Consider the following 72,089-nt stretch of genomic DNA (forward strand, 5'->3'; position numbering starts at 1 on the left):
CTGGGAGGAAGATTGGAATCCCTGAAAGGATTATGAATATTTTAAATTACAATCCAGCTGACTTTTTTTTTCTCTCATTCAATTCTAGGCCCAACTCATCTACATCTGTATTAACTGTGGGATTCACTTCCCCCTTGGTGCTCTTTGCCAAAGAGGAAAAAGTTACTGATTACTGAAAGGTTTGAGTCTAACTTTCTTCTATTTTTATTAGGTTAATTAAAACCTGCCTAATATGCATTGTTTTATTATTATTCAGAGTGCAAGAGGGAACTTAAAAACACTTGAGGGGTTGAATGTGTTGTGGAATTGTACTTGAAGCAACTGCTTGTTTCCTTTTTGTGTCTTTTTAAAATAAGAATAACCATGACTTAACAGTAGATGATTCTCTTAGACTTGATAAAGTTAAGAACATTTGTATATCAGTTAACAGTTATTATGTAAAATGCTTTCCCCCTTCTTTTGGCACCTCTGAGATATTTAAATCAATCCCTCAATATTTTAAAGATTATATTAATTCCAAGCTCAATTTCTTTGTTGAGTAGTAGATTTGGTCCAGATTTAATTCATCTTCATCTTACGCATCATTTCAATTTCTTTACTTCTATCAATGATTATGATGTCAGAGTCTATATGATGGCTCCCAGAAGATGAAAATCAATTGCTGTTGAATAATTCTATCATTTCCATTTTCACTCTACTTCTCCTCTTATCCATTTCCTAGTTGATTCTCACCTCAACTTTATTATTTCCCTTAATTTTGTTGTTTTTAGAATTATGCTCGTATAATCTCAGAGTCTTCAGTGATCATCTAATTCAAAATTATCTTTGTTATTTTTAAAAATTTTTGATTGGGAAAAGTTTTTATTAATTTATTTTGATTTAGCAACAATCACTTCAACAAGCTTTTGAGTTTTAAATTTTTCTCTCCCTCCCCCAAGACAGCTTGCCTGATATAGACTATACATATACCTTCCTATTAAACATATTTTCACATTAGTGATGTTGTAAGGAAGAATTAGAACCAATAGGAGGAACCATCAGAAACAGGAAACAAAGGGGGGGAAACAAATAAGGAAAAAAAGGGGGGGAAATGGTATGTTTCTGTTTGCATTTAAACTCCATAGTTCTTTTTTTGGGTGTGTATAGCATTTTCCATCATGAAGCCTTTGGAAATGTCTTAAATCCTTGAATTGCTAAGAAGAGCTAAGTCTATCAACATTAGTCATTACACAATGTGGCTTTTACTGTATACAATGTTCTCCTGATTCTGCTCATTTCACTCAGCATCAATCTATATAAGTCTTTCCAGGTTTTTCTGAAGTGTGCCTGCTCATCATTGCTTATAGCATAGCAGTATTCCATTACATTTATATGCTACAACCTGATCAGTCATTCCCCAATTGATGGGCATTTCCTCAATTTCCAATTCTTTGCCACCACAAAAAGAGATTCTATAAATATTTTTGTACATATGGGTCCTTTTCCCATTTGTATGATCTTTTTGGGATCTGCCCTAGAAGTGCTATTGCTGGGTCAAAAAAATCATATATATATATATAAAATTAAGTGGTCATTATGTTTTCCCTGAAAGGAGGCATCCAATGAAGAAGAGCCCAGTAGGAACCAAATCAACCTTTTTCACTTGGAGTTAAATGATTTAAAGGAGGTTTGTTTTTTTCCTCATATTAAAGCTAAATTTTAATCCTTTGCAATGTCTTCTCGTGGTTCCTATTTTTGCACACTAATGATAAAATGAAAAAGTGAAATCCCTCTTCCATATTTCAGTCTTTCAAATATTTGAAAACAGATATCTTGCAATCCCTCACCAAAATTAGTTTCTTCTAAAGGTTGATCACAGCCTTTCCTTCAATTGACCTTTAGGTGGTATGATCTGAAAACTCCTTCACTAACATGGTTAACTTCTTCATATGGTGGCCAGCCTCCATTCCCTCCACATTCTGCTTCTGACTTTCTGGACTTTGCCACATCCCTCAGCTTTGTCTCACCCTGGAACATCCATCTGCCATGCTGACTTCCTACCATTCATGAGTTCTTTCCAAGGCTTCCATTTTGAAGATGGGTCCAGGATAGTTATCCTTCGCTCTTCTCCCAACTTTTCTTCTGACTCTGGCTTTCATCACCATGCACAAATAACTTTTCTCCTTTTGCTCCTTTTTATGGGTTGTCTCACCCCATTTGAATGTAATGAACTAGAGGCCAAGGGCTATCTTTCTTTTTCTTTCCATTTTTATCTTCAGAAATTAGTCTAGTGGTTGCCACATACTAAGCTCTTAATAAAATCTTTTCCCTTGCCTCTCTACCTTATTAATGTCTTTCTTAAATTGTGGTGCCCAGAAATGAACACAGTACATCAGATGTGGTCTGACCAGAGTGGAGTGTTCCTCCTTTGCTCTGGAAACTATGCTCTGGAAACTTTCTTAATGTAATGCATGATTGTGTTAAATTTTCTGGATGTTCCATTATACCATCAGCTCAAATTAATGTTTCAGCTCACAAAACCCTCAGACCTCTGTCACATAAACTTCTCTGTAGGTATAACACTCCTATCTTGCAATTGTGAAGTCAGTTTCTTCAACCTTGTTGTCCTTCAGTGGCTGTCTAGTCCAAAGAATCCCACCACTCCAGCATTAGCTCCACGTAATCTAGACAAATCTTTCACTCTGTATGTTGATGAAAGGAGAAAACAGGCTTTGGGAGTCCTAACCCAGTCCTTAGGACCTTATCCCAGGGCCAGTTGCCTATTTCTCAAAATAATTAGGCTCTGTGGCTGCTGAATGGCCCTCGTGTCTTTGGGAAGTGGCTGCAATAGCTGTTTTAATTAAGGAAGTCTTTAAACTTACACTTGGCTAACCTGTGGAAGTTCTGACTCCCCACTGAGTTCAGAGCATGCTGGAAACAAATGTCATCAGTGGCTGCCTACTGGCAGGCTCACTAAATATCAGGCCTTGCTCTTAGATAACCCTGATCTAACTCTCTAAGTATGCCACACTCTCAACCTCACAACCCTCCTCCCAGACACCACCCACCCAGATGCCCCAGTTCATAATTGAGTTCATGATTGTGAGGAGACCTTGGGCTCAGTCTATTCCAGTTAACCTGATCTTAAAGATCTTCCTCTCCCTAATGTAGAGGCAGAGTGGTAAATGGATGGATACAGCTTTATTGAACAACGGGTAAGAAGAGCTGGGTATGCAGTAGGCATCCTCCACCACAAAGGCCAACCCCCCCCCCCCGACTTCCACTCCCCACTCGCCCAGGCCTCTGCCCAGAAGGCAGAATTAATAATACTCATCAGAGCCCTAGAGCTAGGGGAAAATAAAAGAGTAAATGTTTTTACTGAATCAAGATAAGCCTTCCATGTTCTTTAAGCTCATAGAGCAATCTAGAAAGAAAGGGGATGGTTGACAGAAAAGAATTCCCCTATCAAACATGTGCAGGAGATCTTATATCTCCTCTAAGCTGTTCAGAAACCATCCAAGATAGCTGTTAAATTTTGCAAAGTCCACCAGAAAGGGGAAAGGAATCAGGCTATGGGAAATCACCTGGCAGACACTGCAGCAAAGAATGCTGCCTGACAGCTAACTATACTGTCTCCTTTACTCCCACAGCTCCCTGATTCCTTCATAACCTTCCTACAGCCCTAAAGAACAGGCCCTTGTTAAGGAAAGGAAATCTCTTTTTCCCAACTCTGGGTGGTTTCAGATACCTTCAGGCCAACTCCTCATCCCAGATAAAAGCCAGTGGAAACTTTTTTTGGCTTACAAAAGGCCACACACCTAGGGAAGAATGCCCTCCAATCTCTGATAAACCCTATTTTTACTGGCAATAAGCTAGCAGAAACCATCCAACAAGTCTTTTGGGCTTGCCCAACATGTGCCCAGACAAGTAGATGAAAAGAGGTGAAATTATATATTCCCTATTCCTCTTATATTTTATTGCCATAGTCACCTTTAATTTCCTCCAGTGAAATTGCCTTTTCTCTCTCTTGGAATTATCTGCTCTGTGCTGTCAATCATTCTGTTTGGCCCTTGCTTGCTTACCCTCCTTGACAGATTTTTCTCTTCTAGGCCCCAGGCCATCAACATCCAGATGCCTTCTCAGGCTGCATACCAACCTTCATTTAAGTCAAAAGGCCCCAACCCACTGGTCCTGGTGTCAGCCAGGTTCCAAAGCCTGACTCCTTGAATGGGACCCAGCAAGGTGTAGGATCTACACCCCGTGCCAGCAGGAAACAGTTTCAGAAGCTGAGACCTTTGTCTCTTACCCCAAAAGATTTTTAATTCCCTTTGTTTGAAGAGGGAATGATGGGACCTGGCTGGAAGTAACCCAGTCCTTCAATTTTCCCATATATTTCAGCAGCCCAGATAACTAGTACCTCAGCCTGAGGCAAGTGGCCCACCCTAGACTACTTACCACTCCTTAATCCCACCCAGATCCTTTTCACTGTCTTTTTATATATAAGCATCTCTCTCATCCTCATTAGCTTGCAGGTTCCCTAACAACCTCTCTAGCTTTATCTGAGCTGCAATAAACTTTGCCACTTGATTGGAAGACAATTTGTGTGTGAATTCATTCCAGACAACTTTGCCTTGTACCCAGATATTTTCAACATTCCAAGCAACCCCAAACCCCATCAAAGCCAGTTATTGAAGGTATTAAAATTCTATTTGGGACCTAAATTATGCAGTTTGGTGGTAACCACAATCAACTAATCAAAACAAACTTTCCTTTCTGCAGTGTCTTTTAAAAGCCTTAATGAAGTCCATGGTACTTGTTAAAATTTCAAAGTAAATTCTAAATGTAATAACAAACCAGCAGACTATGGAGCTTTGGGCTCCAGCCTAGGGATTTCATTCTTTCTGAACACTTAATTTTTTAGATGCAAATCTTTGTCCCCCAGCCTGAGTTATAAGCATCCTTTTCCTTAGGCAGCCATATCCAGAGAAAGGAAATAGGCTGGACCCCAGCATGGCAGTTGGGTTCATTAATGTTCTGAGCTAGCACAGCACTACAATTCTGAATTTTTAATGTGCAGTAGCTGCTGGAGTGTGAAATATTAGGCTTGCACTCATTAAATAAATAAAAATAGGTGTGTGTTGAATAGAGCCATATGTTGGCTTCCTACCTTTTAAGAATGAATATCAGAAATTATATAAATGCATTGTTATGGATTTCAAAGAGAAGATTTATAACATACTTTCTTTTAACAATAATTTAAAAAAATAGATCTATGAGTGCAATGGAAGCTAGGCTTTTTACTGGAATTTGCATAAGCTTGTCAAAAGCTAAAGGGATACTTTATCATCTACCAGTTTGAAGAATACTCAGCCATAAATCCCATTGGAAAGGCATTGATTCTGTAATTAATACGAATTGACTTTGTTCTATTGTAACTGATAGAAAGGTATTTATAATGCAATGAAAATCAACAATAAACAAACAAAAAAAGGCTAAGGCTTCAGTGACTTCTGAATCGGCCTTAAAAGCCAATTATATCTGATAATCTTATTTATCTTAATGTTAAATGGTAGAGCAATATTATTCAAACCCTAGGGAATGTCCCTGGGGAATCAATAAGATTTGGAGACTGATGAGGAAGGAGGTAAGTCTCTTCTATGTAAAAGAAGTCTATTTATCTTCTCTGGTGTTTTTCAAAGAGAGATACAGAATGCTGTATTTAGAATTTGAAGACTAACACCTTGAAAGATATTCAGAAGGAAATGAATGATGAACAGGACTACATTGAAAAAGGAGTCTAAAAATTGTGTTTGTATTTTCATTAGGATAAATGTAGCTAGCATATTTGATACATCATTATTTCTTGCATAAAGAAATGTTCTTCCAAAAAAAATCCACTTCTGTCTGATTTATATTAATCATATAGATCAAGTCTGCACAACATACAGCCCACAGGCATCTTATAGTCCACTAAAGAATTTCAATTAGCCTGCAAAAAATATGGAGTCGTGCACTATCCTGTTTCTCATGTGATCTGTGGCAACCAACAATCATCAATCTGTCTCTCGTCTAACCTATCTGTGGCCCAAAGAAATTTATAAGTTGTGCAGGTCTGATATAGATGAAAATCGTGAAACAAACTCACAGGAACACAGGAGAATGCACGGGTATGCATGCACACACACACACTCACACACACACACGAGTACATAAGCATATGTGTATATGTATATATTATATACGCGTTCCCACAAATAAACACACAATACATATGCATGTACATGTGTACATATGTGTACACACATGTATATATGTATGTGTATGTGTATTTGTACATATATACATGCATAGATGTATATGGATATGGACACAGAGAGAGAGATTTTGCTGCTTTTTTTTCCTGAGAGAATTGATAACCAAGTATATTAGTGGGGGTATTCTATAGACATAATTAATTTAAATGTTATCAAAGCCTTGGATAGTTTCATGCTATTCTTGTGGAAGGATGTGAACTAGATGAAAAATATAAAATGGATACAGAATTGATTGAATGGTCAGACTCAAAGCATAATGAAGAGTTAATAGTTCAATCTCTGTGGATACACATGAAGAATATTCCAGCATAGAGACTGAAAAGGGCCTAAGGTTATGAACCAGGAAAAGAAAAAAAATCTCAGATTTATCAGAGAGGGGCCTGAGCCTATACAAGATGCAGGAACATGTGTCCACTAGCTCTATCACTCAGAACCCTATTACAAATCAAAAATCCAGCATGCACTCAGGCAGTGACCTAAGACTAGGGGTAGTATTCCAGGACAAGGAGTAGTTATAGACCAAAGGGTGTACACTCACAGAATTAGGGGCAAATGTAGAAGCACATTGATGTGTGGTTTTGTTCCTGTGAGCAAATAAGAATAAAGGTGTGAGTTCCAGCCTCAAGTGTGAAGCCTGAAGCAGAATAACCAGGGCAGAAAACATGGACAAAAGGAATGTTTCAAATTCTGTCACCTTGAACTAACAGAGATTCCAGCTGGCTGATACCAGCAACAGTCTACTGAACTTCTACCAGAGGGAAACTAACAGGTGTTTTGCTTAGACCAAAATCTAAGCCAGGAAATTGCAGAGCTCACCAGAAGGGGAACACTCATTCCCCACTACCCTAGCAGAATACATTTGGACAACTGAAAGTTTGCCCGTTACCAGTTTGAGTTGTCTCAGAGATCCTAGATTAACACAAAACGTAGAACCTATGGAAAGCAGCAACAGAAACCCAAAAGACATGAACCCAATCTGGCAATTCTCTTGAAAACTGTGTGGTGCTTGACTCTTAAATAAAGTCCCAGGTCAAGACATAGGTTGTAAAAAGAATCAAACAAAAAGAGATTCACATCATAAAGTTCTATTATGGTGACAAAGGCAATCAAGTTCCATACCCGGAGTAAGAATGTACTCTCAAAAGAGCTGTAATAAAAACCTCAAGGAAAAATTCAACTTAGCTGTGTGTTTAACTAGTGTTATTGGAAGAAATGAAACAATTTTTAAAATTTATTTAAAAAAAACCTGACATTTGAGTGCTACAAGAAAAAAGGAGAGCTATGAGAGAAAACTGAGAAATAGAATTAGTGTTCTGTTACAAGTTGAACAAGTCTTTAGCAAAGCAACAAACTTCCTGAAAGTTAAATAGACCAAATAGAAGATAATGTCTCTAACAAGAAGTATTACATCAAAGATATAAGAAAATATGTTTCTCATACAAAAAAAAATCTGTAAAACAGATCAAGAAGAAATAATCAAGAATAGTTGAACTATCTATAAGGCACAACTTAAAAAGAACCTAGCCATCATATTTTGAGAATCATTAAAAAATAAAAGCAGCCCAAATCTTTTAAAACCAAAAGGTAAATTAAAATGGAAAGAATCCAATGTTTACCTTTTGGAAAAAACAAAACAAAACAAAAAACAAACACATTTTAAAAAACCCCTCAAAGCTCTGCAGAATATTATATCAAAGCTCCAGAGCTTATAGATCAAGTAAAAAAAAAAAGGAAAGTAGGAAAGAAAAAAAATATTCAAAGGACAAGGGAACCACAGTCAGGACCCTCAGGACCAGTATGGTTTGCTATCCTAAAGGAGCAGGGACTTTAAGCAACAATATCACTGATGATCCCTTGAGATCATAGTCCCTGAGAAGCAGTATCTATTGTGATCCTAAGGGATCAAGGACCATTGTCTGGTAAGGACCAAACCAGCAGACCAAAGAACATACCTCTCCCTAAATTGCTCCATTTTGGAAGCACTGGAAACTTCTAAATTCCCAGATCTAACTCAAAATACCGCAGTGAAAAAAAAAACCACCTTAAGCTTGAGACACTGTCCCCACCATGGGAACAGAGCTCGATTTTAGCATAAATGTCAAAGTCAAGAAATAGTCTGGAAAAAATGAGCATACAAACAAAAAACCCTGACAATATGAAGCTACTATGGTGATAGGGAAGATCAAGAAACAAACACAGAAGAGAACAATAATGTCAAAAGAGCTATCAGTAAAGCCTCAAAGTAAAATATGAATCAAACAACAACCCAACAAGAATTCCTGGGAGAGATTTTTTTTTAAAGCTTTTAAAAATCAAGTAAGTAGGTTACAATTTAAAAATGAGTAAATAAATGAGTTAATAAATTCATGAATAAAACAGCAGAATGAAATAGACAATTTGACTTTCAAATAAAAGACTCAAGAACATAAAAAAACAAATGTGAAAAAGAAATCATAAGAGATTCAATAGGGTTAAATGTTTACATTGCTATATGGAAAGATGATACATGTAGCTAAAAATTTTATTGTTAGATCTGTTGGGAAGACTGTGTATAGACAGAGGAGAAGTAATTGAATCAATTATGTTGGGATGATCTAAAAAAAATGGGTGATTAAAAAAGGGATGCACTAGAATAATAGGGAAGGAAAACAAAAATGGGGGTAATTTTCTCATATAAATGAAGTACATAAGGAAAAACTTTTAAGTGGAAGGGAAGATTGTGGGGGAGGCAAGCAATATTAGAATCTCACTTTCATTTAAATGTATTAAAAATGGATAAATGTATATACACACTCAATTGAGTATAGAAACCTATTTTATTCAAAAGGGAAGTAGGAGAGGAAGGGGATAAAATAGAGGGAAAATAATGAAAGGGAGAGCAGATAAAAGGAGGCAGTGATCAGAAGTAAAGTAGATTTTATATGATAGACAAAATAAAAAATAAAGACAAAAAATAAACAGAAGAAAATAGGATGGAGGAAAATTCACAGTTAATAATCATATTTTTGAATGCATATGGGATGAATTCACCCACAAAACAGAAGCCGATGACAGAATTGATTAGAAAATAGAATTCAACAATATAGTGCTTACAAGTATTATACTTGAAAAAGAAAAAAAACAGAATTAAAATGAGGAACTGGAGCAGAATCTATTATGCTTCAGCTAAAGTGAAAAAATATTCAGTTCTAGCTTTCATGATTTCAGAAAAAACAAAAGCAAAACAGACCTAATTAAAAGAGACAAGCCAAGGAAACTACTCCTTCCTAATTAAGACAACATAGACAATGAAATGATATCAATACTAAACATATGCATCAATAACATAATATCTAAATTATAAAAGGAAAAGTTAAATAAATTACAGGAGGAAATAGACAATGAAACTATACTATTAAGAGGCTTTACCTTTTCCCTCTTAATACCACATAAACCTAACCAGAAAATATATAAGAAAGAAGTCTAGGAGAAAATAGAGTTTTAGAAAAGTTAAGAATGGTAAACCTCTGGGGAAAAAATGAACATAAAAAAAAGAATATACCTTTTCCTCACCTGTAAGTGGCATTTTTGCAAAAAAAGAAAGATACTTATTAAAGTATAAAAACTACAAGGACAAATGCAAAAAAAAAGTAGAAAAATTAAATGTATCATTTTCAGATCATAATGCAATAAGAATTATATCTCACAACTTCTATGGAAGCTTAGGTTAAAAATGAATTGGAAACTAAATAATCTAATCCTAAAGAATAAGTGTTTCAAAGAATAAATCACAGAAACAATCAACAATTTCGTTAAAGAGAATGACAACAATAACAAAATATATCAAAATTTCTGTGATGCAGTCAAAGCAATACTTAGGGGCAAATTTTTATCTTTTTTTTTTGGACAGTTTACTTTTCACTGGTCTACTCTGGCATGCTTCTAATGTTATCAGAATCACCTAGATTAATTATAGTTAGTGTATGTACTTTGTAATATTTCCCAAATGCTGTACCCAATTCAATGTTTTTGTAGTGATGTACTCCAGTTTTGGCCAACATAGTGTAATATTCAATCTCTGATTTCCTCAAGGCTGGGCTGTTATTAGCTAAAATGGCTAATTTATCTGTGTCACATCTAATCATTTTCAGGGTCTGTTTATAGCCTAGCACATATTTGCCGCTTTTCATGACCACCTGGAGCCTCTAGTTGATGGACTTCAGTGACTTTTTGTCTCCTTCGAGCCTACCACCTTCCTGCCCATGCTGTGGGAGGACTCTCATCCAGAGACCTGGAGCCAAGATGGCCAGAGAAGTGAGAAAGGAAGGAGATTCCACAATGCAGTGTTCTTCAGGGGCAGGACAGGAAGCAGAAGTGCATCACAAATTTGTGTCTTCAAGTGGACACATCAATAAAATAGAGAAAGAGCAGAAATGAATTAGGCATGCAACTAAACAAAATTTTAAAAATTTCCTAATTGAACAGTAAAATAGAAATCCCATTCCTATTAAAAATAATAAAAAGCATGGGAATCAATGGAGTCTTACTTAAAATAATAAGTAGTATCTATCTAAAACCAAGAATAGACATTGTCTGTAATGGACATAAATTAGATGCCTTCCCAATAAGATCAAGGGTGAAGCAAGGATGTTTATTATCACCACTATTTTTCAATATTGTACTAGAAATGCTAGCTATAGCAATAAAACAAGAAAAAAGAAATTGAAGGGAAAAAATGGGCATTGAGGAAACAAAGGTCTCACTCTTTACAGATTGGAGAAATATTAATTGCGCATTGGTAGGCTGGCCCAATATGACAAGAATGATAACTTGTTTTTTTTTTTATTTTATTAATTCATTTTGATTTATCAATAATCACTTCTGTATGCTTTTGAGTTTAAAATTTTTCTCCCCTTTCCTCCCCACCACCCTCCCCCAAGACGGTGCACAATCTGTTATAGGCTATACATTTGCATTCCTATTAAACATATTTTCACATTGGTGATGTTGCAAGTAAAAATTAAAACCAATTGGAGGAACCACTAGAAAGAGGAAACAAAACTCAACAGAAAAGAAAAAAAAATAGCAATTCAACTTCCATAACTCTTTCTTTGGATGTGGATAGCATTTTCCATCACAAGGCCTCTGGAGATGTCATAGATCCTTGTATTGCTGAGAAGGTTAAGTTTATCAATATTAGTCATTGCACAATGTGGCTGTCATTGTGTACAATGTTTTCTTGGTTCTGCTCACTTCACTTAGCATCAGACCATACAAGTCTTTCCAGGTTTTTCTGAAGTCAGCCTGTTCATCATTTCTTACAGCACAATAGTATTCCATTACATTCATATACCACAACTTGCTCAGCCATTCCCCAATTGATGGGCATCCTCTCAATTTCCAATTCTTTGCCACCACTAAAAGAGCTGCTATGAATATTTTTGTACATGTGGGTCCTTTTCCCATTTGTATGATTTCTTTGGGATATAGCCCTAGAAGTGCTATTGCTGGGTCAAAGGGTATACATATTTTTATAGCCCTTTGGGCATAGTTCCAAATTGCTCTCCAAAATGGTTGGATCATTTAACAACTCCACCAAAACTGCATTAGTGTTCCAATTTTTCCCACATCTTCTCCAGCATTTATCATTTTCCTGTTTTGTCATGTTGGTCAATCTGATAGGTGTGATGTGGTACCTCAGAGTTGTTCTGATTTTCATTTCTCTAATCAATAATGATTTAAAGCATTAAAAATGACAATTTGACCTAATTTATTTATACCGTACTATACCAATCAAACTACCAAATAATTATTTTATACAACTAGAAAAATAATTTTAAAATTTTTTTCTGGAATAAAAGGTCAAGAATATCATGGGTATATTGGGGAAAATGTGAAGGAATGTGGGCTAGCAGTACCAGATTTCAAATTATATTGTAAAATGGTCATCATGGAAACAATTTTGTACTGTGTAAGAAATTAAGTGGTGAATTAGTGGTATAGGTTCAGTTGTTGTTGCTGTTTGTCCTTCATTTTCGAAAAGGACCAATGACATCACAGGCTGATGTCTTGACTTGTGTATGAATTGGATTTAAGTGAGGCAGGATTTCACAAAATCTTTAGCCTCACTCTCTCTTCCAGAGTCGTTGAAATCCAATGGCAAGAAGAAAGTCAGGACAACTAGTGATGGCTGGGATGCAGTAGATGACCTTGAAGTCTTCCACATCTGACCAAATTCTAAGTGCTCCACAGCTCCTGCTTCAGCCATCTTTATGGATACTAGAACAAATTTTTCTCATTCCCCCATTCCGCTGGGGAAGGTCTTCATATGCTTTGGGTAAACACCCCTCTAATTCACCAATGGGTTTAAGGCCAGTTGGTTATCGTACTTTAGCCCACCTTCCAAAATAGTTTCCCAGAGTGTGGCCAATGTGCATGCTACAGTTTCTTGGAGCCATGGATGACAGCTAGGTGACAGTTAGGCTTCAAAAATGGGAAACAGCCCTCACATCAGAGGTACTAGTCTTCCCTGTGCACCTGTATACCTCATATATAGATTAAGTATACAATACACAAGCAGTGTGTAATGATAGAAATCTAGTGTTTGATAAACAAAGTTTTGGGAGTAAGAATTCACTATTTCACAAAAATTGCTGGAAAAACTATAAAACAATTTAGAAGAAATTAGGCAGAAACCAAGCTTTCAGATAATATACTAAAGTAAGGTCAAAATTGCTAAACGATTGAGATCTAAAAGGTGATTTCATAAGCAAATTAAAGGAGCATGGAAAATTTTACCTGTCAGATCTGTGGATGAGTGAAAAGTTTATAACCAAACAAGAGATAGAGAAGATCATGGGAACTGAAATGGAAAAATTTGATTATATGGATTTTAAAAGATTTTGGAAAAACAAACTAATGCAGCCAAAATTTAAGAAAGCAGAAAACTTTAAAAAATTACTGCAACTTTCTCTTCCAAAGGCTTCATTTCTCACCTATATAGGGAACTGAGCCAAACTTACAAAAATGAGAGCCATTCTTCAATAGAAAAATAGTCAAAGGAATTAACAGGACATTCTCAGAAGAAGTATCAAAGATATCAAGAACCACATGAAAAATGCTCTAAATGAATATTGATTAGAGAAATGCAAATTCAAACAACTTCAAGATGCCACCTCATTCCTATTAGATCGGCTAAAATGACATAAAAGGGAAATGACAAATGCTTCAGTCGATATGAAAAAATAGGACCACTGAAGTACTGCTGGTAGAGTCATGAACTGGTACAACCATTCTGAAGAACAATTTTAAACTACACTTGAAGACCTTTAAAACTGTGTATACCCATTTGTCCAGCAATACCACTATTATGTCTGTATCTCAAAGAAATCAAAGAGAAGGGGAAAGGATCTATTTGTACAAAAATATTTAAAGCAGTTCTTTTTTGGTGGAAAATAATTAGAAATTGGATGGATGACCATTGAATGGGTAATAGCTGGACTTGTGGTTTGACTGTGATAGAATACTTATGCTAAAGCAGGATGGTTTTAGGAAAACCTGGGAACTCTCATATGAATTACTGCAAAGTGAAGTGAGCAGAACTGAAAGAACATTGTTCACAGTAACAATATTGTATTTATGATTAACTGTAGTTTTTAAATATATATATATATATACATACACACACACACACACACACACACATATATATATATATATATATATATATATATAATATTTTACTTTTCCCCAATTACAAGTTAATACATTTCTTTAATATTTTTTAAAGTTTTGAGTTACTCTAATGCATTGTTGGTGTAGTTGTGAAGTAATCTAACCATTCTGGAGACCAATTTGGAACTATGTCCAAAGGACAACCAAACTGTACATACCCTTTATTCTAGCAATATCACTACCAGATCTGTATCCCAAAGAGATCATAAAAAAGAGGAAAGGACCCACATGTACAAAAAAAATATAGCAGCCCTTTTTGTGATGGCAAAGAATTGGAAACAGAGGGGATGCTCATAGATTAGGGAATGGCTGAAGAAGTTGTGGTATACGAATGTAATGGAATACTATTGTGCTATAAGAAATGATGAGCATGTGGGTCTCAGAAGAACATAGGAAGACTTTACATTAACTGATGCTGAATGAAGTGAGCAGAACCAGGATAACACTGTACGTAACAACAGCAAATTGTGTGATGATTAACTGTGAAAGACTTAGCTCTTCTCAGGAAAATAATCATCTAAGACAATTCCAAAACACCTATGATGCAAAATATTATCTACCTCCACAGAGAGAAATGATAAACTCTGAGTGGAGATTGAAGATTACCTTTTTTCATTCTCTTTACTTTTCTTATTTGTTTTTTGTGCGTGTTTAATATTGTAACATTGCTAATATAGACATGTTTTCATGACTTCAAAATTAGCCATTCCCTTTGAAATAATAAGAGCCTCTTCACAAAATGTGAATTCAATTCCAAGCACAAAAGGTTTGGAAAACAATTATATTGATTCTTCCTGGTTAGTATATCATAGAATTTGTTTTCTGGAATTTGGTCATTCAACTCCAACTTTAAAGTAACATCAAAAATACATCTTATTTTTTTTTCTTGCAAGCTGCACAATTCATATAGCACACTCCAACTTTAGTAAACAGAATTAAAATTGCGTGGTGACAAATATCACTCCTGCTAACTGCTGAACTTCCTTTTTCAATTTAAGTAGCCATTGCTCATATTTTGAACTAAAATAAAATGTTACATTATCTTCAGTTTTGCATGTAGTTTAGTCACAACACTCATTCAGAAGGGCATTTTACATAATGTATTGTGCATATTAATTAAATGCATAAGGTAACAAGAGACAGCCTTGTCTTACTCCTTTTCCAATCTTGAATCAATCAGTTGTTTCATATTTGGTTGTACCTGTTTCTTCTTGGACCACATACATGTTCCTTAGGAGACATGTAAGATAATCTCTTACTCCCATCTCTTTGAGCACTTGGTACATTTTATTGTGATCCACACAGTTGAAGGCTTTAATGTAGTCAATGAAGCAGAAGTAGATGTTTTTCTGGTACTCCTTTGTTTTTCGTATAGTCCAGCAGGAGTTGACAATTTGGTCTCTAGTTCCTCTGCCTCTTTGAAAACCAGCTTGCTCTTCTGGTTATTCTCAGTTCACAGTGATGAAACCTAAACTTTCAGAATCTTAAGCATAATCTTACTGGCATGTAAAAGGTGCACATTTGTTTAGTAATTTGAACATTCCTTGGCACTAGCCTTTTGTAGGATTGGGATGTAAATTAATATTTTCCAATCCAGTGGTCATTGTTATATTTTGCAAATTTCCTGGCATATTGAATTCAGCACTTTGACAGCATCAGTTTTTAGGATTTCAAATAGCTCAGCTGGAAATTGATTGTCTCCACTAAACTTATTGTTAGGCATGCTTCCTAAAGCCTACTTGACTTTACTCTCCAGGATATTGGAAACCACAGAATTCTGGTTATTGGTGATGTTAACATCTTTCTTGTATAGTTATTTTGCATATTCTTGCCCCCTCTTCTTGATCTTTTCTGTTTCTATTAAATCCCTACCTTTTTTGTGTTTTATCATGCCCATTTTTTTTTGCATGAAATATTTCCTTAATATCACTCATTTTTCTGAAGAGGTGTCTTGTCTTTCATATTCTGTTGTTTTCTTCTATTTCTTTGCATTTCTCATTTAAGAAAACTTTATTTCTTCTTGCTTTTCTCTGGAATTCTGCGTTCAGTTGAGTATATCTTTTTCTATACTTTCCCTTTCCTTCTTTCTTCAGCTATTTGTAAGGCCTCATCAGACAGACATTTTACTTTCTTGCTCTTCTTTTCTTTTGGAATTTTTTTTTTACTGCTGCCTCTTGTACAATATTGTACAACAATCTGTCCATAGCTTTTTAGGCATTCTATCTACAAGATCTATTACCTTAAATCTATTCATCACTTCCACTTCATATTCATATGCATAAGGGATATTATTTAGGTCATACTAACATGGTCTGATAGTTTTTCATACTTTCAGTCAGCTCCAGATTTTGTTTTAACTGACTGTATAGATATTCTCCATTATTGACTGCTCAGTTTATGACTAATCTGATTTCTATACTGACCATCTGGTGAAGTTCAACCTTTTAGGCTGTTGAAAAAGGGTGTTTATTATGACCAGCAAGTTATCTTGACAAAATTTTCTGAGTCTTTACACTGTTTCATTTTATATTCCAAGGTCAAATTTGTCTATAATTCTAGCTATTTTTTTGATCTCCTACCTAAACATCACAATCCCCTATTATGAATGTGACATTCTGTCTCTTTTTCTTTTTAGTGTGATTTCTAGAAGATGTAGGTCTTCATAGAACTGATCAACTTTTGTCTCTTCAGCATAAGTGATTAGAGTATAGACTTGTATTAACAGTTTGCCTTGAATTTGAATAGATATTATTTGGTCATTTTTGAGATTGTACCCCAATGCTGCTTTTCTCATTCTTTTATTGACTATTAGGACTAATCCACTTCTTCTAAGGGATTCTTGCCCATGTAGTGATCATATGAATTAAATTCACCCATTCCCATCCACTGACACTGAAGATGTTGATGCTTAATCTTTCCATCTCCTGTCTGATCACCTCCAGTTTACTTTGTTTCATAAACCTTACATTCTAGGTTCCTATGCAACATTGATTTTTACAGCATCAGACTTTCATCACTAGACACACGCCCATGGTAGAGTTTGATTTCACCTTTGGCTTACATATTTCATTAGTGCTGGAGCTACTTGTAGCTGTCCTCAACTCTTCCCCAGGAGTTTATTGGATACCTTCTGACCTGTGGGACTCTTCTTCCAATGTCATCTGTTTTATCATTTTAATACTGTCCATGTTTTGTTGTTGCTGTTATTTGTTTGGTTGGTTGGTTTGTTTTATTTGTTTTTGTTGTTTGTTTTTGGCAAAGATACTGGAGTGGGTTTTCATTTTATTCTCTAGTGGATCACATTTAACAAAACTTTTCACTATGACCTATCTATCTTGGGTAACACTGCAATGCATAGCTTATAGTTCCATTGAACTACACAAGACCCTCTGCCACAAGAAGGCAATGATGGGATAGGGAGATTCAGATCAGTAACTTCTCTAAAACTTTGTCTCATAGATGTCCTCCCTGAGGCAATGATATCTCAAATGGCTTGCTCAGAGGTAAGACTTGAACCTAGATAACCTTGACGCTTAAGTCAGTCATCTATTCACTGTATTATACTGTTTTTCCACATCTTTTTAACTTTTAAAATATGTAGTATTTTTCTCTGCTTTCCCGTGCTTTTTTTTTTTCCAAATAAGTTACATACTTTTAGAGTCCTGTTGCTTCTTGGTCATAGCCAGACAAGTTTATTCTTTTTTTATAAAAACAAAACAAACCACATATTTATTTTCAGTTTCAAATTCTTTCTCTTACTCTACCGCCTTTTCCCACTCATTGAGAAGGCCAGAAATATAATACTCAATTTACATATGAAATAACATAAAATAAATTCTAAATTAAAAAAAGCAAAAAAAAAAGGAAAAATATTGTTTCAATCTGCAATTTGAGTGCTTTTTTCATATGCAGATGGATAGCTTTTTTTTTTATCATGTGTCCTATGGAGTTGTGGTGGATTCTTGTATTTATTAATCATGTATTAATTGTTAATTATTTGTAACAATGAGTATATATAATTATAATTAATATAACAATTATCAGAGTTACTAAGTTTTTCACAATTGGTTATGTTTACAATGACATTGTTACTACATACACTGTTCTCCTGGTTCCTCCCACTTAATATCACTTTATATGTCTACTCAGGTTTTTCTGTAACCATCCCTTTAATCATTATTTACAGCATAATAATATTCCATCACATTCACATACCATAACTTGTTCAACCATTTCCCAATTGATGACCATCTCCTCAGTTTCCAATTCTTTGCCACCACAAAAAGAGCCAGTATAAATACTTTTGTACTTATGAGTCTTTTCCTTTTTCTTTTATCTCTTTGCAAACCCATCAAATCTCAGTGATTTCTATGAGCTCAAATATAACTCTTTGAATTAGGATCCCAAGATTACCAGGTATTTGTAGTAATCATCCAGTCAGGTAAATCCTGAGAGTTTTTCTTTTATATCCTCAATCTATAGCCAGGAAAGACAAGAAACCTTTTTGCTGTTAGTGCCTCATAGACAGCAAGAAGCTTTTTGCACATGATTTCTATAATGGACCATATCCTTAGAGTCTAACAAAGTCAAGAGATGGAATAATGCACAATATTTATTATTTATTGAATATTAAAAAAAGCTCCCCACACACAAAAGAAACCTCTGAAAGTCAGCTTCAGGATTCATTGTATGTATTGTATGTGATTTCTTGAGAGATGTGGCCACACATTTAATAACAATTTTTTACTATTAATTACAAGTAAGACATAAAACTTGGGAATTTGTGTTCACCAAAGTTGTTTGCCATTGGTATAGATATATTCCACACAGTTTAAGTGTACGTGGGATTTCTAGAGCTGAATGAGTTACTCCAGAGTTTCTGATTTCTAGGAAAACTTGAACAGAATGCATCAAACTCGGAAGTACTACAGATTTTTTTTTCAATGAGACACTCAAAAGAGTTCAGCCTAACAATTCACATAGGAAAAACCAAACAGATAATAAATGCTTATAGCTGAAAATATGAAATGCTAATATATTGGCAGCCTATAGATCTAGTCAATGAGGACATATATTTTAGTGATGTAGTGCAGAGGGAAAATGAACTTGCATGAGAATTGGATAGGAAAAAGAAAGTTAGTTGTGCTAGATATGGGAAATTGTACACTGCTTTTCTCATAATTTAAATTGCTTCTTGACCAAAAAAAAAAAAAGAAATCTTGTTGCAAGGGTTTTTCCCCCCCCTCCCCTTAGAGGTTCTATATCATGACAAAAAATGTAATGCAGCACTTTTTGAGCAATCTAAATTTCAGGTGACCCAAAGAGCAAAATGGTGGGCATAAACTGTTTTCAGAATGTTATCAATGATAACTTGTTCCCAAGTAAAGGTATAAATGACATTATCTAGAAGATGTACAGCATGAAGTAGGTCAGCAAAAGAAAGGGAAAACAATGGAAAGCTGAAGTGCTACAATGGTATTCACCTAATGTTGAAAGACTTAAAGGAAGATCCCTTGTGATTTGGGTGGACCTTTGTTGAAGCAAGAAAAAAAATAACATTTATTAAGTATCTACTACATGTCAATCACTGTACTAAACACTTCTCTTTTAGTCCTCAAATATTATCTCTTTTAGTCCTCAAAATAACTCTGTGAAGTAGGCACTATTATTATTCCCATTTTACAGTTTAGGAAACTGAGGGAAACAGTGGTTAAGTGACATTTCCAGAGTCTCACAGTTAGCAAGTCTGAGACCAGATTCAAATTTAAGTGTTCCATACTCCAGTCCCAATTCTCTATCTCCTCTGCTACTTCACACTGGAAAATTTGTAGGAGAACATTGACAAAAATCTTATGGGATTAATTGATCTGAATAGTTACCTGTCTGCATTGTTAGAGAGAGACCTCCAATTGACAAGATTAATCATTCCTTGAATTTCTAAAGACATACCAGACATGTAAGAAACAATGTTGTGAAATTCTGAAGCATCTTAGAAAAGATTATTCTAATTCACTCAAACTATAATTAATATTCTCAATTTTTCTTCAGTGTGATGCATTAAGTCATTAATAGTGTGAACATGTTATTATAATTATAATAGCTGTTAATATTTTAATATATATTACATATGTATGAAATATTATTTACCCTATAATATCAATCAATTTTTTAATATACTAAGGAATTTGATAAATGCATGTTAAGTAACACCAAAGAAGGATCAAACAGTCAAATAAAATACTATATTTTATGAAGACATATCCATTTACAGATGATGAAGACAAATTAAGAACAATGTCAGTGTCATCTAGGAACCACAATTAAAGTATGCTTATCAGAATACATTTCATTAATGTGGGGGTACAAAGAATCTTTAAGGAGTTAGTCATAGAACCTCATGTAATAGAAAAAGAATAATTTTGTGCATTACTCTAATATTTACAAGTTTGCAAAGCAAAAGCTTAAAATATTCCATAAAATAGTGAAAATATCATCATTCTCATTTTATAGAGGAAGAAACTTAAGATCCTGCAGGGGGTGGAAAGTGACTTACTTATTATCAAATAATTAGAAAATGTGGCAGGGGAATTTGTGTCAAATGTTCTGACTTTAAATGTAAATCTAGGGCTATATCCATCATATCATAACATCACAAGTATTTATGCTTTCTCAGCAAATGTAACTTCTTCAAGATCTCCAGCACTGAAAATTCTGCAATCTAATTTGGTAATTCAAGTCCAATCTCTGCCACATATTGTCTGTGTAACTCTGAGCAAGACACTATTGTCATCTCAGTACCCCAAGGTGATTATCTAAGACTACACATGGCAATGGGGTTTAATCTGCATTGATAGTTCCTTACCTGGAGTTTCTTTGCATTAAAAAAATCACAAGTCCAGTTGAAGAAAAATTACCAACCATAATGTTTAGGAAATAAATTCTTTCATGGAAATTTAATTCCTCATGATTCCATTTAATCTCATATCTTCTTATTAATTTTATTTTGTGGAAATAGACTGCAGAAGATATATATATATATATATATATATATATATATATATATATATCATTCTAAGCATACTAGGCATATGAAAATATATTTATGTAAAAAAATAAATGAGAGAGTGCTTATTCATAGCAAAGAAATCCATATGATAAGATTTAATTAGAAGATCTCCAATATATTTAAAATGCTTGATTGCAAAAATATGATTTATATCTAACTTCTCAGGAACATATCTGCTACAAGACAAAAATTGTATCTTTATCATGTTACAGTTCTATGTAGCTTCCATTACTATTATTGTATATTCTCTCCTAGGTTTTATAATTCTATATTCCAGCTATCTTCTATGTTTCTATATTATTCTATAGTAGAATACTTTCAAAATGCTCATTCTGGTTGCACACATTCCTCTAATTTATTATGAGAAAGTTACACAGTATGTCCTTTTGTTTTATACTAGGAACTGAAAGAGATAGCTAAATTTATTTGTATTTAGAGGGACTTTATGACAGGTTTAGTAGGATCATTAGAATTAGAGTTGAAATTGGGATTGAAGGAGATTTTCTACGTAAGAAAGCTGAGGCTTAAGAGAGTTTAAATGATTTGCTGAAGATCACACATAAAGTAATAGTAAAGACATGATTACACCTGGCACAGACTCCTCCATATCACAGCTGCCTCTCCCTAGTATTGGATGAGATAATGATAACATAATTTTGCTAAGATAATAAACATTCAAAATGTTATTTTTAAAACTTTTATGAATACTTTAAACATAGGGTCAAAAGCTTTCTTCCAATTAATTAGGTAATATACCACTGTCAGGTTCAGGCAAATACTGACAGAGGCATATCCAAAATAATTGGGGGTGCGATGGGGTCAGGAAAACCATTATCAGTAAGTCTGTACCACAGGTTCATCATTTGCCAGCTCAGTCAGTCGATGAGCATTTATTTAACTACTATGTGTCAAGCAGGAAATGGATGACACAGTAGATAGGATGGACTTAGAGTCAGGAAGATCTAAGTTCAAATTCTGCCTTAGACGTTTATAAGTTGTGACATTGGGCAAGTCATTTAACTTCTGTTTGCCTCAGTTTCCTGATCTATAAAATGAGGATGATACTTGCCCTTATCTTATTTACAGGGTTATTATGAGGATAAAATGAGAAACCTTTGTAAAGAGCTTTGTGAAACTTAAAGTGCTATAGAAAGGTTAGCTATTATTATCATTATTATTTTTTTTATTCCTACAAAGACAAAAATGAAACTTTCCACATCCCCAGAGATTCTTTATTCTCTCACAGTAAACCACACATACAAATGTAAGTATATATTAAATACATACAGAATAAATAAAAAGTAATTATGGGGGGAGTGGCATGGGCAGCTGCATGAATGAGGAAAAGTTTCATGTATAATATGTCACTTGATCTAAGCTTTGAAGGAAAGAGATTTGCTAGTTTGTAGTATGGGCCAATTTATAAAATTTCTCCAGGGACATAATTAGAGAGGATAAACATTTTCTGGCTCCCAGACAGGGAAAGCAATCCAGGAAATATAGTCCCCTGAAGTCACATTGCTCCATCACAAAAAGATCCTGTTTATGAAGAGAATCATTCCTTTAGTAGTACAATAGGCTAGCCATCTTAAAAATACTAGCCCAAATGCTCTCTGGGTTGGAACTTTATCCACTGCAGAACCTCAATGGCCAGTTCTAAGATTAGTGAATGGAGTGATGGAAGAAAATCATGAAAAACCAGTCAACAGCTTGCTAAAGGAGACCCCCCAAAAACTGAAGAAAATAACACCTTAAAAAATAGCCTAACCCAAATGGCAAAAGAGGTCCAATAAGCCAATGAGGAGAAGAATGCCCTAAAAAGAAAAATTGGCCAAATGGAAAAGGAAGTCCAAAAGATTACTGAAGAAAATACTTCCTTAAAAATTAGAATAGAGCAATTGGAAGCTAGTGACTTTATGAGAAATCAAGCCATCGTAAAACAAATCCAAAAGAATGAAAAATTAGAAAACATTGTGAAATATCTCATTGGAAAAACAACTGACCTGGAAAATAGGTCCAGAAGAGAGAATTTTAAAATTGCCCTGATATTTTAGAGCCAGAGGGCAAAATAGAAATTGAAAGAATCCACCAATCTCCTCCTGAAAGAGATCCCCAAAGGAAAACTCCTAGGAATATTGTGACCAGATTCCAGACTTCCCAGGTCAAGGAGAAAATATTGTAAGCAGCCACAAAGAAACAATTCAAGTATTGTGGAAATACAATAAGGATAATACAAGATTTAGCAGCTTCTACATTAAAGGACTGCAGGGCATGGAATATAATATTCCTATAGGGCAAAGGAGATAGGATTACAACCAAGTATCATGTACCCAGCAAAACTGAGTATAATCCTTTGGGGGAAAAAATAGCCATTTAGTGAAATAAATGACTTTCAAGCATTCTTGATGAAAAGACCAAAGCTGAATAGAAATTTTGACTTTCATATACAAGACTTAAGTGGAATGTGAAGAGATAAACAGGGAAGAGAAATCATAAGAGACTTATTAAGGTTGATTTGTTTACATTCCTACATGGAAAGATGATATTTGTAACTCATGAGACCTTTGTCAGTATTAGGGTAGTTGGAGGGAAAATAATTATGTGTATGGATAGCTAGCTAGCTAGCTAGCTAGCTAGCTAGATACATAGAGAGAGAGAGAGAGAGAGAGAGAGAGAGAGAGAGAGAGAGAGAGAGAGAGAGAGAGAGAGAGATACATACATACATACATACATACATAAATACATAGATACATAGAGGGCACAGGGTGAGTTAAAGATGAAGGGGTGATATCTGGAGAATAACATTAAGTGGTGAGAGAGGGTTATACTGGGAGAAGTAGAAAGGGAGAGGTAGAATTGGCTAAATTATCTCACAAAAACAGAAAAGAAAAGGCTGTTACAGTAGAGAGGAAATGGGGGAAGGTGCAAGGGAATGAGTGAATCTTATTTTCATAGGATTTGGCTAAAGGAGGGAATAACATACACAGTCAATTGGGTATGGAAATCTATCTTACCCTATAGGAAAATGAGGGGGGGGGAAGGGGACAAGAGAGCAGGGGGATGATAGAAGGAAGGGCAGATTGGGAGAGGGGTAATCAGAAGCAAACACTTCTGAGGAGGGACAGGGTCAAAGTAAAGAATAGATTAAATGGGGAGCAGAATAGGGTTAAGGGAAAAAGAATTAGTTTTTCACAACATGACTACTATGTTTTGCATAACTGTACATGTATAACCCATATTGAGTTGCTTGCCTTTTCAATGAGGGTGGGTGGGGAGGGAGGAAGGGAGAAAATTTGGAACCCAAAGTTTTAAAAACACATACTAAAAAAAATGGTTTTGCATGCAACTGGGAAATAAGAAATATAGGAAATGGGTTACAGAAATATATCCTGCCCTATAGGAAAATAGGAGGAGAAGGGGATAAGAGGGGGAGAAAGAAGGGAGGTCAGACTAGGGGAAGAGGTATTCAGAATGCATGCCTTCTTGGGGTGGAGGGAGGGGTGAGCTGGGATGAAAATTTGAAACTCAAAATCTTGTGAAAGTGAATGTTGAAAACTAAAAATAAATAAATTAAGAATGAAAAGGAAAAAAAGAGAAGAAAAAAGAAAAAAGTGCAATTGGGCAAATGGAAAAAAAAGTACACTAAAGAAAACAACACCTTAGAATGTATAATTGGCCAAACAGAGGTACAAAAACTCACTGAGAAAAAGAATTCCTTAAAAAGTAAAATAGGCCAAAAGGAAAAGGAGGTAGAGAATCTAATAGAAGGAAATAATCTGTTAAAAATTAGAATTGGGCAAATGGAAGTTAGTGACTCTATGAGAGATCAAGAATCAGTCAAACAGAAACAAAAGAATGAAAAAAGTAAAAGAAAACACAATATACCTCATTGGTAAAACAACTGACCTAGAAAATAGATCCAGGAGAGACAATTTAAAATTATTGGTTCACTTGAAAACCATGATGAAAAACAAGAGTCTAGACAGCATGTTTCAGGAAATCATCAAGGAAAATTGCCCTGAGGTCCTAGAAACAGAGTAAAATAGCCATAGAACGAATCCACTGATTAGCTCCTGGAAGAGATCTCAAATTGAAAACACCAATGCATATTGTAGCCAAATTCCAAAATTACCAAGTCAAAGAGAAAATACTGCAAGCAGCCAGAAAGAAACAATTTAAATATCATGGAGCCACAGTCAGGATTGTGCAGAAACTTGCACTTTCTACATTAAAAAGAGCAGACAGCATGGAATAAGTTATTCCATAAGGCTAAGGAGCTTGGATTACAACCAAGGATCAACTATGCAGTAAAACTGAGCATAATATTTCAGGGTAGGAAGTGGACATTCAATGAAATATGGGACTTCCAAATCTTACTGATGAAAAGACCACAGCTCAACAGAAGAGCTGATTTTCAAATACAAGACTCAAGAGAGGCATAAAAGGGTAAAAAGGAAAGAAAAACAACAACAACAATATGTTATTAATAAGGCAAACTGTTTACATACCTACAAAGAAAGATAACACTTGTAACTCCTGAGAATTGTGTTGTTATTGTGACATTTAAAATGGGTACACATAGGCAGAAGGTGTAGGCATAAGGTGACTTTGATGAAATGATAAAAAATAAATTTAAGTGTTGAAAAGGAATTGTACTAGGAGAAGAGGAAAAAAGGAGGCAGATAAGGGTAAATTACATCACATGAAAAGGCTATTCCCTGTACTATTACAGTACAGGGAAATAAGGGAGGGAGATGAGCATTGTTTGAACCTTACTGTCATCAGATTTAGTTCAAAGAGGGAATAACATAATTAGTTAGGTACAGAAATCAAACTTACCCAAGAGGAAGTAGGAGGAGAAAGGGAAAAGAAAAGAGATAGAGTGAATAGAAGGGAGTGAAGATGTAGTAAGGGTAAAGAGGGGAAAAAAGGAGGGGGATAACAGAAAGGAGGCATGACTGAAGGAGGCAGCGGTCAAAAGCAAAACTTTACTGAGGAGGAAAAGGGAGAAAGGAGAAAGAAAAGCATGAAGGAGGGATATAGGATGGAGAGAAAGATACAAGTAGTAACCATAACTGTGAATGGGAATGGGATGAACTCTCCTATAAAAAGAAAATGGACAACAGAGTGGATTAAGAACCATAATTGTACGATATGTTGTTTATAAGAAACACACTTGAAGGAGAGAGATGCACACAGAGTAAAGGTAAAAGGCTGGTTTAGAATATATTAATGCTGCAGGTGGAGTAAAAAAAAAACAGTGGTACATGGCACCTACAAAAATATTGAGCACATACTATGAAATAAAATCCACACAATTCAATGCAGAAATGCAGAAATGCAGAAATATTAAATGCAACCTTTTCAGACCATGTTGCAATAAAAAATAAATGTGATAAAGGGCCATGGAAAGACAGATTAAAAATTAATTAGAAACTAAATAATGTAATCCTAAACAATGAGTGGGTCAAACAACAAATCATAGAAACAATTAATAACTTCATTCAAGAGGATGACAATAATGAGACAACAGACCAAAACTTATGGGATGCAGTGAAAGTGGTTCTTAGAAGTTTTATTTTGTTTGTTTTGTTTTTATATGTCTAAATGCATATATGGATAAAATAGAGAAAGAAGAGGTCAATGAATTAGGCATGAAACTAAAAAAGCTAGCAAAATAACAAATGAAAAGTCACCAATTAAATACCAAATTAGAAATTCAGAAAACAAATGAGAGATTAATAAAACTGAAATTTAGAAAACTATTGAATTAATAAGTAAAACTAAGGGCTGCTTTTATGAACAAAAAAAACCAATAAAATAGATAAACCTTTGGTTATTTTGATTTAAAAAAAAAAAGATAAACACATCCCCAGCATCAAAAAAGGAAAGGGTGGAGGCCTCAGGGGACTGAATCAAGGGGAGCTGTGGCAGTTTTCAGACTTCCCAACCTACCAATGCCAAAGACAACTTAGGAAAGGTTTGTCAGACCTCAGTGAAAGAGGAGCTTGGTCTAGCCCCAGTCCTGGAATAACTCTGGGGTGGAGGCTACTTCTGGAGTTCTCAACCCACAGACAGAGTGAAAATCAAGTGGCTGATCAGAGGGGGTTTTACAATAATTTTGCCGGTGCTGAAGCAGGATTATCTTGCTTTGCCAATGCTTCAATTGATTCACAGTCCTGGGTGGGAAACCCTGGGATAAAGAGGTTGTGACATTGTAGAGCTTGTGGCAGAGGTTAAGAGGGAATCATCCTCAAAGTTCCAAGGCAGAAAAGAGCACTTGTGGTCACTCATAGACTAGAGCACAGGCCAGGAAATGAGTAAACAACTCTCTTTTGATCATACCACCTTGGAAGAACTGAAAATGTACTGGTCCTTAGAAGTAATTCTAAAAACAGCTGTACAAAACCCCTGAATCTTGGAATAGTATATTCTCCACACTGGAAGCAGACTAATACCTTAACAAAGAGTTTAATAGTCAAGTAATTGGCTGGGAACATGAGCAAACAGTGCAAAAAAAGTCAGACCATAAAATTTTTCTTTGGTGACAAAGAAGATCAGAACATACAATCAGAAGAAGCCAACTAAGTCACAGCTCCTACATCCAAAGCCTCCAAGAAAAATATAACTCAATCCCAGGCCATGGAAAAAAAGTATTTTGAGAAGCAAGTAAGAGAAGTAGAAGAAAAATTGGGGAGACAAATGAGACTGATACAAGAAAATCATGAAAAATAAGTCAACAGCTTGCTAAAGGAGACCTTAAAAAAATGTTGAAGAAAATAATACCTTAAAAAAATAGACTAACCCAAATGGCAAAAAGAGGTCCAAAAGCCCAATGAGGAGAAAAATGCTTTAAAAAGCAGAATTGGCCAAATGGAAAAGGAAGTCCAGTAGCACACCAAAGAAAATACTTCCTTAAAAATTAGAATGGGGCAAATGGAAGCTAATGACTTTATGAGAAATCAAGACATTATAAAAAAAAAAACCAAAAGAATGAAAAAATAGAAGACAATGTGATATATCTCATTGGAAAAACAATTGACCTGGAAAATACATCCAGGAGAGATAACTTAAAACTTATTGGATGACTGGAAAGCCATGATAAAAAAAAAAAAGAGCCAAGACATTATCTTTCAAGAAGTTATCAAGGAAAACTGCCCTGATTTTCTAGAACCAGAGACTAAAACAGAAATTGAAAGAACCCACCAATCACCTTCTGAAAGAGGTCCCCAAAAGAAAACTCTTAAGAATATCATAGCCAAATTCCAGAGTTCCCATGTCAAGGAGAAAATATTGCAAGCAGCCAGAAAGAAAGAATTCAAGATTGTGGAAACGCAAGCAGGATAACACAAAATTAGCAGCTTCTATATTAAGGGACTGGAGGGCTTGGGATAAAATATTACAGACATCAAAGGAGATAGCATTACAACCAAGAATCACCTACCCACCAAAACTAAGTATAATCATTAGGGGGAACAGGAACCATTCAGTGAAATAGAGAATTTTAAAGCATTCTTAATGAAAAGACCAGAGCGGAATACAGTTTGACTTTCAAATACAAGACTCAAGAGAAGCAAGAAAAGGTTAACAGGAAAGAGAAATCACAAAGGACTTGTTAAAGTTGAACTGTTTACATTCCTACATGGAAAAATGATATTTGTACCTCATGAGACCTTTCTCAGTATTAGGATAATAGGAAGGAATACATAAAGACAGAGGGCACAAGGTGACTTAAGTGTAAATGGATGGTATTTAAAAAATAGAATTAAGGAGTGAGAGAAAACGGTACAGGGAGAAGGAGAAAGAGAAAGGCAGAATGGGGTAAATTATCTCACATGAAACAGACGGTAAAAGGCTTTTACATTGTAGAGGATGTGGGGGAAGGTGAGAGAGAATGAGTGAATCTTATTCTCATCAGATTTGGCTTAAGGAGGGAATAACATACACTCAATTGAATATCGAAATCTATCTTACCCTATAGGAAAATAGAGGGGAAGGGAAGAGAGGAGGGAAGATAGAAGAAAGGGCAGACTGTGGTAGGGAATAATCAGAAGCAAACATTTTTGAGGAGGGACAGGGTCAAAGGAAAGAATGCAATAAATGGGGGGTGGGATAGGATAAAGGGAAATATAAATAGTTTGTCACAACATGGCTATTATGGAAGTGTTTTGCATGACTACACATATATAACCTGTATCAAGTTGCTTGCCTTCTCCTTGGGGGTAGGTGGAAAGGGAGGAAGGGAGAAAATTTGGAACCTAGAGTTCTAAAAAATATGTTAAAAAATTGTTTTTACGTGTAACTGGGAAATAATATATGCGGATCACGGGGTATAGAAATCTGTCCTGCTCTACAGGAAAATAGAAAGGGGAAGAGATAAGAGAAGGGGGGATGTGATAGAAGGGAGGGCAGATGAGGAGAAAGAGTATTCAGAATTCATGCCATCTTGGGGTGGGGGAAGGGGAGAGATGGAGAGAAAATTTGGAACTCAAGATCTTGTGGAAGTCAATGTTGAAAACTAAAAATAAATGAATTATTTTAAAAAATGAAAAGGGTGAATTCACCACCAACAAACAGGAAATCAAAACAATAATTAGGAGATGTTTTCCCAAAATGTATGCCAATAAATTTGACAACCTTATTGAAAGGGATGAATATTTATAAAAAATATAAATTGCCCAGATCAATAGAAGATCAAATATGGTATTTAAATAACCACATTTCAGAAAAAGAGATTGAACATGCCATCAATGAACTTCTTAGGAAAAAAATTCCCAGGGCCAGATGGATTTACAAGTGAATTCTATCAAATATTTAAAGAAAAACTAATTCCAATACTATCAAAACTATTTGCGAAAATTGGTGAAGGAGTTCTACAAAATTATTTTTGTGATACAAATACAGTGCTGACACCTAAACTGGAAAGAATCACAACAGAGAAAGAAAATTGTAGACCAATTTTCCTAATGAATATAGACACAAAAATTTTAAATAAAATATTAGCAAAGAGATTACAGCAATTTATCTCAAGGATAATACACCATGATTATAGGATTTATACCAGGAATGCAGGGCTGGTTCAATATTAGGAAAACTATCAGCATAATTTATCATATCAACAACAAAACTAATATAATTCATATGATTATTTCAATAGTTGCAGAAAAAAAGTATTTGAGAAAATACAACACCCATTCATATTAAAAACACTAGAGAACGTAGGAATAAATGGAGTCTTCCTTAAAAGGATAAGTAGCATATATCTAAAATCATCAGCAAGCATTATATGTAAAGGGGATAAGTTAGAAGCATTTCCAATAAGACTGGGGATGAAACAAGGATGTCCATTATTACCACTGTTTATTGTAGTAAAAATGTTAACTTTAGCAATAAGAGAAGAATAGAAATAGAAGGAATTAGAATTAACAAAGAAGAAACAAAGCTACCACTGTTTACAGATGACATAGTGGTATACTTAAAAAATTCTAGAGAATCAAATAAAAAAATACTTGATATAATAAACAAATTTAACAAAGTTTCAGAATATATAAAAAATGCAAATAAATCATTGGCATTTCTATATATTACTAACAAAGCCCAACAGCAAGAGATAGAAAGAGAAATTCCATTTAAAGTTACTGTAGACATTATAAAATATTTTGGAGTCTATCTGCCCCCCAAAAAAAAGAAAACCCAGGAACTATATGAACAAAATTACAAAGCACTTTTCTCACAAATAAAATCAGATCTAAAAAACTGTAAAAAAAAATCAGTTGTTCCTGGGTAGGCTGAGTTAATATAATAAAAATCACAATTTTATCTAAATCAATTTGCTTATTTAGTACCATACCAATCAAACTATCAAAAATTATTTTATAAAGCTAGAAGAAACAATAACATTAATCTGGAAGAACAAAAGGTCCAGAATATCAAGGGAACTAATGATAATAAATTCAAGGGAAGATTGCCTACCTCTATCAAATCTTAAATTGTATTATAAATCAGCAATCATCAAAATTACTTGGTACTAGCTAACAAATACAGTGTTTGATCAATGTAATAGGTTAAGTATGCAAGACACAACAGTCAATGAATAGTAATCTGCTATTTGATAAATCCAAAGACTCCAGCTTCTTGGATAAGTACTCACTATTTGATAAAAACTGCTTGGATAACTTGAAAATAATGTGGCAGAAACTAGGCATAGATCAACATCTTATACCCTGTACCAAGGTAAAGTCAAAATGAGTACATCATTTAGATATAAAGACTGATACTATAAACAAACTAGGAGAGCAAGGAATAGTTTACCTATCATATATGACCAAAAAAGAGATACAAAACATTATGAAATGCAAAATCGATGACTTTGATTACATTAAATTGAAAAGGTTTTGCAGAAAAAAAAGCTCATGCAACTAAAATTAAAGGAAAGCAGAAAGTTGGGAAATATTTTTGCAGCCAATGTCTCTGATAAAGGCCTCATTTCTAGTACACACATACATACATACATATATATATATGTGTGTGTGTGTGTGTGTATACATATATACATACATATATATGTATATATGCGTGTATATATATATACATATATATATATATATATATATATATATATATATAATATATATATATATATATATATATATATATATATAGGGAGAGAGAGAGAGAGAGAGAGAGGGAGAGAGAATTTATAAGAATACAAGTCATTCTCCAATTAAGAAATGGTCAAAGGATATGAACAGGTGGCTTTCAGAGGAAGAAATTAAAGTTATCTATAGTCATGAAAAAAAAAACACCTAAACTCCAAATCGCTGTTGATTAGAGAAATGCAAATCAAAACAGTTCTGAGATACCACATCACACATATCAGATTGGCTAATATGTTAGAACAGGAAAATTAAAATGTTGGAGATCTCGGAAAATTGGAACAATACTCCATTGTTGGTGGAGTTGTGAACTAATCCAACCATTCGAGCAATTTAGAACTATGCCCAATGGGCTACAAAAATGTGCATACCCTTTGACCCAGCAATACCACTTCTAGGACTATATCCCAAAGAGGTAATTAAAATGAGAAAAGGACCCATCCGTAAAAAAATATTTATAGCAGCTCTTTCTGTGGTGGCAAAAAATTGGAAATTGAGGGGATGCCCATCAATTGCAGACTGGCTGAACAAGTTGTGGTATATGAATGTAATGGAATACTATTGTGCTGTAAGAAATGATGAACAGGCTGAATTCAGAAAAACCTGGGAAGAGTTATATCAACTGATGCTGAGTAAAATGAGCAGAATCAGGAGAACTTTTAACACAGTAAAATGCACATTGTGCGATGACTGATTTTAATAGACTTAACTCTTCTCAGCAATGTAAGCATCTAAGACAACTCCAAATGGCTCATGATGGAAAATGCTATCCATATCCAAAGAAAGTACTATGGAGTCTGAATGCAGAAAGAAGCATATTATTTGATCTCCTTTTCTTTTGTTGTTTTCTTTTGTTTCTTCTTTCTTGTGGTCTCTTCCATTAGTTTTAATTTTTTTTACAGTGTTACTAATGTGAAAATATGCTTAATAAGAATGGATAAATAGAGTCTATATCAGACAGCATTCCGTCTTAGGGAGGGGGAGGAAAAGGAGGGGGAGAAATTTTACAAGTCAAAATCTTATGGAAGTAAATCTTGAAAACAAAAAATAAATAAATAAATAATTTTGATAAGTGATCAGTGATAACAAAGGGCCATTATGAATAATTAAAATATCATAGGGTCATTATGAGACCAACCTCATTTACTTTTTGAGAAGCCTACTAGGATGATGGATCAAGAGAAAGCTTTAAATAGACCTCATCTTGATTTTAATATGGAATTAGAACAATAATCTCATGTTGTCATTAGTTTGTGGACAAGGTAGATAGTTTGGGAGGGGATGATAGTATAGTAATGACAATTTGAAGTTGGTTCGTTGAATGAGTTCAAAGACTGGGCATCAATGATTTAAAATCCACTTGAAATGTCTTTCATGGCATGGTCCAAGCATCCATGTTTGACAGTGTCTAACATTCCTATTATCTTAGATGATGTAGAGACATACTTATCAAATGTACAGAATATGCGAATCTGGAATACATACGTATTGTTCATTAGGTAACAATATAATAAAAAAATTTTCTCAATTCAATTTGATTCAACAAACATTTTTTGAATGCCTAGAAAGATTTACAGCATTTATAGTAGACAGATAGTTTGGCAAGGTAACCAAGAAGACCTGGGTTATGCCCAACATTTGGACATAATAACTGCAATTTGGAGCAAGTCATTTATCCTCTCAATTCTCTAGGCTTGTGCTTTTTAAACTGTAGGTTGTCATCCCATATGGGGTCATGTAACTGAATATGGGGGGTTGTGAAAAATTTGGCAACAGTAAATGGTTTCTGAACATGCAAAAACCAAAACTTAATTCAAAACTAAGTGTGTAACGAATCAAAGGTATATCTGGCAGAGCTTGGACATATTGCATCTCATAACTTCAGTGCAGTCTTGGCTCTGAATGCACAACACGCATACTTTGCACTGTGCATGCCTTCATGCCACGTAACAATAAATGTTGCCTGAAATACTTCAGCTACTATTTGAGACTATTGTATGTTATGAACTACCAGTGTTTTTACTGTAAATACACAATTTTCTGTTCTCACAGAAACATAATAGTTTAATTATAGAAAATAGACTTTTAATATTTTCCTACCATCATTCTTCAGCATGTAAGTATCAAATTAGTTTATTTTTGAATTATATTGTTTGAATGCTTGATTTTTAAAAAATGCTATCTCTTTTTATAGAAACGTGTTTGCAGCAAGTAAAGACAAAAGCCTTTTAATAATATTTCTCTATCATTACTGTTTTAAGTGAATGTAAGATACACATTTTTTTTAAATTAAGCACACACAACTGTAATTACATAAACTAAAGGTAGTATTCATTTGAGAAATTATTAGCAATATTTATATTTTAGGACAAAAATAATTATCAGTTATGGATAAGTGGCTAAATCTAGACAGAAGAGGTAAAAATACTGATGACAATACAGCAGAGTGTGCTATCTGACTGTAGTACACCTAAACTGGTAAGAGAAACAAAATATGTCAAATCATTTTTGCAATATGGACTTTCTTTTTTTTAATAATATTTTGTTTTTCTTCAATTACATTTTTAATATAAATTTATTTATTTTTCATTTTCAACATTCACTTCCACAAGTTTTTTCTTCCAAATTTTCACCCCATCTTGCCCCCCCCACCCCAAGATGGCATGCATTCTGAATATCCCTTCCCCTAGTCTGTCCTCTCTTCTATCTCTTCCCACCTTCTCTTATCCCCTTCCCCTTCTATTTTCTTGCAGGGCAGGATAGACTTCTGTACCCCATTTCCTGTATTTCTTATTTCCCAGTAGTATGTGAAAACATTTTTTTTAAACATATGTTTTTAAAACTTCAGGTTTCAAATGTTCTCTCTTCCTCCCTCCACACCCACCCTCATTGAAAAGGCAAGCAACTCAATATAGATGGTACATGTGCACTTATGCAAAACACTTCTATAGCAGACACGTTATGAAAAACTAACTCTATTTCCATTAATCCTATCCTGCCCTCCCATTTATTCTATTATTTCTTTTGACCCTGTCCCTCCTCAGAAGTATTTACTCCTGATTACCCCCCTTTCCCAATCTGCCCTCCTCTCTATCATCCCCCTGCTCTCTTGTCCCCTTCTCCCCCTGTTTTCCTGTAGGGTAAGACAGATTTCCATACCCAATTGAATGAGTATGTTATTTCCTCTTTAAGCCAAATCCTATGAGAATAAGATTCACTCATTCCCTCTCACCTTCCCCTGTTTCCCCTCCACTGTAAGAGACTTTTCTTTCCTGTTTTTTTTTTGTGAGATAATTTACCCCATTCTACCTCTCCCTTTCTCTTTCTCCTAGTATAATCCTCTCTAATCCCTTAATTTTATTCTCCAGATATGACCCCTTAATCTTCAACTCACCCTGTGCCCTCTATCTATCTATCTATCTATCTATCTACCTATACATACATATAATTTTTTTTCCTTCAACTACCCTAATACTGACAAAGGTCTCATGAGTTATAAATATCATCTTTCCATGCAGGAATGTGAACAGTTCAGTCTTAATAAGTCTCTTATGATTTCTCTTTCCTGTTTACCTCTTCATGTTCCACTTGAGTCCTGTATTTGAAAGTCAAATTTTCTACTCACCTCTGGTCTTTTCATTAGGAATGCTTGAAAGTCCTCTATTTCACTAAATGACCACTTTTTCCCCTGAAGGATTATACTCAGTTTTGCTGTGTATGTGATTCTTGGTTGTAATCCTATCTCCTTTGCCCTCTGGAATATTATATTCCATGCCCTGCGTCCTTTAATGTAGAAGCTGCTAAATCTTGTGTTATCCTGATTGTGTTTCCACAGTACTTGAATTTTTTTTCTGGCAGCTTGTAATATTTTCTCCTTGACCTGGGAACTCTGGAATTTGGCTCTAATATTCCTAGGAGTCTTCCTTTGGGGATCTCTTTCAGGAGGAGATCTGTGGATTCTTTCAATTTCTATTTTGCCCTCTGGTTCTATATTCAGGGCAGTTTTCCTTGATAATTTCTTGAAAGATGATGTCTAGGCTCTTTTTTTTGATCATGGCTTTCAGATAGTCCAATAATTTTTAAATTCTCTCTCCTGGATCTATTTTCCAGGTCAGTTTTTTTCCAATGAGATATTTCACATTGTTTTCTAATTTTTCATTCTTTTGGATTTGTTTTACAGTGTCTTGATTTCTCATAAAGTCACTAGCTTCCAATTGCTCTATTCTAATTTTTAAGGAAGTATTTTCTTCAGTAATCTTTTGGACTTCCTTTTCCATTTGGCCAATTTTTCTTTTTAGGGCATTTTTCTCCTCATTGGCTTTTTGGACCTCTTTTGCCATTTGGGTTAGGCTATTTTTAAGTGTTATTTTCTTCAGTATTTTTTTGGGTCTCCTTTAGCAAGCTGTTAACTTGTTTTTCATGATTTTCTTGCATCACTCTCATTTCTCTTCCCAGTTTTCCCTCTACTTCCCTTTTTTCCTTCCCAAATTCCCTTTGAAGCTCTTCCAAGGCCTGGACTGATTCATATTTTTCTTGGAGGCTTTGGATGTAGGAGCTTTGACCTTGTTGTCTTCTTCTGGTTGCATGTTTTGATCTTTGTCACCAAAGTAAGATAATATAATCTGACTCTTTCTGTGCTGCTTGCTCATGATCCCAGCCAAGTTCTTGAGTTTTAAACCTTTGTTAAGGTAAGAGTCTGCTTCCAATGTGGGCAGTGTACTGTCCCAAGCTTCAGGAGTTTGTATAGCTGTTTTCAGAGATACTTGTAGGGACCGTAAATTGTCAGTTCTTCCAAGGTGGTATGATAAGGGGCAAGGTATTTACTCCTTTCCTGGCCTGTGACCGCAAATACTCCTTTCTGTCCTATAACTGTGAGAAGGAGTTTCTCTGCACAGCCATTCCAAGCTCCACCAGGCCAGCATTCCTCCTCACCCCAGCACTGCCGCCCAGAACTGTGACCCAGATCCAAACACGGGCAAAGCAAGAGATTGCTGACTCAGCACTGGCAAAGAGATCCCTGTAATCTCTCTCTGATCAGCCACTGGATTCCCCCTCAGTCTGTGGGCCAGAAGCTTTGGAAGCAGCTGCCCCCACCAGGGCATCGCTCTTAGGGAATGGAGCTGAGACCCATCCTTCCTCTCTGAGCACCACAGAAACAGACTGTTACCATTCAAGAGTTGAGATGTCTGCACACTGCCACGGTTGCCCGTGATTCAGTCCTCTGAGGTCTGCTCCAGGTTCACTGCGGCCTGAGCTCCCAGCCCAGTGGGAGACACCTTTCTGATCAATCATCCAGGTTGTCTTGGGCTGGAAATTTGTTTCACTCTGTCTTTTTGTGGGTTCTGCTTCAGAATTTGTTTAGAGCCATTTTTTTATGAGTATTTGGAGGGTTTGGGGGAGAGCTCAAGCAAGTCACTGCTTTCACTCTGCCATCTTGGCTCCACCCCTCGCAATATGGACTTTCTAATAATGATGATGTGGAAAAAAACCCTTTGCTTAATTTTTAATGAAGTTTTGGCTGTGGATAGAATGAGACCAGCCAAACTAAAATTATATCTTAATAACAAGCATGCAGGGTACTGCAATAAACCAAAATAATATTTTTAATGACTTTTAAAATCTTCAAATAAAGTAAAACAATGTTTTAGAAATTTGTTACTGTCAACAAAAAGTATCTTACAAAACTTCTTATTTAATTGCAGAAACTAAAAAAACCCATATGATAGGAGAAGATCTTGTGTTACCTGCTGCTCTTAAAATGTCAGAAATAGTTCATGGGAAAACGTACGGGGATGAAATTTATAAAATTCCTTTATTGAATGATAAAGTATCAAATGATACTGTTTCCAAAAGAATTTCTAAGTTAGTAATGAACAATTTTGTATGCATGTGTGTGCATGAATATATATATATATATATACACATATATACATATACATATATATGTACATGTATATGTACATGTATATGTGTGTATATACACATACATATGTGTATGTATATATATGTATATATATATACACATACATATGTGTGTGTGTATATATATATATATATATGTATATATATATACACATACATATGTGTGTGTGTGTGTGTGTGTGTATTTCATTAGCTTCATTAAAAGTCATGCCCTTAACAATCATTTGGTAGTGGGCATTTTCTTCTCTAGGAGGTTCCATTATCAATAAATCACAGGTATAGTCCCTATAATCTCTGCCTATTAAATGCCTACATAGCTTTAAAATATTCAAAGCACTGTATTGATGCAACTAAATGTGAAAAAGTTATGGGGATGTCAGTGGCAAATCTTCTTATGAGTTAATAGCATGATAGCATGGGTGTGTGTGTGTGTGTGTGTGTGTGTGTGTGTGTGTGTGTGTGTATGCATGTGCGCACACATGTGCACACATATTTTTTAAGCTCATTAAGAGATATGTAGTGTCCAGGAGAGAGTTGCAAGCCTTATTGTACGAAGACTGGGTGAGATAAGATCTGAAGTTTCAAGTGCCATTCTCCATAACAATCTTGGAAGAATGCTAATAAAAGCAGAATTATATCCAGAAAATAACCAAGTTTGAGGACAGACTATAAGGCCATACCATATAAAGAGCACATTAGGGAATTAGAGATGGTTATTCTAGGAGACTTGGAGGGGATTGAATATATTTTTTAAATATTTAAGGGACTTTCCTGTAAAAGAGTAATTAGAATTATGTAGTTTTTCCCTAAAAAAACAAGGATACAAAAAGTTTTATTCAAAGATCTCCCTACTTTCCCCCATGTATCACTTCTCTTCTTTTTCCTAGATATAATGTATACATGATGTCTATGACCTTGGGCAAATCACATAAATTCTTTGTTCTAGGCAACTCTCTTAAGACTCTCAGTTCTAGTTAAGATACCTATCTGCATTTATAGAGGGAGCTAATTTATCCTGGAGTTTCCTACAAAATGAAATCACAGACCTAGTTCCTATTCAAATCAATAATGAACTTAAATGAGATAATATTTGCAAAGTGCTTACCACAGGCCTGACACATAGTGAGTGATATCTAAGTGCTTATTCCCTTTTCCTTCTTCCTATTCCTATACACTCCTTTCACATAATAGTTGATCAATGATGTTGTCGTTTTTGGTTAAAAATAAATGTCTTGTATTGCTTTACAATAGTTTCATAAATGCATATCTTCTTTCTCCATCTAGAAAGTAGGATCCTTGATGGAAATATCAGTGCCATGCTTCTTTTTACCCACTGTGCTACTTTGCATCGTTCCCATTGTACTTAGTATGAACTCAGTAAATGTTGATTAACTTAAATATGTTTTTTTCACATTTTCCAGGGGTTTCAAGTAGGAAAAAAAGACAAGTTTTTTTGGGGGGAGGGGTCCTAAATGATCTTCAAAATTCTATTTCCTCTTTATTGGTTGAAGTAGAGTGCAAAAGTTGGGCACAACTTAAAAATAGCCCAGAGGGTTTCTTGCTCAGGAGGCAATGACACCCAGTGGAAAGAAAAATGAAAACAGGTCCTGAGTTCAAATTCCTAGTTTTCTACTTGCTAACTGTGTGGTCTTGGGCAAGTCACTTAATGTCTCAGAGCTTAATTTTCTTACCTGGAAAATAAGGAGGTTGAACTAGATGGTTCAAAAGCTTCATTTTGGTCCTGGATTAAAAATTCTATAGTCTAAGCAAGAAATCAAAGTATCAGGTTAAAACAAGGCCATTGACAGCAGGCTTTAATGTCACATCTTCTTTTATAGCCATTCACTTTGGAACTCAATTAAATTATAAGAATTTTGCTGCAGGGAGTTTTTTCATTCATTATTCCATTCACTCATTCATTTATACAACAGCCATTTATAAAGCACCCACTAAGTGCAAAACACCATACTATGGCCTGTAGGAATTATTAAGCTAGTTGTCATGGTCCCTGTGTTCACTGAGGTTATAATATAGCAACAAAAATATCTGCAGTGTATAATAAATCCAAGAAACACTCAGTACCATGCCAAGGATTTAGCAGTTGCAACTAACCAGCATATTCTCTCTTCTTACCTCCTAAAATTAAATGATTAATCTAATAACTGCCAGTGTTCACATATGATCTACTTTTTTTTTCTTTTTCCATAAGGAATATCAAATGAAGAGGCCCAATTTAAAAAAAAATCAAGATCAAGACCCATTAATCTCTTTCTAATTATGGTCATGTTCTAACTTATACTTTCATGTATTTATAATGTCACTGCTGCATGAGATCCCATGATTTTTTCAGAGGATCATTTGTTCCTCTTAGTACTGGAAATAAGTAGCTTGACATCTTATGCATAAAATATGTAGTTGCAAACTGTTGTCATGGACACAGTTAATGGAAAAGAGATGCAAGACATCTTGGGAAAAAATGTTTCTGGTCTACTCTCTATACATATTTCTGTTACCTGAAAAGTCTAAGTGAAACATCCAGTGAGTGTTGCATTTGCCATTTTGGCACTTATATCTGTTTCTAATTATATATCAGGATAGTTCATGTGTACAGGAATTGGGGAAGATAAAACAGCAATAAAAAATTATTGCTTTGCACTGATAATCTTTTGCTCAGATTTAGTGTTAAGAAAGTTAGAAGAGTAAAAGGGAATTACAGATGACTCCAAAAAGATTGGATGGTCTTTGCATACTTTGACCCAACTCTTTTAAAGAAAAAGATTGAATTTAGCAATTTGGGATTTATATAATTGAAATTTGGGGCACAATTTTTCTCACCAAATAATGCAGTTACTTTTATAACATTTACTTAGACACTGTCTGTGTTGAGTTGGCCAGATTTCTCAGTCCCCATTTATAGTTAAGGAAAATAAGCAGGGTGATATCAGTTTTCCTCCAGGGCAACACTTAGATTCTAGTTGGAAATATACTTTAGGTAAATTCATTGTTTCAGCATCTTCCAGAGTCAGGCTAAAGTTATTTTTTATATCATCCAAATTCTTATTTTTTTTTATTAATTTATTTTTAGTTTTCAACATTCACTTCCCCAAGATTTTGAGTTCCAAATTTTCTCCCCATCTTGCCCCTCCCCCACTCCAAAATGGCATACATTCTGAATACCTGTTCCCCTAATCTGCCCTTCCTTCTATCTCCTGCACCTTCTCTTATCTCCTTCCCCTCCTATTTTCCTGTAGGGCAGGATAGATTTCTATACCCCATTGCCTAAATATCTTATTTCTCATTGCGTGTAAAAACAATTTTTAACATATGTTTTTAAAACTTTGGGTTCCAAATTATTTCCCTCCCTCCCTCCCCACCCACCCTCATTGAGAAGACAAGCAACTTGATACAGGTTATACGTGTAGTCATGCAAAATGTATAGTAGTTATGTTGTAAAAAACTGATTATATTTCCCTTAATCCTATCCAGGTCCCTGTTTATTCTATTTACTCTTTTGACCCTGTCCCTCCTCAGAAGTGTTTGCTTCTTATTACCCCCTCCACCAATCTGTCCTCCTTTCTATCATCCCCCTTTCTTTTATCCCCTTCCCCCATGTTTTCCTGTAGGGTAAGATAGATTTCTCTACCCAATTGAATGTGTATGTTATTCCCTTCTTAAGCCAAATCTGATGAGAATAAGATTCACTCATTCCCTCTGACCTTCCTCCACTTCCCCTTCACTGTAAAAGCATTTTGTCTGTTTTATGTGAGATAATTTACCCAATTCTACATCTCCCTTTCTCCTTCCAGTATAATCCTCCCTCACCACTTATTTTTGTTCTCCAGATATCACCCCTCCTCTTCAACTCACCCTGTGCCATCTATCTACTATCTATCTATCTACATACATATAATTTTTCCCAACAACTATCCTGATAGTGACATAAGCATCATGAGTTACGAATATCATCTCTCCATGTAGGAATGTAAACAGTTCAACCTTAATAAAGTTCTTATGATTTCTTTTTCCTCTTTACCGGTCCTGCTTCTCTTGAGTCTTGTATTTGAAAGTCAAATTTTCTTTTCAGCTCTGGTCTTTTCATCAAGAATGCTTAAAAGTCCCCTATTTCACTGAATATCCATGTTTTCCCCTGAGAGATTATACTCAATTTTGCTGAGTAGGTGATTCTTGGTTGCAATCCTATCTCCTTTGACCTCCAGAATATTATATTCCATGCCCTGTGTTCCCTTAATGTAGAAGCCGCTAAATCTTGTGTTATCCTGACTGTGTTTCCACAATCTTGAATTGCTTCTTTGTTGCTGCTTGCAATATTTTCTCCACGACCTGGAAACTCTGGAATTGGGATACAATATTCCTAGGAGTTTTCCTTAGGGGATCTCTTTCAGAAGGTGATTAGTGGATTGTTTCAATATCTATTTTACCTTCTGGTTCTACAATATCACAGCAGTTTTTTTTTTTTTGACAATTTCTTGAAAGATAATGTCTAGGCTCTTTTGTTGATCGTGGCTTTCAGATTGTCCAATAATTTTTAAATTATCTCTCCTGAATCTATTTTTCAGGACTGTTATTTTTCTGAATAGGCTTTTCACATTGTCTTCCATTTCTTTCATTCTTCTGGTTTTGTTTCATAATTTCTTGATTTCTTATAAAGTCATTAGCTTCCATTTGCTGCGTTCTAATTTTTAAGGAAGTATTTTCTTCGGTGAACTTAAGGACTTCCTTTTCCATTGGGCCAATTCTGCTTTTTAAGGCATTCTCCTCATTGACTTTTTGAACCTCTTTTGCCATTTGGTTTAGGCTATTTTTTAAGGTGTTATTTTCTTCAGTATTTTTTTGGGGGTCTCCTTTAGCAAGCTGTTGACTTGTTTTTCATGATTTTGTTACATCACTCTCATATTTTCCAAGTTTTTCCTCTACTTCTCTTACTTGCTCCTAAAAATCATTTTTGAGCTCTTCCATGCCCTGGGACTGATTCATATTTTTCTTGGAGGCTTTAGATGTAGGAGTTTTGACTTAGTTGTCTTCTTCTGATTGTATGTTTTGATCTTCTTTGTCACCAAAGAAAGATTCTATGGTACGACTTTTTTGCACTGTTTGCTCATGTTCCCAGCCAATTACTTGTATTTTAAATTCAACGTCAAGGTAGAGTTCTGCTTCCAACGTGGAGAATATACTGTCCCAAGCTTCAGGGGTTTTTTGCAGTTGTTTTTAGAGATATTTCTGGGGACCTGTAAATTTTCAGTTCTTTCAAGGTAGTATGATCAAAGGAGAGGTATTCACTCTTTTCCTGGCCTGGGCTCTGGTCTATGAGGGATCACAAGTACTCTTTTATGCCTTGAAACTGTGAAGAGGATTCTCTCTTCACTACCACCACAAGCTGCACCATGCCAGCACTCCTTCTCACCCCAGGACCTCTGCCTAGAACTTCGAACCAGATCTAAGCATGGGCAAAGCAAGAGATTCCTGCCTCAGCACCAGAAAAGAGATTCCTGCACCAGAAAAGAGATCCCTGCAATCCCCCTCCAATCAGCAACTCATTTTCTCTCTGTCTGTGGCCCAAGACTTCTAGAAGTAGCCACCACCCAGGGGCTGCACCTGGACAAGGGCTGGGACCATTCTTTTCTCTCACCACAGTCACAGACTTTTCCTACTGACCTTCTAAGTTGTCTTTGGCATTTGTGGGTTGAGAAATCTAGAAACTGCCACAGTTGCCCATGATTCAGTCCTCTGAGGTCTGCTCCAGGTTCACTGAGGCCTGTTTTACCTGCACTCCCATGCCAAACTGCACTCCTCTCCCAGCTAGATGCTACAGACCTTTCTAATCACCCATTCAGGTTGCCTTGTGCTGGAAATTTGTTTCACTTTGTCTTTTTGTGGGTTCTGCTGCTCTAGAATTTGTTTGGATCCATTTTTTACAAGTGTTTGGAGGGATTTGGGGGAGAGCTCAAAAAAGTCACTGCTTTTACTTTGCCATCTTGGCTCTACCCCCCCTAGGCTAAAGTTATTGACCCAGCAATTTAAGACCATAAGATGATTCCCCCAAGGTTTTGCTATCTAATGTGCTGCTAATTTTGAAGTCTTTTTTTTACATAAGCACCAAAATCCATTCTGAGAGTGAAAATCCAGATGTGTCACAAAAGAAATATTTCTGAGGTGCATAATTTAGATATACCTCTAAAGCACATCCCTGATAATGTCCATGCCTAACGCTTCAGTGGCTCCCTATTGCACATTGAAGAAAATACAGACACCTTCACCTGACTTTTAGGACCTCCCACAATCTGGGTCTAGTCTACATTTCCCAGTTTTATTTCACAATATTCCCCTTCAGGGCTTCTAATTTTGAGTATCTCTCTTTTTCTTTAACATCTTGTTTGGACCTTTAGTTCCATCACACTGCTATCTATTGTACTTTTCTGTCCATGTGACTCCCTCACTCAGAGCAGAATGTAAATTTGTGGAGGCCTAAACTTCCTCTGTTTTGTTCTTCATAAAGCCCCCTTCATATTGTTGTTCTTGTTCAGTTGTGTTCAACTGATCATGACCCATCACCATGAAAAGTCCATGGGGTTTCCTTGGCAAAGATACTGGGGTGGTTTGTCATTCCCTTCTTCAGTGTGTCCCCATTTTACAGATGTGGAACTGAGGTAAATGGGGTTAAGTGACTTACCTGGGGTCATGCAGGAGTAAGTGTCTGAGAACAGATTTGAACTCTCATCTTCCTGATGCCTGGGCCAATGCTGTATCCACTGAACCATCTAGCTGCCCTTCATATAGTAAGTTTTTAATAATTCTGAAACCTTAGAAATCACTTAGCATCTCCTAGGCCTTTACTCACCATTAAAATTGGGGATAATACCTTCTCCAGTTCTTAGCATCCCCTTCCTCACTAAATGGCTTTCTTCATAGTATCTATACTTACTTAAATAAATACAAACTATAAGGTAATTTCATGTCTGAAAACTTCACTCAGCATCTGGGGTTTCTATACCTTAGAAAAACCACCTCTAGATGTCAATCCCATGCTTACACAGAAGCTAAAGTTACTTGTTGTGTAAGTGTGGGATTGACATCTAGAAGTCAGTTGAGACTGGCACTCTGAGGGAAATGAAGCATGACCAAGCAGCCAAGCCCTCCTCTTTCCCCCACACAAAATGGATGCCCATGAAGGAGCTAACCAGTGGAAAAAGGTAGCCATCCTGTTAGAGGAATATTCCATAATGAAAATGCTCTGTCTCTGTCTCTCTCTGTCTCTCTCTGTCTCTGTCTCTCTCTTTCTCTCTTATTGTCTTCCCTCATTCAAATGTAAAGTCCTTGAGAACAAAGATTGGTATTCTTCATATATATGTGTGTGTGTGTGTGTGTGTGTGTGTGTGTGTGTGTGTGTGTGTACCTACAGTTTTTAGCATAGTACCTGGCAAATCAAATAAAGACTTAATAAATACTTGCTTCCATCCTTCTTTGCAAGTAGAATGCAATCTCCTTGAGGACACGGACTATTTTGTTGTTGTTTTTGTATCTCTAGGGAAGAACAAAGTGGATTTCATCTAGCAGATTCTTAATAAGTATTTGCTCAATGAAAGTATTGATAACTCATAGCATTATCATGCCGCTCAAATGAGATACTAGAAGGGAAACCACTTTTTAAAAGTGAAGAAAATACACACACACACACACACACACACATATAACTATGTTATAATTATTTATATTTATTTTTTGTTTTAACATAATTGACCTCTAAGATTAATGCATCCTGGCAAAATCTTTGTGAGCATATTACACATATTTTAAAGTATCATTCATTGATGAATAAATGAGAAAGGAACACAGATTTTCACAACTGATTTTTAAGAGCAGACTTCACCATCACACGGTTGCTCAAAAGGTACAAAAATATAAGCTCCCTCTGTGATTATTTTTGTTAATTACAGACTAAAATTACTTGACCACATAGAGCAGAATTTAACCTTCAAATGCTGTGCCAACAAGGTGTCTCCCATGCATATGTTAGATACCTGTTTCTTTGATAGATTTGACGAGGGAGAAGGCTTTGTTCTATAATAATGATTATAAATCACAAATGAAGTATAAAAAGATGAAATGTATTGTACTTTTAATTGTCTTAAGGGATGGTCACTTCAGTACAAAAGGTTTAGAGATTCCCTAATGAGGGTGGAGTCCCCCAGACAAAGTTCTTTGTGGATGGCATTGTACTAAACAATCAACCATCAAAATGCTATAGGGCCTCATCACTGAGATCCACGACCACTCAGAAGCACTCATACCAATAATTCACAAGGGAAAAAGACAAGGAATGAAAAATATCCATTGCTCAGAATATAATTTGGAAGGAGAGCTTTTTGATCTGGTTTTATTCATATCTTGAACAGCTACTACAACTAGACAATAAAATTAGATGGGTTTAATAGAAGGAAATGAGCATAGTGTGTTGCAAATGTAAAGTAGTGCTATAGATTTAATGGTTTTAAGTTGCTTCCTTATACAAAAGTCCATATTTTAAGTATCAGTATCTTTTCACTGATGCCATATGGCTCCAAGGCCTGGAATACTCTAACTCCAGTACTCTCTCATTGCAATTAGCTACATCTACCCTTCACAATTATAGGGTTGACCTTAAGGGATCAGATGGATTTCTTTCATACTATTTCTCTTTTTTTTTTAATTTTATTAATTTATTTTTATTTATCAACAATCATTTCCATATGCTTTTGAGTTTAAAATTTTTCTCCCCCTTTTTCCCCAGCCCCCTGCCTAAGATGGCGCACAATCTCATATAGGCTATACATTTACATTCCTATTAAACTTACTGTCACATTAGTGAAGTTGTAAGTAAAAACTAAAACCAATAGGAGGAACCATTAGAAAGAGGAACCAAAACTCAACAGAAGAGAAAACAAAAGATAGCAATTCCACTTCCATAGTTCTTTCTTTGGATGTGGATAGCATTTTCTGCCATGAGGCCTCTGGGGATGTTTTAGATCCTTGTATAGCTGAGAAGGATTAAGTTTATCAATATTAGTCATAGCACAACGTGGCTGTTATTGTGCACAAAGTTTTCTTGGTTCTGCTCACCTCACTCAGCATCACCATACAAGTCTTTCCAGGTTTTTCTGAAGTCAGCCTGTTCATCATTTCTTATAGCACAATAGTATTCCATTACATTCATATACCACAACTTGCTCAGCCATTCCCCAATTAATGGGCATCCTCTCAATTTCCAATTCTTTGCCACCACAAAAAGAGCTGCTATGAATATTTTTGTACATGTGGGTCCTTTTCCCATTTGTATGATCTCTTTGGGATATAGCCCTAGAAGTGCTATTGCTGGGTCAAAGGGTATGCACATTTTTATATCCCTTTGGGCATAGTTACAAATTGTTCTCCAAAATGGTTGGATCACTTCCCAATACCACCAACAATGCATTAGTGTTCCAATTTTCCCACATCTCCAATATTTATCATTTTCCTGTTTTGTCATGTTGGCCAATCTGATAGATGTGATATGGTACCTCAGAGTTGTTTTGACTTGCATTTCTCTAATCAATAATGGTTTAGAGCATTTTTTCATGTGACATACTATTTCTTGAGACTCCATTTACATATGTTCCTCCCACTCTTTGCTGCCAGTGATTACCACCCCAGTTCTTTTCAACCAATTAAAATTCATTAGCTTTTACAAAAGGGTTTTTTCCTTCACAGATCTAACAAGAACAGAAGCACATTTTCCCCAAAACCTTTGTGGCACAACTCTTCCCTATACCATTGCAGTCTGGGAAGCATGGACTTAGACTTAGCATAGCTTATAGCATTAATTCCTCCACATTCACATCCCACTGAGTATCAGTTACCAGGAGGGTAGGTACCAAAAGTTATTTCTCATGGCATTATTTCTGGATGGGCTGGAAACAAAACCTGGCAACAATGCCGCCCCTGATGTAAATGAAGTTTTGAAGTTCACAAGGTCGGAGTTACCTCTAGTCTCCTTCATCTAAAAAAAGGAAGAATAATGGCAAAGGGATAAATCATATGTCCAGGCCATCCTCAAATGGAAAGAGCCTGAGTCCTCTCACCTTAACATTGTCTGTCTTATCTCACCAGAATGCCAGGTCACAAAGAGGCGAACCAAAGGGACCACAATGAATTTGACCAGGCTTTTTTGATTGCACCCAATTTGGGCTCCATAGCTAATCAAAGAGGCTCCCTTTTACCACTTGGTTAATAGACCAGAAACAAATGCAAAGTATCTGTTCATGCTTCAGAGTCCATATTGTGATTCCATCCAAGCTCTGTGCATATTCATAATGGCTGAGATCTTTGGTCAGTGGCCTGTTACATTAGTCTCTTGGTAGGGGAGATAGAGGTGGAAAGCAAAATATATGAGTTAGAATGAGGTGAGGAATGAGCTATACTAATATCCTCATTGAATAAGGATTAACAAAAAAAAACTTTGGCTTCTTCTATCTTCTCTTCCATTGCTAAAGGCAAATTTTGTTAAAAAAAATTAAAACTCTTTTTTTTTCCTTCCCTCTCTCATTTTCCTAAATTAAAGTGGCTCTTTATCCTCTTGGGATGTTTTTAATTGTAAAAATAACTTTCTCTTTGCCCTAGAAAAGGATATTTGCCATTTTGCCATTGCTCCTGATGGAAACCTAATGATTCTTTGCTTTTCAAACAAGCTTGGTGACTGCTATTTTGGAGCCACTATATGAAAGGTTAGTGAGTTTCTTCATTTCCAATGTGACTTTGGGAGAAGTGATTTACACTGGAGAAGAAATAGCTCACTAGAAAAGCTTCAGTAGGTTTACTTGACAGGAGCCCCAAGCCAATAACTCTGGAAGCTTTTCTTCACTTTGTCTCAAATGACTTTCCAAAGTTCTTTAAACAGAAACCTCTCCTTTGTGCTCAGTTCTCAGTCCCCTGGAGAGAAAAGAGATTTGTTTGCTCTCCTAAGTCATTTTCACACAGGTGCTAACAGTGATCACTGATCCACAATGGGGAGTGGGTTGGGAAAATGGTGGGGAATGGAGCAGACAAAACCTACTTGTCAGAATATAAAATTAAAAATTGGTAATTTAAGGGGAAATGATTTTTGGAAATTATCTGAATTTAAATAGGCAAGAACACTTTTCTCCTGGTTCAATATGATATTTCTTAAACATATTGACTTACTTTGGAGTCCATGTTGTGCTAGCTTTTGAATCTAGTATAATGACCAAAAAAATGCAACATATGCCAGCCACCTAATTCATTTCATACTGTTGAAAAAAGTAAGAGAGGAAGGGAGGAAGGAAGGGAAGGGAAGGGAAGGGAAGGGAAGGGAAGGGAAGGGAAGGGAAGGGAAGGGAAGGAAGGAAGGAAGGAAGGAAGGAAGGAAGGAAGGAAGGAAGGAAGGAAGGAAGGAAGGAAGGAAGGAAGGAAGGAAGGAAGGAAGGAAAGAAGGAAGGAAGGAAAGAGGGAAGGAAAACAGGAAAGGAAGGAGAGAGAGAGGAAGATTGAGAGGAAGAAGGAATGAAGGAAAAAAGGAAGGAAGGGAGGGAGGGAGCGAGGAAGGAAAGGAAAGAGGAAGGGAGGTGGTGGAGAAGTGTTAAGTGTTTACTCTATACCAAGCACTGTGCTAAGTACTGGAGGCACAAATACAAAAGCACTATGAATGAATACAGCCCTGAAGTGGTAGGGTAGTTAGTTACTTTCTCCTGGATTCCCTGATTGTGCTTCTGTTTAGAAAAATGGAAGAAAATTTGTAAAATTATCTACTTCTAGCACAATGCATCAAGCATAGCTCTATTGCTTCATGATTAAAATGTCTGTCCTGCCTTTTTCATTCCTTTAAGCTCATAAAGTCTAATTTTATTGGTAAAATATTAGAGTGTGGAGTTTCTTTCAGGGTAAAATTCATAAATTGTTTAATTTTCTATAATCTCATGCTTGTGGCTAAGGGATGTTTAAATCAAGGACAGCCAAAGCATGACCTTAAGGCCATGTGGATATTTGGAACTTTAAATTTAGTCCCTAAAGAAAATATGGGCCCCCTAAAAATACTATAGATATTTTGTTGTTACTCTTGAAAGCATATGGTCTTCATAAGACTGTTATTCCAAGTCACACCTATCCAAGAGGAAAAAGGACCAGAATGATCATGATGAGATGATATCATAGGTCCATACAAATAAGTGGGCAAGTCCAAAGAAGTCAGATTGTGTGGGAGAGGAGGTAAGACAGTCAGAGTGGGTCTAGAATCTGCAAGATTGAGAGTCAAAAAGAGTAGCATCAATGTGTAAGGACACAGTTCAATTCTAGGAAAGCATCTGTTTCCCAGTTCCAGGAAGCCAAAAACTTTGAAGGTTGGCACCTATCAACATACTATTTAGAGGAATTAATTACAACAACTTTTATTAAGTGCCTATTGTGTGTCTGGCCTCATGCTAGGCACTGGGGATAAAAATACAATAAGAAAAAAGTTCCTGCCTTCAAAGAACTTACTTTCTATAGTAAGAAACAGCATGCACACATATAAGTAAATGCAAACTATATTTAAAGCAAAGATAGGCAATTTTAATATATTGGAAAGAAGAACGAGCCATTGATGGAATTAGGAAATGCTTCATGTATGACACTGACTTTTGTAGGAAGCTGACTAGTTATCCTAAGATCTGAAGGTAAAGAGGAAGTATATTCCAGGCATGGGGGATGAGCTATACAGTGGTATAGAGATAGGAGATGGAATGACATAAAAGAAAAACACAAAATAGGCCAATTTGTGTAGACTATATAGTTTGTGAAGGGAAATAACAATGTGCTATATTCTTGAGGATCCACCTAGGCTTGAACTATTGTATAATAGCATTTCTTTTGAATCCAGTATAATGACCAAAAAAATACAACATATGCCAGCCACCTAATTCATTTCACACTGTTGAAAAAAGTAAGAGAGGAAGGGAGGAAGGAAGGGAAGGGAAGGGAGGGGAAGGGAAAGGAAGGGAAGGGAAGGGAAGGGAGGGGAAGGGAAAGGAAGGGAAGGGAAGGGAAGGGAGGGGAAAGGAAGGGAAGGGAGGGGAAGGGAAAGGAAGAGAAGGGAAGGGAAGGGAGGGAGGAAGGAAGGAAGGAAGGAAGGAAGGAAGGAAGGAAGGAAGGAAGGAAGGAAGGAAAACAGGAAACCCCTTTTATTCAAGTCAACTAATTAATTATCAGATACCCATTTTACTTCTTAATTCCAGCATAGTCCCCAATGAGGCAAGTATCCCGAGGGCTCAACTTCTTCTAACAGAAAAATTACTGAGATCATGGTGAAGGAATTGTCAACTTACCCCTGTTTCATTTGATACAAATAACCAGGGCTAGGTTGAGCTATTAGAGATGATTTGAAATTCTGGTAACCCTTTTTCTACTTCTCTAGAGCAATCACAGTGGATTCTCTACATAAAAATGAGTGGAGGAGGTAAGGGAAATAACTCCTTTTTAAACCACCTCTTGGTAAGCAAATGGCATATTTTCCCTATTCCAAGCTGTGCAGAGCACAATAAGCTCCCCAAATGTGGTACCAGCACCGATTACTCTCAGGTCCTTTAGAGCAAGGATTGTCTTGATTTTTCTATTGCATCTTCAGTACTTAGTGCAGTGCATATAGTAATTGCTAATAAATGATTTTTTAATTCATCTAACTACTCATTTAAGTGTTTTTATTAAGTGCTTACTAGTGTCAACCTCAAATGTAGAGTACTACAAAAGCATCAACAACAAGGGTTTTTAATGGAGGCAAGGGAATTGTAATTTGGGTCACTTCATGGCCCAGAAGTACTGGAGTGCCCAGGAGGACAGGATGGGCAGAGTTTAAATACAATTCAGCAGGGAGGGATTCTTATGGAAGGCATAGCCTCTCAAATATATTATGTACCTTGTTTTGAAAAATAGCCAAAAGTCTATAGCATAGGCTAGGGAGGATTGGGGAGTGGTTACATCTGGTCAGAACAGTGCACTCCTGGTGCAGAAACCAGGAGTTTTCAGAGAAAACACAAGACCGGCTCCAACTGGTATAAAACTATTCCGACCATGGAATCAGAATCAGGTAACCCCTTTGATGGATACAGTTGACATTAGATATCAGGCACTATGCTAAGTACTGGAGATACAAATAGGTCCTTGAAAGCTCATACCCTATTTGGAGCAGGCAATATATATGAGGAATGGTGGGCAAGGAGTGGCAGTTGGGTTTGAAAAGTCACAGAGATTGTGAATGAAGACATAGAGCAATTGATTAGCACACACTTAGTAGGGTTGTTTTAATTACTGTTCCCACAGCAAAAAGGTAGAAATAGGAGAATAATGGAGGGGGCATTCTTATCCAATCCAGAATGCAAAATGCTAGGTCAAGAACTGACATGAGAGGTCAGAAGAGTATAGAGCACAGTACTATAACAGTAAGATGGCATTTTCAGGATTTGTGTTGTTGAATCAAATTGATATCAGAGTAATTAGGGTGGAAATGAAATTGTTCCTTAATCTTTTCAGTTTAACCATACTCTGTGTGTGTGTGGTAGTTTTATTTTTTTCCCTCCAAGCATACACTACTACTTTCCTTCCCTACTAGGCTGCACACCTCTTAATTTCTTCTCCCTCCTCCTTTCATTCCTTACTACAATTTGGCTAGTCCAATTAGAGACTGCCCTGCCTTGTTTGAATCTCTGCTTACTAAGCATGATCGTTACTAATTATTTTCTCCCCCCTCTCTCCTCCCCCCCACCACCCCTTTCCCAGCTAAAGGCAAGACTGCCATACTTTAGCATGAATAGCATTGTGCTGCCATTCTATAGATAGGGGAAGTTTTGGTTACATACTACATTTGCATCTATTAAATCATCAAGGCCTAATTAAAGCAGCAAATTCAGTTGAAAGCATAATAAAGTAGTAGACACAAGTAATCGCTTTGCTACCCATCATCATGGTTGAGAGGAAAAAGGCAATCTCATTGAAACAACATTTTTTTCCCTGAGGTAGAGAAAATGCATGATCTCAGTGTCAATGATTTCATATATTAAAAAAAAAAAACCCTGACATTAATAATGAAGAAGGAGCATATTTGCATCTATTAATAACCTGGGCTGCAGGAGGACTTGTGATCCTTCACTAAATATATGCCATGGCTGGTGTTTTCATAATTACAATCAGCTGAACTGATTAAATGAGTGATGCCATTTAAATTAGGAAATTAAAATGTTTAGATGATTTTCCCACAGAGTGGGTACAAGTCTTTTTTCCCAATTTTTTAAAACATTTTTATTTAAAATTTTGAGTTCCAAATTCTATCCTTCCTTCCCCTTCCCCATCCCTGAGATGGTAAGCAATCAGATGTAAGCTATACACATGTAATTATGTAAAACATTTCTATATTAGTTATTTTGTACAAGAAGACTCAAATTAAAAAATGAAAGTAAAAAATAGCATGGTTCAATCTGTATTCAAGCAATATCAGTCTTTCTCTGGAGGTGGATAGTGTGCTTCATCATTAGTCCTTTGGGATTGTCTTGGATCAATAGATTGATGAGAATTGCTAAGTCATTCACAAATCTTCTTTGTACAATATTGCTGTGTACAACATTTTCCTGGTTCTCTTTACTTCATTATGCATCAGTTCATGTAAGTCTTTCCAGGTTTTTCTGAAATAATCCTGCTTATTATTTCTTATAGTACAGCAATATTGCATCACAATGATATACCACAGCTTCTGTAACTGTTCTACAATTGATGGACATCCCTTTGATTTCTAATTCCTAGCAACTGCAAAAAAGCTGCTATAAATATTTTTGTAGAAATAGATCCTTTCCCTTTTCTTGTATGTCTTTAGGGTACAGACTTAGCAGTGGTGTTGCTGGATCAAAGGGTATATACAGTTTTATAGCCCTTTGGGCATAGTTCCAAATTGCTCTCTAGAATGGTTGGATCAGTTCACAACTCCACCAATAGTGCATTAGTGGCCCAGTTTTCCCACATCCCCTCCAACATCCAATATTTTCCTATTTTGTTATATTAGCCACTCTGATACTTGTGACATAGCATTGCAGAGTTTTTTTTTAAATTTGCATTTTCTCTGAACAATAATGATTTTGTTTTATCATATTTTGAGGTCTCATAGAGTCATTAGTTTCCATTTGTTTAATTCTAATTTTTAAGGAACAATTTTCTTCAGTGAACTTTTCATTTCAGTGAGTACTTCTTTTTCATTTGGCTAATTCTATTTGTTATGGAGTTATTTTCCTTGGTAAATTTTTATATGTCTTTTTCCATATTATTAACTCTCTTTTTCATGGTTCTCCTGATTTCCTCTCATTTCTTTTCCCAATTTTTCTTCTACTTCTCTAATTTGTTTTTTGAAATCATTTTTAAGCTCTTCCAGGAATCATTTTTAGGCCCAAGACCAAATTACATTTTCCTTTGAGGCTTCACATGTAGCCATTTTGATGCTATTGTCTTCTTCTAAGCTTATGCCTTCAATCTCCCTATTGCCATAGTAACCTTCTATAGTCAAGCTTTTTTTTTTCTTTGCTCATTTTTTTTCCGCCTTTTTTGTCATTATGTTTTCATAGGCTCTAGTCATGCACTGTCCCAAACCTTTTGTGCTAGGGCTCTGGGTCTTACTGCTGGCTTTCTCTTGGCTTCAGGGATTAACAGTTTGCTTTCTCTGAAGGGTAGGTTTCCCTTCTGCCTTGTACTGGAAAGGGAGAAGGGGGTGGCTCACTGCTGGCCTGCCCTGAGTGTGAGGTTTAGTTGTTGCTCTGCTCCAGGGGTGGGGACTGTTATGTAAAGCCCCCAAGGGGGTTGCTGGTTTACAAGACCCTGAGGCTTCACTGGTGGATTGCCTCAGGCTAGGATCCTTGCTGTAGGCCCCCTTCTGTGAGGCTGGCTGATGCTGTTGCTCTTGGATCTCACTCTCCTCCCACCCCACTAAGGCAGACCATTCCTCCCCTGCTGAAAAGATGCTTCCCTGCTCCTAGATTAGGGTTGGTTTTCTAATTGTTTGGAGGGGAATTGGGGAGGACTTCGGGTTCCTTCCTCATTCTGCCATCTTGGCACTGGAAATCTCAGTATAAGTTCTTAAAAAAACCAAGTGTCAACTGAATTCAAGCATTTTCTATAGATACTGATTGTGTGCTGTTTATAATCAATCTGTGATTTGCAAAGCATCTTCCAATAAAATGTTAATGTAATCAACAGTAAACTGTGTGTTTTACCTCTTTGCTGTTTATCATCTCATGCCAGGATAGATTTTAGGGGGATTTCTGATGTCATGAACCTGATGTGGTTTTAGGGATGCAGGGACCTCAAAATGCCAAGGTACAAGGAAGAGATATCTAGAAAGAATTCTTCAACTCAAGCAGTCTTCCAGTCAACTGGAAAAAGTGTTTATTTTAATGCTAATATGGCAAGCAGAGCTCTTTTAGGGAACTTACAACCTGATAGGAGTGATGCTAAAGCTTGTATAGAAAAATTTCAGTGGATTGTATGGCAAGTATGCTAATTAAGTGATGAACATATAGTTTCTGTACCTACCTTCATTATCTACTGGGAACGCTGAGGGGGAGCTTCTCAGGGTTCTTCTTTTGGTATGTTACATCTGTAACTAGATAGCCTCAGGGGTTGATGTCTATAGCTTAACCTCTGGATTGTATGCAGTAACTCTGGGAATCAATATAGGATAGTTCTGCTGGTACAAGATAGTCCTGTTCATACAAGGAAAATTCTGCAGAGGTCAGGCACTCTGCTAAGCAAATGACAAATATTTTCTCTGTATTTTTGTATACTTCTTCATGTTTTAGTAGCAGCAAAAAGAGACAACACCACAAAAACCATAAAAATCTTCAAGGATTATGTGCTCTTTTCAGAGATATCAAGATAGAAGAGAAACTGGAAGACTTCATCTCTTTATTGAGGAAATATTGAGGAAAAGACTTTTTAAAAAGAGTCATGGTGATGTGGTTTAGGGGTTCAGGGATCCTGGGACTCCAAAATCGCAACACGCAGGTCCTGCTGAAAGAATTCCACCCGAGCCTTCTTTCAGCCAAAGACAAGGTTTATTAGAACATCCTTAATAATAGAATTCCAGGGACCAAAGGTGGGAAGTGTCCTGGGGCCATAGGGAGGCAAGATAATGGAGGGGAGATTGGGTGTAGCACAATGAAAGGCCAGTTGATTATAGCCAGAGATTTCACCATGTGGGAAAGTCCAGGGTTTTTCCTTTCTGGGGCCCAGATCCCAACCTCATCAATGGCAGTGATCTTTAAATAAACTCTGGATTCCAACTTGAAGAAAGTGGTTTTCAGGGAGCTAATGAGTTTGTAAGAAGTATATGTAAAGTTTAACAAGCAACAGTTCACTCCCCATCCTTGCCTTCAGGCCTTTTTACATCTGGGTGCTCTGCCTAAAGGAATGTAAATTTTGATTGCTTAAACTCTGAAAGATATCTTGGGGTTTGTTAGGGTTTAGGGGGCTAGATTTTTTTTTCTTTTCTACTTATTTATTCTATCATTTAAAAAAAAACAACTAGAATAATTAACTCTTCTGTCCTATGTAGTTTCATTTGTGATTTCTCAAAACAGAGTCCTGGAAAGCGAGGCTTTCATAAAGTCCCATTGGGATTCAAATGGAGCTACTTGCCTATGCCTTAAACCTAAATTTCTGATTGGGCAATAATAAATCCCAGTTCAACTCTCATTTGGTCATTGTTTGAATTTGATGGCCCAGAGTGAGTCTGAATAGCAATTGTTCCAATTCTGGCCAGAAACCCTGAGGGTCTTCCCCTCCCAGACTTATTTATCTATTTATTTATTTATTGAGTAGGAAAACCAGTACATCTTTTGCCTTATTCCTTACCTAGTTTTAAATCACTAAATGCTTGTAGATTTAGACAAACTGAGATCCGGAAAGACATTAGTTTAAAAAAGGCCAAGGTCTCCCGCTGCATCTGGGGTCATCTCTAGGCCTCCTGATCTATTTCTTGCCACTGGACTCAGATGAAGCTGGAGGAGAGAGTGAGGCTGATAACTTTGCACAGACTTGCCTCATTTCAATTCAATTCACTTTCAAGAGAATTGCAAAAAACACTTTCCAGACATCATTGGTCCTCTTCAAGAACAAAGGACTAAGGAGGAACAACAACAACAAACTAGAGTAGGCATGGGAGGCACCTTTCCTTATTCATCACCCCTGGGCAGTAACTTATTCAATCTCTAGTCACACTTGACTACTCATCATTTCCCAAATATTTTGCATAATTGCCTTTTTCTGCGTAGTTTGTTCATACTATCATCACAATCTATAATACCCTTTCTGAAAAAAAAATGATTTCTCTTGGTAATCTGTGTTTTGGAGACTCAGAGCTCCCAGCACACCCCCACCCCAGCTTTCTGCTCCAAAGTTCTTCAGAAGGACATTACTGATAATGGGATTGCATTGAATCTTCTTATTCTGGTCAAACCCGACCCAAGCCTGAACTGATTTTATACTACTCAGGCTTGGGTGCAGAATGATTTTCCTGACTAGATTAACCAAGGCTGGGAATGGTCTGGAACGGTGGCAGGTTGATATGAGCACCTGTTGGAAGGTATATAACCTTGTACCCCCAAATTCTAAATGTAGCCAGTTCTAAACTACTTTCTTAGGGGGGCCTATTTTTGTACTGAACTCCCACACAATGCTTGTAAATCCAGATTGAGAGAAATTGAAGAGTGGACACACACATCCTAATTTTGTTTGTCTCTTTTTTAGAACAGACTGTGTTTCAAATTGGGGTTTGTGGGGTTCAACATTAAATGGTGTCAGATGACCGGGATTTAGATTGGGATTTTTTGGGGGCTTTCCCCCAGCAGGATTTTCTTCTGAAATCCAAGTCCTGAAAGATAGGTGAGACATCTGTAAAATCTCTGCTACTTATCTATTGGACTCCCCACATTAGGTTGCAGTTTGTTTTTCTCTTTAAGTGGCTCTGGGGGTGGGTCCTCAAGAAAGACCTCCTCTGAAAAGGAATTCCCCTGTAATTTGGCTCTATTTCTAAATTTGTTTATCTTAAAAACAAACTAAGCCTAAAAAGTCAACAAGACAACTAGATTTGTCTTGTCAAGCTGTTTCTGTCTCTCTGTGTGTTTATAAAATGTTTCACATTTGTGGTGAAAGATTTAAAATGCAGCTAGAAAAACTTCTAAGGAACTTCTAAGGTCTGTAATTAGAGAGAACATTGGGAAAGAATTCCCACCTTAGGCTTCAGTGGGAGATTAAGACTTTTTTTTTGGAGGGGGGGTTCCAACACTGGTCAATTTGGGATACCAGAATAAAGTTAGATAATGAATAATGAAATAAAAAAGCAGTGTAGGACTCTTGCAGAAGTTAGTAGAAGGTGAAATCAGAGCTAACAAGCAGCTTTTTTAAGTGAAAAGGATCTAGAGCAGACAGCCCAAGATAGAAAGGGCTAAGAGAGGGAAAAGCTGAAGGTTTGAATTCAGGTTTAATTAGATCTTAAAACTAAAGTCTTTACTCTATGTTTAAATTGCATCTAGAGAATTGTTTTTGCACCCCTCCTGCCAATATATCTGATATAAAGGCAATGTGTTTAAAACTGCAAAAATAAGAGTTTTTCTGTCTTTTAAGCATTAACATTATAAAAACTATTTATGAAGGATGTGGGAGAAAAAAGGTCTCTTGATTTAGATGTTACCTTCCTCCAGATTCTAAAATGTGAAGACAAGCAGGACAAAGTAAGATAAATATGATTTTAATCTGGATGTAAAGGAAAGTGGAGGTAGTCGGAGTAATGTATTTGAAAAATTAGGAAAGAGAAATAAAGGTTTCAGCAAAAATATGGAGGATGGGGAAAAATGGTTTGGAAGCAGATGGGGGTAGTTGTTCTGGGTGTCTTTGTGTCACCTTCAGATCCCATGTTAAGAGGGTGTAACAAAGTTTGATTTTGTTCTAAGTAGAAAGATTGAAAATGCAAATTTTTAGCTTGATTTGAAAACCAATAGAGTTATAGAGAGTTAGAAGGAATTACATCTGCCAGTCTTTCAAAATTAATCCCTTAGATCTCTTTTCTGCCTGGGCCAAAAGCAGTAGTTAGAATTTTGGCCCAGCACATTTTAAGCTGACCTGATGATTACAGGTGATTTCAAACTGTAAAACTTTATATGCATCAGCCTGAAATTCCCAGGAGGATGGAATGGGAAACTGGAATGCTTAGGGTATCTTTTTATCTGATAAGCCTCAAAAAGGAGCTCTTAAGGAAGTAGAGAAAAAAAGTTATTCAGATCTGGGAATTGTCACCACATGTCTTTTAAGGGAATATATGCATTTGTGGATAATATAATATTTCCTTTCAAAGGTCCAAGAGTATTGGACTTTAAAAAAATGCTTATCATTAGCAATTATAAATTCATATTTAATTTTATTGAAATAAAAAAAAATCTGTCCTGAAACAATAAGAATAGCATCTGAGAGTGTTCTTTCTATCAGGATAAAGCACAAAAAGATATTATTTACCATTAAGAACTTTATTTACTGCATGGCCCTTACAAAGTTCTATTTACATCAGTTTATTTTTCTGTGAGTGGCTAATAGTGGAATCCACTTCCCAGGGATCTTGTAAAGATTACACGATTGTAAAGCACTCAGTACACTGCTTGGCCTAGGACGAAGGCCATCTGAATGTTAACTGTTTAAATATAATTGTTCAAGTTAAGGTCACTTAATTGGTAATTAATCGGTTTTGTTTGTTTATAGTATTGTTATATTTCTAAAATTCCTTGTACTGTGTAATTTGGTAATAATTGTATCACCTCTCATGATAGAAAAGCAATTTCTCTGTTTGATTAGAATTGTACTGTCAGAGAAAAAGAAAAATGAATGGGTTATGAAGCTATTAGGTCATTCTCTCTGACCATGTTCTATAATATTTTTAAGTACTATAATCTAAGAAATCATAAACTTCGAAGTTTTGTCTATATTTAAAAGAAGTCTCAGCTAAAATTATTTGGTTCTCACTTATGAAAATTAAGATTGTTAAGTAAGCTATTTAGAGTTATTGTTTAAATCAAGTATTCACAAAAGTATTTTTATGAAAGGAAACTTGGTACTTACACAAAGAAAGTACCTTGTAAAATCTCCTTGTAATTAATTTAGTTTGTTATAGTAACAAGATAAATTGTAAGCTATTTTTAAGAAAGGGAAATACTTTTATGAAGAAATGGTTTGCAAAATCTTTTATGTGATTTTTTGAAGGCCTACTAAATTTCCATTTGCAAGCTAATTTATTGCATTAATGATTTAATATTAATAACAATTATGTCCAAACCTCCAGTGAACTTCAGGTTGCATTCCTAGATTTGCTGTGTCCTAAGATTGGCCTTCATGGGTGCTTTCTGAGAAACAGAGTCAGCATCTCAATGGGGACAGCATCAGAGATCTAAAGCTAGTGATTAATACTAAAACAGTTGCTGTAATGAGCTGTAAGTGGGAAGGATCTTGCTGTTTTGATATGAATTCATTCCGTGGCCTAGTAAGGTTTAAAATTAGTGTTTGAACTTCTCATATGTACAAGATTCAATTCCTGAAGTGTCTCATTCTTTCACACTAAGTATGGCTAGAGAAGGAAAAATAAGCTTGAGAAACAGAGATGCAAATCTATTAGAGTAGTAACTTATTTTCTTAATGGAAATGTTATTTTACTCATGTTGTTATTTAATCAGAAACTAATACATGTATAGCAATGTATACACACTACTTAAGGCTCTGATTATTGAAACATGCTATTCAAGTCCTTATAGGACTGTTAACTGACTGTTACTCTGAGCCTGATTCCAGGTGTGGTTATCAAGGAATACTGTTGAGCCACTCATCCATGATTCCAGCAACTATGTGGGGGTCTATGAACTGTATCTTTGAATTGCAAAGGGAGTTCTAATGGGAAAGGTTGGGAGAACAACTTCCACATAAGCTGAGGTAGGACTCAATTTCCCCAATATGAATTGGCCATATTACACAACTTCTGCCTGGGATTGACATTAAGTTAGGGAATATTGTTCTCTTACTATAGCTATGTCCTTTTTTTTTTTTTTGCTTTTTTGGTGAGGCAATTGGCCTAAGTGATTTTCCCAGGGTCACAAAGCTAGTAAGTGTCAGGTGTCTGAGGCTGCATTTGTGCTCAAGTCCTCCTGACTCCAAGGCCAGAGCACTGTGTCACCTAGCTGCCCCTGTCTTTATTCTTTTATGGCAATTTTCTACAACAAAAAAAAGTTTTATAATCACAATATTAAATCTATTAAATAATAGATTGATGCTGGAACATCTGAGGTTATTATAGTAAGATCCAAGTATAAGATTGAGCTATTTGGCCTAGAATTTTAGAATTAAGTGTTTAGCCTTGACCTATGTTACTAATATATTCCTGCATAAATTAGGGTCCTTTAATTCATCATAATAGTATGGGTATAATTAGGTCAAGGGCCTGTGAAACTAGGATACTGTTCTTTTACTTAGTTAATATCATACCTGTCTCAGTTTTGTTATAATTAGTTAATGTTAAAAAAAAGAATGGCTTGGGGCAGCTAGGTGGCACAGTGGATAGAACACTGGCCCTGAAGTCAGGAGGACCTCAGTTCAAATCTGGCCTCAGACCAAACACTTGACACTTACTAGCTGTGTGACCCTAGGCAAGTCACTTAATCCCAATTGCCTAAAAGCAAAACAAAACAAACAAAAAGAATGGCTTGTGGTCTATCTTGTAAATGCCTTAAAGGAAACATCCACTTTAAGTAAGGGTTATTTATTTGAAAATGACTAGAAGTTGGTAAACAACAATAGGCAACCAAAGTAAAAGAACTTCCCTTACCTGGATCAATTTGGGGTGTCCTCATGCCTATCTTTGTTGAAAATTTTCTCCTTGATATAATTTACCTTTTTTGTATATAGTTATTTGCATGCTGTCTCCCCTATTAGACTATGAGTTCTTTGAGAGCAAGGACTTTTTTTTTTGCCTTTCTTTGTATGTTAGTGTTTAGCATAATGCCTGATATAAAGCAGTCACTTAATAAATGCTTAATGATGTATTGACTTTGGCTAAGTAAATCCTTATGTTGGCATTCGAGTGTTCTACAAGTGTCTCATTCTGTTTCTGTATTGAACATAAACCACTAGGACACTGGCCTTAGTCAGGCCCCATCCAGACTATCCATGATATCTCACATATCTTTTTTATTTGTTGACTTTTTTTTAAAGATTATATGGAACATGGCTAGATTTTCCTATTATTTGTCCATTTTAAGATGAATATTGATAAAGATTGTTCCTTCTAAGAGAGACAGTGTAGAGTGAAAAGAGGCAGCTAGGTGCCACAGTGAATTAAGCTTGGAGTCAGAAAGACCTGAGTTTGAATCTAACCTCTGATACTTAACATCTATACGACCCTAGGTAAGCACATTAACCTTTGCCTCAGTTTCCTCATCTATAATAAAGTCATCTATCTCCCCAGTTTGTCATGAAGATAAAATGAGATAATTGCAACACATTATATGAACCTTAATTTTAAAAAAGAAACTAGGTATTATCTATTATTCATACTGAACAATGAGTATGTATTTTGGGGTTTAGGCTTATGTATGCTACTTCCTACTCAGTTTCTCTCTCTAAGACTTGGTTACTTTATCTATAAAATGAAGGAGTTGAATTGATGGTCTCTATAATCCCTTAGAGGAAGCATGGTATAGTGGATAGTGAGCTGACCTAACAAATGAGAAAGCCAGGGTTCAAATCCCAACACTAGCACTAATTCTTGTTATATAATCTCACATAATATGTTAAAGCTCTCAGAGTCCTCAGACAATCCTCTAAGACTGAGTTATTGAGCAGACACCAGTACACCAGTACACATTGCTCAATGGGGTTTCCTCACTAGGAGTTTCATTAACCAATTAAATCATAAGTTTGTGTAGAAAAAAAAAAGTCTTTTCTAAGTCTAATAATCTGTACCCATCAATCTACCATACCACTCTCTTCATACTGTCCCCAGAACACAGACAGAAATGTTTTCTCCTTCCAGTGAACACTTTTGTTTTCTCTCTTTTATGACATTTATTGAATCCTGTCTTGTATTATAGTTACTTTTACTGTAGTTATTCCTCTTCCTCTTATAATGTTATAAGTTCCTTGATAGCAGAACATGTTCATCAATCACCCCTTCCTAGTATCCACTGGGGACATAAGGCCTATTTATTGAATGATGGAATGAATTTAATAACTTGTTACCCTTAAATAAATAAAACCACTCAATAAACACATCCTTCCTACTGAACATTAACTTAATGTTTAACATGCTAAATATGAGATCCAATGAATGGAGATAATATTGGAGGAAATGAATTATATCAATCATGAAAGTCTCACTATAAATGAAACAAAAAAAAAGGAAGTTATAGCTGATGGAAGGGAAGCTCTTGGATTCCTTGCTTGGCTATCTAAAACCTGGGGTGCTTAGCATTCTCTACCCCTTTTTCTAATCCTCTGCCTCTGTCATAGAAGAAGTAGAAGGACATGGGGTAGTGGCCATTTTGTACTTTTCATACATAAATAGACAGATAATAGGTAGGTAGAAAAATATATAAAATGAATATTTATCAATCACTTACAATGGATTTCCATGGCCAAAAAATTCTTCAGCAAGCAGTCTGTTTGATGAGCCTTTCCATATGTGGATAAGCTAGGTCTTGGAAAGTAGACATAGTCCAATTCAGGAAACATGTCCACATCATTTGCAGCCTGAAAGAAATGCCAGAGTTCACATTATGTTGGTATAACCATTGCTATCCCAAAGTCACCCAAATGTCATGAGAAGGCTTCTCAGTAAGCCTTTCTGCAGGGTACCTATGATGCAAAATAAAATCATTATGAGTCATTTAAAATATATGAAATTAAAGGCTGGTTAAAAGACAAGGTATTTTCTACTAAAAATATAGGTAACTAGTTAAAATAGTCTTCCACTTATCATCTTAGACTAAATCCTATAATTTAATCAGGAGCAATAGATGACCATTATAACTAGATTGTGATATTACATTAAAATATGTTAAATATTTAATTTCTCTATTCTTGGCACATTGAAAATACTGACAGTTAAATTAATGTTTTTAGATAGGCTAAGAACTGTGTGGTGCTTAATTCACTCTGTCTTTTTTCCCCCACTGCTTTGCCATTTCAGGAAGTGAGGTGGGATGTATTTGTGTTTGTGTGTATGTGTGTGCCATGCAAAACATAACAAATATTCTTCCACACAATAATCTTTTAATACTTGAAAACAACTGTTATGTTCCTTTTATTTTTTCACCTCTCTAAGCTAAACAACTCTAATTCCTTCAACCAACTTATGTATGGCAGCATATCCACTGTTTTGATCATCCTCATTACTTTGAACCAGCTTATCAAAGTTTTTATTAAAATGGGGTACTTAGAATTAGATACAATAGGCTAGATCTGGTACAATCAAGGCAGAGACCACAAAATCAATGACTTACCCAGAATGAGCATTATGTATCTCAAGGCAGCCCCAGTTTGCATTTGCTTTTTTGGCTACTGTGTAAAACACATACTCATACTGAACTTGCAGTTCGCTAAAACCCTCAGATCTATTTGGCTTTATACCTTTCCTCCTCCATCACATGCAAAAGTCTTGGTCTAGTCAACACAGGTCCAACTTTATTGCAGGTGAATCCATTTGTAGAGAAAATAGTAGAAGTGCATCCTTGTGGGCTTTAAGAGACAGGAGAAGGTTTGGAACGGTGATTGTGGGGAGTAAGATAAGAAGTCAATTAGAGTTAAATAAAAGAAATTGTGTGAATTTTTGAAATGCCAGCTAATATTAGATAGTTTGAAACTGTAGTGAATCCAGTCAGAACAAGGCCCAAGATATACTAAAAATTATTCACTATTCAGGATGATGACAGTAGATAGATGAACCAAAATTGGGAAGCAGAAAGTCAAGAATGGTGAAAAGCTAAAGGTCCAGTGATATTAGGATAGAAGACAGTGAATTATCAAAATAGCTATTAGTAGATTAGCTATTTGTGGGATGGAGAAGTGAAGTCAGTTAAAGAATGAGGGACTAGATAAACAGGAAGTGATTGAGAGACCAAAAGTCACAAAGAGAATGAAGAAAAGTTGTAGATAAAGTGATTCAAAGTAAAAGAAAGGAAACTGAATAGAGATTCATATATGTCAATATGCTACATTTTCTTGCTTTTGATTTATGAGAAAAATCTCAGCCACAAATGTATTTGATAAAAGCAATATGTTTATAATAATTGACTCATTGAAGTCTTAATCTGTAGTTCAAGAACCATTTCTTACCTTTCCCAGGCTCACTGATACTGTTTTAGGATAATTAATTATGCGAACCATGGCTTAAGCTCCTACTAGTGTAACATCTTTTATTACTAAATTGGGCAAGAATCACAAATCGAATAGCAGAAACATTTAATTGAGCCTCGAAAATATTGTAAAACAAGAAATAAGGAAAGAAAGAAAGAAAAAAGAAAGAAAGAGAAAGAAAAAAAGGAAGAAAGAAAAAAAGAAATCATACAATGGAATAATTTCCTTTCTCAATACATAAATGGGTGCAACCTCTCAGAGGATCTAAAGGTAGTATAATCTAATTTTACTTAAATTTATAGTAATAGCCCTAGCATATCAGAAAAGGCAAGTAGTCACTTCAGAACTCATGGCCCAGTTGTAAAAGGCTAGGGAACAGTGCCATCCACTTCACACAGTTGTAAAGACATTTCTGGGCCAGCTGGAGAACTTTTAAAGTATCTGACTTCAGCTCTGGAATGGTTAGGGTCTTGTTGGAAATGCACAGCTTCAAGTGATATCATGGAATTATTATTCTATGTAGTTCTTCTTCTGTATCTGTACCCCAAAAGAAAAAAGAAAAAAAGCTTGTTTTTCCATATTTACTTATTTCCCTTCAGTTTTTTTTCTCTTAACTATGCTTTTTAAAGACCTGGAACTCTTCAGAACACTTTGTATCAATAATAGAAAGCCCTCACCTAGTGGTGCCACCTCACATACAGCCTTCTAAGAAACATAGAACAGGGAATTTCTCTCATTGAGTACATCAATTAGAATTAATTTATTAAAATGGGCTAAGATTTTTCAAAACATTTCTTATGTGTCCACTTAAGGAAGTACTGTGGTATAATGGAAAAGTATGCTAAACCTAGAGTCAGTAATGGGATGGGTTCATATCCTGCTTTTGACCTTAACTGTTTGCTGTCCTTTGTTCTTGAAAAGGACCAAAATGACATCACTATGTTGGACTGTGGCTAATCAGAAACATATGAGTTCAGAACACTCTACCACAGATTGGTCACAAATAGTCCACATGAACATTTAGAGTGGAGATGTCTCTAAATTTGTGAATCTCACATTTCCTTTGAGCTGCTATAGTTCTGCTTTGCTCATAGAATACAGTAGCTTTTTTGATGTTAGCAAGCCATGATGGGCAATTCTGTGCCAGTGTTTCCTATGTCTCTCAATTAATTCCAAACTTGTTCAGTGAGACCTTGAGAGTGTCCTTCTGTAGCTTCTTCTAACCTCCAGATTAGCACTTGCCTTGTGTGAGTTCTCCAAAAGTCTTTTACCAAACACAAGTTTGTCATTCAAACAATGTGTTCCTCACACTGAAGTTCAGCTTTCTGCAGTAGAGGTTGAATGTTTTTCAGTTGAACTCAAGAAAAAACCTCAGTGTCCAGTATCGCATCTTGCCAGGTGATTTTCATAATATTCCTAAGACAATTCAAAAGGAAGTGAATCAGTTTCCTGGCATGAAACTGATATGCTGTACAGATTTCATTGGCATATGTCAATGAAGCCGGCACAATGGCTCCGTAGACTTTCAGTCTGGTAGACAGTCTAATACTTTTTCTCTCCCACACTTTGCTTTCTAGCTTCCAAACACTGAGCTAGCTCTGGCAACACATGGGTCAACCTCATCATTTATGTGGATAGCTCTGGAAAGCATACTGCTAAAGTAACTGAACTTATATACTGCATTCAACATTTTTGCATTTGCTGTAACTGATGGTTCCATGTATGGATGGTATGGTGCTGACTGGTGGAGAACTTCTGTTTTAGGCCATTTTTTACACCAAAAGTAGCAAAAGTAGCAGGAAACTGATCTGTGCTTTGTTGCATCTGAGCCTCAGAGGCTACACTGAGTGTACAATTGTATGTGAACAAGAAGGCACACACCAACTCACCTTCCACTTCATCTTAGCTTGTAGCCTTTTCAAGTAAAATAGTTTACTATCAGCGTGGTCACTGACCATGATGCCATTTTTCATCCTCTTGGAATTTGTCTGACAACATTGCTGAAAACATCATGCTAAAAAGCATGGGAGGGGGCAGCTAGGTGGTGCAGTGGATAGAGCACTGGCCTTGAAGTCAGGAGGACCTGAGTCCAAATCCGGCCTCAGACCAAACACTTGACACTCACTAGCTGTGTGACCCTGGGCAAGTCACTTAACCCAATTGACTAAAAACAAACAACCAAACAAAAACAAAACAAAAACAAAATAAATAAAAAGCATGGGGGTAAGCACACAATCTTGTTTTACTCCATTGGTGACTGGGAAAGTATGAGACCATTGTTCATTGTCCAGAACCTTGGTAAGCATGCTATCATGAAACTGATAAAATAATGATGAATTTCTCTGGACAAATAAATTTTGCCATAATTTTGCATAAGCCCTCATGACTGACAGTGTCAAAGACCTTCATTAGATCTATAAATATATGACAGATCTCTATTCTGCTCCTGGCATTTCTCTTGGAGTTCTTGAACAAGAAATACTTTTATCAACCATTCTTCAGCCTTTTTTAAACCACACTGGCTCTCAGGTAGATGACCATCTTCCAGGTAAAAGAGCAGCCTATTAAGGAGGACTCTGGCAAGAATGTTGCTGGCAATGACTAAGAGAAAGACCCTTCTGTGATTGCCACAGGACAAACGATTACCCTTTCCTTTATAGAGCTGAACAATGGAGGGATACTTGAACTCCACCTCTTGCTATATAACCCAGAAAATTTTGGTCAGCTCTTGTATGAAGAGTGGATACCCTGCCTTGTAACTGTCAGCTGGAATAGAATCAGCACCAGGTGCTTTGCCACATGACAGGATCCTAATGGCTCCTTTTCTTCAGTTGAAAGTTTGGCTAGAGAGGGATTGACTTCAACCTGAAGTATATGGTCAATGGCTTTAGCAATGTTTGATGATGGTCTGTTGAGAAAACTGTGGAAGTGTTCAGCCCTTCTCTCCAGGATTGTGTCCATATCACTAATCAACGTGGCTCCATCAGCACTGAATAGTTGAGATACACCATGGGTCTTTGGCCCATAAATAGCCTTCAAGGCATATAAAAGTATTTTGGATTGTTACTAACAACGTAAAACTGAATTTCACCTGCCTTCTTACTTAGCCAAGAATCCTGCAGATCTCTAAGTTTTGCTTGCACTTTACTTTTGATAGAGTTAAATGTTGCATTCTTTGAGATGGAGGAACTGTCCTACTGGTAAATCCTGTGGAATTTTTGTATTTCATTTTGCAGCTTCTTAATTTCCCCATCATTCTTCTCAAACCAATCTTGATGTTTGCTAGTGTTCTGCCCCAGATGACTTAATGTAGTACTGAATATCAAATCTCTGAAAGCTATCCACTCCTTTTCTGCTCCACTGTTGCCAGCTATGTGTTGGCTAAGCCTCCCCTCCAAGTTAGCATGGAACTGTTCCTCTCAGAGAAGTGTTCTAATTTGTTGACATTCAGTCTTCTGGTAGTCAAATTGCTTTGAGGCTGCTGCTTTTGATGAATGTGAATATTTATCTTGGAGAGGATAATCTATTATTTTTCTAGCACTCTGTACCACACATCGCCTTCCTCACTCTCACACCCTGTCTGTCTTTCATTCTTACATTGACATAGATTATTAAATGCCAGTGTTTGTTGCAAGGGGGCAGCCATGGAGTTTTATCATGTTTAGATAAATAGAAAATAGCATGGTGATGAGAAAGTTACGAGATAAGTCTTCAGCAGTAAGTGACAGTTTCTGTTTCCAACTCTACTCCTCCCACGGTAGGAATGTCATGTCTGACAGTCTGTGCTAAGAATTATAAACTTATCCTCTTATGGAACATTGATGATGAGAGTCTCTGGGTCTTCATAAAATTTTTCTTTGATATCAGTAGAGTTCATCATGGTGGAAGAATATGTATTGATGATGGTGGCATGGCTCTTTCCTGCAAGCAGCAATCGTATTGTTATAAGTCAATCATTCACTCCTTTTGGTAGGCACACAAGCTTGTTAACTAGATTAGTTTTGATTGCAAAACCTATGCCAGCTTCATAGCACTTCTAATCACCATGGCCACACCAGAAAATAAAACAAAACAACAACAACAAAAATGTTATCTAGCTCTGACTTCCATAAGCTGGCTTTCATTTGTCAGTCTTGCTTCACTCAGGGCTGCTATTTGGATGTGATGCCTGCTGAGTTCTCTTGCAATAAAAAGTATTGGTCTTTTAGGTCTACTGGACTTCCTGTTGTACATAAGCTTGCAAACCTTCCATGTACTGATGGTAAGTAGAATTGTCTTCATAAAAGTTTTTGTACATTTGTGTGTGTGGGTACGTGTGTGTGTATGTGTGTGTGTGTGTGTGTGTGTGTGTGTGTGTAGACCACAAGGTAGTATTCCAACCTGTTACAGCAAGCAGACCAGGTTTGGATGAAACAGACAATTTTAGGGCATCCTTAAGGGGGCTTGCCTGGGTATGCCCAGATCTCCTTAGAAGCACTCTTCAGATTCTTCCATGTGGGTGGATGTAGCCTTCTTGGATTGGCTGTGGCTGAGTTATTTAAAATTTGGGACACTAACAAGACTGAGATGATCATCACTTTCTTTCTTCTGTATCCAGAGGGTGAAGATCACGGTTCGCTCACACTGCAGATGCCATGAACTCACCTTGTTCAAACTAGGGAAAGCACATGATTTCCCTACTCCTTCTTTTACCTTGGTTCTGAGAAAAGAACTTCATAGTTTTTGTGTCTGTTTTGTTGCATTTTTCCTTCTCAATTTCAGATGGCAGCCATGATGGTGATCCCCACCAAATTCGGTTTGAACCTGGGCAACCTAGTAGCCAAGATACCAGACAGGTTGTTGTAGCCAACTAGCCTGGCAGGGAAGCCATGAAAAACAGGGTGACTGGAACTCGGGCCCAAGGGAGATTTCGGATTTGGAAGTGGGACTGCGTTCTAGAGGAACCAAGCAAAGCTGTTTGCATATTTGTTTTATATATTTGAAGTAAATATTTCATTGTAAAAGCTAATCTGACTATGAGTGATTAAATGCAACTGGAGTGAAGGAGGGTTCCTTACTTTTGAGGGAACAACATTAGTAGGACCTAAGCCATGTGCTGAGAACCTAGACATGCCCCAAGTCCACTTAAGGTTTCTGGAGAATCCTGAGAAGGGGGAAATGTAACCTACCTCACCTTGTGATGGTGGGAATCAGGGGAGTCACTGTTACATATGTACGTCTCAGCCTCCATGAGCTTTAAAAGCTTATTTATGGGCAGCTAGGTGGCACAGTAGTTAGAGTGTCAGGTATGGAGTCAGGAGGATCATCTTCCTAAGTACAAATCTAGCCTCAGATACTTATTAGCTATATAGCCCTCAGCAAGTTACTTAACCCTGTCTGCTTAAGTTTCCTCATATGTAAAATGAGCTGGAGAAGGAAATGGAAAACCTCTCCAGTATCTTTGCCAAGAAAACCCCAAATGTGGTCATGGAGAGTTGGACATGATTGAAAAGAATGAAAAATGCTTATTTGTAATAGCAGTGGGAAGATGTTATCATAACTCTAATATCTACCTCATGAGGTTTTTTTGAGGATTAAATGAGATAATGCATGTAAAATACTTCACAAAACATAAATCACATTATTGATTCCAGTATTATACTGTTGTTTTTATTATTTTGTTATCACTCTCTGTAGAACATGGGGCTGAGTGCTGGGACCATTAAACTGAATACATGATGAATAAAGTATATGTCTTTTTAGCCAACACTTTATTCATATAGGTGATATCTATTATCTCTCATTTATTAGCAATATTCTTTAAGACCCTGTGTGAGCTTAGCATTGTGTCTCACACTGCAGTTAGCTAAGTGTTCATAAAATTATACTTGTTCTTAAGGAGCTTACGCTGAGTTGCAGGGTTTGGGAGTTGTCTCATGGAAAGAACATGACATTGAAAGTTTGTTAGCACCTGAATTCTTGGCTCAGCTGGTCTCCTCTAACACGTATCTGAATTTGGGAAAGTCTTTAAACCAGAAATCTCAGACTCACAGCCCAGTTACCTACTGAGTGAAACCACCCTGATTAAAATGTAATTAGGTAATGTTGAAAAACTAAATGAAAGTACAATACAACAGAGATGATGTTAATTTGTAGTTTTCTAAGTCAATATGCACTGGTGAATCCATTTCTATTTAAGTTTGACCCTAGTGTTTTAAACTCTCTAAGCCCCAGTTTCTCTCTGTCAAATGATACAAACCTTATATATTTCCTGCAGTATCACTTTTTTACTACACAAGATCCTGCATTCTTCTCACTTTTTGGGGGGTAAGAGGTAGAATAGAAAAATTAAAGCACATATCTGCCCTTTTAAAAGGCTACACACCAAGGAAGTAGGATGATTATCTTATTTCTAAGAAATGATTAACATAAAGTTTAGAAGAGGGAATAGTAATAAAAATTCACATTAACATAATACTTCCATATTGATATAAAATTAGAGTTTTCAGGTTCTTGCTTCACAATAATTGCATGACCTAAATAGCAGGAATATTATAATCTTATTGTGCAGCTAATGAAACAACAGGTCAAAGATTTCAATCCAGTCAGCAAGCATTTATTAAACATCTACTATGTGCCAGGCATTGTGCTAAATTCTAGGGATATAAAAAAAGGGAAAATAAAAGGGACCTGCCCTCAAGCAGCATACCTTCTAACAGGGAAGATAATATGCAAATAACTAAGTGCAACTAAGAGATATACTGGAAGAAGCTAGGGGAAGTCAGGAAATAGAGCTGAAGAGGAAGAGTATTTCAGGCATGAGAAACAGTCAAGGAAAATGTATATAGTGACTAGAATAAGGTCACATTTGAAATCAAGTATTCCTGATTCCATATCCTCTCTCTTACCTAGCTTCATAAAATAGACCCTGAAGACTAATGAGGACATAAGGTGATTTCTATTGAACAGTAAGCCATAGAAATATCAGACAGATAAAATGAGACAATTGATGAGAAGTGCTTTGGTACA

Source organism: Phascolarctos cinereus, unplaced genomic scaffold (genome assembly GCF_003287225.1).
Source record: "Phascolarctos cinereus isolate Bilbo 61053 unplaced genomic scaffold, phaCin_HiC Scaffold_2;HRSCAF=192, whole genome shotgun sequence".
NCBI lineage: Eukaryota > Metazoa > Chordata > Mammalia > Diprotodontia > Phascolarctidae > Phascolarctos > Phascolarctos cinereus.